General features: G+C 51.2%; 1 protein-coding gene across 2 annotated transcripts; it reads left to right on the forward strand.

Annotated features, from left to right (window-relative positions):
• Positions 1–4949: 4949 nt before the first annotated feature.
• PSTPIP1 (proline-serine-threonine phosphatase interacting protein 1) lies at positions 4950–51396 on the forward strand. Of its 2 annotated transcripts, XM_081049464.1 has the most exons (16): positions 4950–5018; positions 5123–5194; positions 22975–23075; positions 23439–23513; positions 37707–37741; positions 37967–38073; positions 40191–40253; positions 40881–40979; positions 41923–41968; positions 43012–43091; positions 43685–43783; positions 44860–44956; positions 45357–45447; positions 49707–49762; positions 49930–50063; positions 51092–51396. In XM_081049464.1, the coding sequence occupies exons 2-16, from the start codon at positions 5159–5161 to the stop codon at positions 51221–51223; spliced, it is 1251 nt and encodes a 416-aa protein (XP_080905590.1). In that variant the 5' UTR covers positions 4950–5018; positions 5123–5158; the 3' UTR covers positions 51224–51396. The 2 variants fall into 2 exon arrangements, with proteins under 2 accessions (XP_080905590.1, XP_080905591.1); XM_081049465.1 differs by lacking the exons at positions 4950–5018; positions 5123–5194; positions 22975–23075; positions 23439–23513 and having other exon boundaries at positions 37728–37866; positions 51092–51393.
• Positions 51397–58661: the final 7265 nt, after the last annotated feature.

Below are 58661 nucleotides of genomic sequence, written 5' to 3' on the forward strand. Positions count from 1 at the left end.
ATTAAGACATCATGCTAGCAATGAAAGGGACAAAACAAATGTCCCTTGGACCAGTGGAATGCTTTTTCCCAATTGAATTCATGATAAGGGCCTCTGGCTTCCCAATGTCACTAAGGAGCTTTGAGACACTCCTTCTCTGTAGCCTCTTCCTATCTCTAGAAAGCCCCAAGCTACTGCTTCAGAGTCTTGCTGTGTGAGATGAGGTTAAGGTGTGCACATGGGGGGAGGCAGATCGTGTAGGGTCTATATAGGCTATGTAAGGACAATGACCATTGTCCTGAGAACAGTGGGAACTCATAACAAGGTGACCATGGGAAGGTACATCTGGGTCTGAAGGTCTCCACCGTGGGGAGAACAGACAGTAGTGAGCAGAGTTGACTTCAGGATGTGCAAGTGCAAGACCTGCTGCTGAGGAGGCCCTGCATTTGGGGCTTGAGGGTCTGCAGTTGTCATCTTGAAATTCTTCATAATGTTAGCTTCCAATTTGTGTTTTGTAAGTGAAGACTAATGGGAGACCAATGGAGCACACATCAAGGACTTGGAGCCTTGGATCAGCTGCCTCCTGCCACCTCCCCTGGATGGGTTCTCAGCTTTCTCCTCCCAGCTCCTATGTAACAACCCTGCCACCCTCTGCCCCCATCAGGGACATGGGTGCATATGTGGGGAGGCTCAGGGCTGTCTGGTGGCATCTCAGAATGGGGCACAGCAGTGGCTGACAGCACTATGCCACATTCGGCAGGTGACTTCCACTCCTGACCCAAGTACCTAGTGCACCCTTGCATGAGTTTGCAAATACCCTTGGGGATTGCAGTCCACCTTGGGAAAAGGAGATGACTGGCTTGACTTCCCTGTCCCAGCTGGGGAATGGAGTCGGTGGCTGACAGGGAAACCCAGTAGCTGGTGGGTTTTGCACAAAAGTGAGTAAATGAGGGGAGGGCCCTTGTCCTACAAGTATTCCCATGCCGAACGGAGTGTAACATTAAACAGCAAATAAAGTACTATGCCAGGCTAAGATAACATGGGAAAGGAAAACATTTATATTTTAGTACATTTAATAGTAACTTTCCCCTGCTTTTTTAGTAAGAGGCCCACATTCTTATTTTGCATTGACCATGGAAATTACATAGCTGGTCGTGGTAGAGAACAATCAGTAAGATGAAGTGTATAAAATCCGTGCAGATCCCGCAGCTATTAATACTACCTTAATGGTAGCCAGTATTATTTGTGTTGCTAATTTGGCTCAAAAGGATGGATGAAGTGACTTCAGAAGCTGAGCCCTGCTATGTGGCTGGCTATGACAACTGATATTGTGACAACTGATTTGGCATTTTATACTCAGTCCTTCAACCTACTACTGCTTGAATTCTTCAGGAAGATGTGTTCAAATACCGTGCAAAACAAGATGGGGCTATGCCTGCACAGGGGGACTCCCCTTTAAAAAAAAGCCACAGCCTGGCTTGTGGCACAGCTGCCCAGTCCTCAAGGCAAACTGTTTTGCAGCAGCTAGAACAGTCATTAAAACGCTGTGATTTTCAGGACTGGAGTCTCCTCCCTAGGGGCTGGTGACAGAGGGAGGCCCAAGAACAGTTCCCTTTTCTGAGGGGCATTTGTATGTCTCTGTTCTGATGTTTCATCTCCCTGATATCCCACCAACCCACCCCTCTCCCCAGCTGTCCCATCCAGGCTCCATCCATCTCTCAGGGATATTACAACCTCTGCTGGTCTCATCCTCTCTGAGCCATTTCCCATCTGGAGAGATCTTTCTAGAACCTGTCTGTAGGATCCTCAAGGCAGAGACCAGGTCTGTCTTCTCTCTGGGCCCCTGTTGCAACAGGGTCTGGCAGGAGTTGGTGCCCACAGTACTTATGGACCTGGCTGGGAGGAGGCGGTGGTGGTCGCGGTGATTGGCTCCCAACATGCACAACAACCCAGTCAGGGAATCCTGAGGCCAGTGATGGTGACATGTGAGCATGTGACTCATTTGTGGCCAATAAGACACCAAGGGAGTTCTCCTGGGAGGTTAGGAAGGAGGAGGAGGAGAAGAGAAGGGGACACAGAAGCGTCCTTTCTCCTTCTGTAGATGTGTCTGTGTCAGGAGCATTAGAGCTCTGCAGCCCCAGAAGGAGATAGTGAAGGAGGAGAATCGCAGAGAAACAGAATCGGGGCCTGAAGGACCCCACGGAGGTCGCCTTCCCTCCAGACCCCTCTTTGGGACATAACACCCTTCCTCTGTGTCAGACCCTATGGTTTTATGTTCCTGCAGTCAAGGCACCTTCAGAGGGTGCACGACACACAGCGAGCCAGAAGACTCTGTGCCAGGCTTGGACTCTCACCCAGTAACACCGCAGGCCCCACCATGCTCCCTTGGCTTAGTTCTAACAGCTATCAAAAAGGTGAGAGGTTCTGGAGGCGTCACTTGAGGAAGGAAGGAAGACACCTGCTGTGGAGAGAGGGCTGTCGGTTAGAGACCTATGGAGGTCAGGAGCATGAGCTTTGACATCACACAGACCTGGCCCAAAGCTCAGCGCTCCACTTACTGGCCACGAGGTCTCGGGTGAGTCGCATAAACTCTTTTTTTGTTGTTGTTTTCAGTACTGAATTACACTTTACTTTTTGAACTTTAAACGAAAAACAACCACACTGACAAGTAGTGATGTGAGAGCAACACTGCTTTGTGTACTTTTTTTGTTTAATAATTGTTGTGTGTGTTTTCAGTTACAGTTGACATACAATATTATATTAGTTTCAGATGTACAACACATACATTCTTTAATCACCTGTTTGCTCATCTGTGAAGCAGGGATGGTGACAGTTTGTACCCTGTGGGGTGAGAACTATGTGAGGGGTCTGTAAGAGGCTTAATGTGTCGCTGGAACTCAGCAAGTGCTGCAAAGCTGCATGAGCTGTTCTGGCCCAGCCCTGGAAGGTACAAAAGGTGGGGCACTGAGGAGAGGAGGAGGAAGACCTCTCTGTAGCCGAGAACTTTATGGTCTCTTTAGATGCCTCCCATTACTTCCTTCCTCAATTATTTTAGCCCACAACCAGCACGGCCATCCATCCGGGGGCTGCCCCAGCTGAAACAGAGCAGTTAGGAAAGGAAGGCCTCCTGTGTGAGAGCCTTGAGATGAGCCTTAAGGGCTGGGAGGGCCTGCCCAGGTCAGGAACATCAAGAAAGGCATGCCAGCAGGGAAGCTGGGTGACAAAAGGGTGAGATGTGGAGAAGGAGTGTGAAGAGTACCTTTGGAGAGAGGGGAAAAGGCCTGTTGGGAGCAGAAATTTGTGGGGGGCTGACGGGAGGAACTCCTGGAGGGGCAGGGGAGAGAGACTGGCTATGAAGTGTTCTGCCAATAAGAAGGTCTGAGTCTTCTATTAACAGAGAATTTCTAGTCTGCCTGTAGAACTATAGGCATTATACCGTTTGACAGGTGGAAAAACGAAGGCCAGGGAGGCTGAGTCAGGATGCCACTGGGATGAGGTGCAGTTTCTCAGCATTTGGCCTTTGGGGTTCAAGGTGATATTCATACCATTAGATGTCTTCCGCGGCAAGCAACAGAAAACCTAACTAGGGCACCTTCAATGCTGAAGATGTTTATTAGCTCAAACCCAGGGGTTTGGGAGATAGGGGCCTACCAGGGGCAACCACTCTCCTCTGCAGCTCTCCCTGATGTTCCCTCTTGGAGCTATTTCAGAAGTATGGGTGTGCCCCATCTCTAATCCTGGGCACACATCTCTGGCACTTGGGAGCTTAGCTCTTGTACAGCAGCTTTCATTTGTCTCATCAGTGGGGCTGCTCGCGGGGTTGCTGATTTGTGCGCAAGCTGATTCATTCTGTCTTGCCAACTGGCTTTGGGCTCAGGAGCCCCTGATGGCATCTTCTGTTGTGTGGGCAGGCCCTGGCCCCTCACGGCTGTGTCTGGGGCTCCAGCCCAGGGCTCCTCTCAAGGTGGTACCTGACAATGCCCCCAGCACCTGCCCAGCCAAACCAGAAATTCCGGTAATGGTCTCAAGACTTTCTCCTTTCCAAAGACTGAGGGTGGCAGATGGGGAAACTGAGGCTCATAGAGTTGGAGAGTCAATTAATATCCCTCAACCAGTGAAGGGTAGGGCCCAAATAAAACAAAAACTGGGCCTCAACCTGGATTTTCAAACTCCTCCATCTGCACCTTTATACTGCTGCCTCTCTTGGTCCAACCACATTCTTCCAACCTGAAGACTCCACCTTCAGAGTGTCTCATCTGGAGACTTGAGGCGGGGGTGGGGAGAGTGCCCATGATGTCTCAGACAGTTCTGTCTTGGCCAGTTACCCACTCACCACACCTCTGTGCTCCCACAGTGCACAGAGCCCAGCTGTGTCTGCACCTAGATCGTGAGCTCCTTGAGGGCAGATGTGGATTGGGGCACCGAGAAATCAGGGTTTGATGAATGATGAAGTCCTAGGGCTGAGGAAGCCTCTCCTGAACAGTTTGCTGGGGAGGGCTGTAGAGTCCAGCATCTCTGTGCCTGATCGGGAGTGGGGCTGGGGCCCTGTCCTTTCCCACACCTTCAGTGGGCTTCAGGCTCCCTAAATGAATAACCGCCACCGAGAATGGCCCAGTAGAGGGCAAGTGGAGGCAAGCAGCAGGGTGACAGGTGGCAGGCGGAGCTGCACAGGGGAGCACACTGGCTCTACTTCCTGTGGGTGAGAGCCCTGCTACCCGCCCCCAGGGAGAGGTTGCACAGATCTTCCTGTGCAGCCTTGGGCTGCCTGCCTGCCTTGCCTGTGTACAAAACTGTCTCTCCCTCTGGCTACTGCCTCCTACCTGGGGCTGGCATCCCTACTTAGTCCTGCAGCCTGGATTGGGTTCTCCGCCACCATCACTGTGCAGCTGGTGAGGGGCTGGGCAGGACACCAGGACCCGCCCTCCCATCACTGGGCACTGCTCCTTCCTCATTCTGCTGCTGATTCTAACCCCAAGCAAAACAAGTTGTGTGCTTTTCCTCCTTCTGGCAGCTCAGCTCTGGCTTGTGTGCCTCTTGAGGTATTGCAAACATCACCGGCTGAGTTGAGGGAGCCTGGACCAGCCCACCAGGCAGGACTGGAACAGTGCTCCTGGCTCCTGGCCTCATTCAGCTCTGTCTGTAGCAGGAAAACAAGCTTTGCCGCGGCATTTTCCTGAAGATGATGCCCCAGCTTCAGTTCAGAGATTCCTTTTGGGTGAGTGAAGACAGCCTGGGAATTTAACAGCCGAGTGCAGCTTGGCTGAAATTTCCCCAGGGCAGATGATGGGGGTGTGGTTCCAAGAGAAGATGGGGGTATGCTCATAAAAATACTAGTTGGTTTTTGGTCTTAATTGTGGAAGTGACCTGGGTCACTGTTCCTTCTAAGTTGGAAGATGAAGTGAGTCCTCAGCCTGGGGTATTGATTTCTCTGCAAACTTCAACACAGTGGGCGAGGAGTATCCCCTATGCTCCCAGGACTCTTTCTCCTCCAGGCCACCCTCTCCCCATGGCAGGATCTTCTTAGGAGAGTCTAATATGTGGGTGGGAGTTTGAGGAGATCATGCAAGGCAAAGGAGGGAATGGGTCACAGGTTTGGGGATCAAACAAACTCGAATTTGAATTTTGGCTCTGCTATTTAAAGGCTGGACAAGTCATTTTATTTCTCTGAGTCTCATTTTCCCCATCTGTATAGTGGAGATTAATATTACTATACATACCAACTGAATGCGAGGGTTAAACATGGTGATCAAATGTAGTCAGTTCCCCTGCTCCTTGCTGGAAGCCAAATGGTAACTCTCCTCCCTCACCCAGCCCCTCTTCATGCAGCCCTTAGGGGCCCTTTGAGGAGGCAGCAGGGCTGAGCGATTCCTTGCTTGCTTTCTTAAATTCAGTGCAGCTGTAAATAAAATCCTTTCCATGAAATAATGGCACCCACCTGACTCATTGAGGTGAAATGGCTTGGCTCAGGCCACACAGCCTGCAAGCCCAGTTTGGACCCCGGATCCCCTCAGCTTTTTTCTAGCTTTCCCTCAACCTTCCCATCTGCTCTTCAAGCTCTGGCTGCCCCCAGTAGCTCCTGGAGAAAAGCTCAGACCTCTCTGGTTAGAGCTGATGAATGAGGCTGTTCTGAGGGCCCCCCTTCTGCCCCATGGAAGACTCCCTGGCCCTTTGGCTTAGCCAACAACCTCCCTTCCCTGGGCCTTTTTCTGGGGTCTGTGGCCAGTATGTGAGTGACCTGCTTCACACCTACATTGACCACACAGTGGGCAGAGGGCCACCTGGGGAGAGCACCCTGTGCCTCTCTGGATCTTTGTTTCCCCATCTCTACAAAGAACCGGTACCAGCCCAGAGAAGCTGGCGAAGGCTGAGGTGGCTCAACCCATCCCAAGCACCAGGAAGGCAGCTAAGGCTCACTTGGGGTGGGGTGGCTGCAGTGGGGGAGGCAGGGAATGGTGAGTCACGTCCCTGCTCTGACTCAGAGTGCAAGGCTAGGGAAAGAGGCAGGGCCTGGAAGGGCAGGTTGCTGTGTAGCCTGGGGCAGGCCAGGAGACCCTGACCGTTTTACCTCCAGGACATCCCAGGCCTGGGTGCCTGGGTGCGCCTTCTCTGGGGCAGAGCTGAGGCAAGGAACAGCCCCATGGCAGAATCTGGGCAGTGGCGGATGGTGTATGAGGGCACAGGTTATGGCAGCAGCAGTAGCAGCAGCAAGAAAGCAGCTCACTTGTGTCAGCGTCCTGAGCTGGCCGCCAATCACACTCTCCATGTGCCCCACCTCTGAGCTGCTCAAGGCTCCATGGCCTCCGGGTGCCCCCTCTCCTGCACTGCTGGCTCCCCGGGCCTGGGGCAAGGGTATAGCTTCCCTGGGGAAGGCCAGAGCTGGGAGAGAAAGAAGTGGCCAGTGGGAGCCTTTCACACTGATCCTCAGCAGGTGACTCCAAAGATCACTGCCAGCACTGAGGATCCCCTGATCCCTAGCCCAGCCCAGCCCATGGAGACAACTAACTCTCACGGAGCGCTAAACATGTGCCAGGCACTGTGCCAGGACCAGGTGTCGACTTACCCATTTGAACCAATGAAGTAGATGCTATTGTTATCCACGTTATTCAGAGGGGAAATGAAGGCACAGAGAGTTTAAGTTACTTGCCCAAGCTCACACAGCTGGGATCAAACCCTGGCTCCAGTGCCTGGGTTCTCATCTAGAGGGGTGCTTCATTCTCCTCTATCAACATGGCACGTCACTAAATCTTTGGGCCATGTTGGCAAAATGGACGAAAAACTTCTGTCCTTCCTACATCCCAGAGAAGTAAGATCAAACAAGTTTGATAGAATTACTCTGAAGCTCAGTTTACAGACAAATCTGTCAAACACAGAAGCCACACTGATGTACGGCTGTGGGGGTGTTAGGGACAGAGCCCAGCCTGCCCCTTCCCTGATCTTCACCCCTACCGCAGCCCAAGGCAAGGCCATTAAACGCTGCAGCTTGGCAGCACACTATATAAAAATGACTAGTCTTTAATAGTGGAAGGAAACCGCGGAACTAAAAGAATCCTGTCTAACTCCACCGCACTTCAGTTATCCCGCAGCCTCAACCATCCAGAACACGAGTTGCCAGCCCTGTTTCCTCCAGTAGCTCACAGTGAGGAGAGAAATAGAAGTGGTTTCTGAGGAGCTCAGAGCTTGTATTAAAGCTCATATAGTTTACCCATAGGACATGGCTCTTAGCTTTTAGTTAGGGCCTATGAACTCTGATTATACCCATTATTATTATTATTAAGATTCCAAGAGTTTTAGGAGCTATGTGCCATAAAACAGGGGCAGAAAACAAATATATATTTCTTCTCATGTCACAGGCAGATACTATCTGTATTAGTTATGTCTTCTTGTATAACAATATTACCACAAACCTAGAAGCCTAAAATGACACACGTATTTTCTCCCAGTTTTGTGAGTCAGGAGCCTGGGTGTGGCTTAGTTGGTCCTCTGCAGTCAAGGTGTGGACCAGGACTGTGTTCTCATCTGAGGCTCAGCAGGCGAAGGATCAGCTTCTGAGGTCACGTGGTTGCTGGCAACAACAGTTCTTTGCAGGACGCTGGACTGAGGGCCTCAATTTCTTGTTGGCTGACAACCACTTTTGAGTTCTTTGCCACAGGGCCCTCTCCATATGGCAACTCACAACATGGCAGCTTGTTTCTTCAAAGCCAGCAATGAAGAGAGTTTCCCTGGGCTCCAGCGGAGGGCCAGTGACTCCGAAGGTGTCAGAGACACATGGGGCAGACTGAGTTGTGTGGCTTCAAGGTGAGGGCTGAAGGGACAGTCACCCTTTTCCCTGGGTGGGTCCCTTCTTCTGTGCAGCCAGCAGGCAGGCACCATCTTTCCGGTGTAGTTACCGACAATCTTAACGAGATTGATCATGTGATCTTTTAACCTGTAGATACAGCAATTAGTAGGGGTCTCTGTGGAACCTGATATACAGTTGGTGATTGATAAATATTGGTGAACCTGAACTGTTAGAGACAGTTTCAGAGATAGCTCATGGCCTGCTAACAAGGGAGGAAACAGGAAATTTATAAGAAGCAAACATAATGGCTCGGAAATGGTAGAAACACTCTGCGTGGGAGCAGACCAGTCATATCTGTCGGTAGGCCTGCATTTGCAATGCTGTCAGTGTGGGCAAACAGTATTTGTTTATAGGATGCTTTTCTCTGTGGCAGAGCATTCAGAGGCAGACTGCTGTGGGGATGAGTCAGGGGAGGGCTAGCCATAGAGGGAAGGAAAGGAGAATTTGATTTCTGTTACACACACACAGTGATAAAGAGCTCCATGGCTTCTCAGGAAGTTTGTAGTTGAGCCTCAAAGCAGGGCCTGTCAATGAGACAAGCTTGAGGTTGAGAACACAGATGCCCAAGCTGAGAGGTCCTCAGACCTCCTATTACCTGCCTCAGCACCAAGTCAGGGGGGCAAAAAGCCCGAGAAGGCAGGGTCCTGCCTCCTACTCCTCCCATACACACTGCTCTCCTCACCAGTGGCTCTGCTCCCAGCAGACAACCAAACTGTATCGCAAGAAACACCTGTCTGCACACTCAGTACAGGGTGGGCAAGTGGGGTGTGTACTCAGTCAATGTTCATAACACAAATGAGTAAACAGTGGCTGTCTCCATCATCCCCCCTGCCTTTCTAAACCCATTTTCTCCTTCATTTCACTTTAGTGTAGTTTGTTAAGCAGGGTTCTCACCTAGGTGGTTTAAGCTGGGCCCCTGAGCCTCATGCCTACATCCAATCAGATGAATAAGACCATCTTGTCCTCAAGGAAGTCAGTGTCCAGTGCTGGGAACAGAGGCTCCCTGACAACTGGGCCAGGCAGTGTGTCTCAAGAGGAGCAGGGCTCTGAAATGCACCTTCCACTCCCACTGCCTCCCTCCCTCCCAGCCTACATACCCAATGGCCTTTACAAAGAAGTCACCGGATGTTGTTTTAAGAGGGAAAATCTAGCCCTGGACCAGGTTTCATTGAGATCCAAATCCTATCCCTTTTGGGGTCATTAAAAGAAAAAGTAAGGGCCTGTGGAGGCTGGACCACATAAACTACAACAACCTCTCACCCCACTCCCCACCTTAGGGCAGGAACCAAGAGAAGCAGAGAGAACCAGCCAGAAGTTTTCTGTCTGACTTATGGTCACATCTCTCTTCTTTGAAGATGGGCTCCAGCTTTATCTGGAAAGCTCTGTGCCAAGCTGGGAGGAGCTGAGGTCTGCAACAGACAGAGGGCAGAGGAAGGTCCTGTTCCCCGGGTTGGGGGATGAATCACAGGGAGGCAGGGGCTGAGGCTGGGCCTCTCCTCCCCATGTGTCCACTCAGCTGCTGTCGCCTCTTCCCCTTCCCAGTTCTAGATTCTGAGGTCCCCACTGAGGAGGCTACAAAGAGGCGTTCCACTTTTGGTCTGTGCTAAAGCTGCCTGTCTGTACCCCACCTCAGGACCTGTTGACAGTGGTCCCAGGGCCTCACAGAAAATCAGGGGAGACTGGTGTTCACTGGGCACCTGTTCTGTTCTGGGCACTTACAGCTGTGTATACACCTTGTGAAGAAACAAAAGTAATGCATATAAGGTCCTAAGAGGAAAGTGGGAAAATAGAGAAAAGTAAGACTAGAACACCCTCAGTTGACTCGTCACACAGAGACAACTGATAATATTTTGCTGTGTTTTTCTAAGATTATTTTACATAGGTGCAAGCAGGTTGTTGGCACAATTTTGTATTCTTCCCCACATTTTATTTCTTACATTTTAAAATTTATTTTTAATTGTGGTAAAATATGCCTAACAAAATTTCCCATCTTAACCATTTTAAGTATACAGTCCAGATGTGTTAAATATATTCACATTGTTGTGTGACACCACCACCCATTTCAATGTAATTCCATTATGAACATGTATGGGTGTGGGTGTGATTTCCTCATCTTCAAAATACCACTGTTAATAAGTCCTCCAGCTTGTGGATTTGGGAGACATGCTATCATTTATTTATCCAATCCCCTGTTGTTGCACATTTGGGATATTGTCAATTATTTACCATTCTGAACAGTAATGCAATGGGTAGATCTTTGTGTATCAAGGTTTTTCAGTTGAGAGTTATTTCTTTGGGTAGATTTTCAGAAGAGGAGACATTCCTGGGTGAGAAAGTGGGGGATTTGGCACTAGCAGATACTTTGGGACCCCTCAGAGTCCCCTGGCTGGATAGGGACCTTTTCATGTAGGGAGGAAGGACAAGAATGACCTGAAAGGGGATGGGAGGGATGAGCCCAGAGGGGCTTTGCTGGGGACCAGTCTGCTCAGACCCCGTGGGAGGACTTACAGTAGGGCAGGCCCTGTGGCCTTGAAGGCCAAGGAGGCCAGTGACGAAAGGCAGGTCCCCCTGAGCAGCAGGGACTGTGGAAGGAGCAGGTAGCCAGAGAGGAAGGGCCTAGCTGTGTAGCCTTTGCCTCCAACAGCTGCTTTCCCAGTGTCTCCCTGGCCATGGATGTCAGAGGAATGGGGAAGGTCACACTCTTCATACTGGTTGGGAAAGCTCTGCAAGGCATGGGGTTATGTGTAAAAAGCACAGAGCCAAATTGTGTGTGTCTGGTATTCAACCTGTTGTGAAAAGTGGGGGAAATAAGCATTTATATTGGCATAGGCTTCTTTTGGCAACGAGAATCTCTGGAATGACACAGAGAGCACTAATTAAAGTGATGACCTTTTGGAGGAGTGAGACTAGAGATTAATGAGTGACAGGGCTGGGTGGGAGTGAATGCTTTCACTATGCACTTTTTATACTGTTTGATTTTTGGATCATGTAAATGTATTACTTACTTTAAAAATTCAATTAAATTAAAAATTAAAAAGGGAGCATTTATTTCAAGTTCCATGAAGACTTTTTTTCTCTGAGTCCCAGCTCCTTAAATCCCCCCAGAGGAGTGCGAACGACGCCTGGTTGCTGAGTGACTAATACGTGCCAGGCCCTTTGGCAGTCACTCTGCATGATCCCTTAGCCCACCCTGCATGGAGGGCTGTCAATGTCCTCCCATCTCTGGCATGGAGGCGTGGGCAGGCTTAGACCATGGTCACACGTGCAGGGCAGAGCAGGGACTGCCCCTCAGGTATGTCCGATGCCATCATGCTCTGCCCCTGAATTCAAGGCAATTGGCTAATTTGTTCTTAGTTCAATTATAACTCCTGTAGGATAAAAAGATGGCATTGGTTTCTATGGTCTTGGAAGTAGGGTGATTTTTCTCTCCATTCTCCCCGTAATCTTCTGCAAGCAATCATAAATTACATATGTCATTAAAAGGAAAACATTTAAAAACAAAACCAAGCAATTCCTGTTTTCCAGGCTGACCAATCATTTTAGGCAAAATCTGTGGTTCGATAGCATTCCTCTTGCACATACTCTGCACACACTGTGTGCTACGTGGGCCCCCGGGACCTGAGAACCTGGTTCATCTCTGCTCATCCCACAGGACGTGGTCAGCTGTCTGATGGTCACACAGATTGCAGAGGTTTGTGGTCATGCTTGCTCTGCATTTGCAATGTCTGCCTATGGTCACCTGAAGGATTTACTGGCTGCAGTGTCCTGGGCCAAAAATGTAACCCAGACCTTTGATTTTACCCTTGGTGGAAAACAAGATCTACCTCTCAATGGCCCTCATTGCACTCCAGTTCCCAGGGACTCGCAGACTTTTCCTGGCTGCTCCTGACACCTACACACAGCTGGGGTAGCCCCTGAAATGGAAAAACAGGTTCTAGCTTGGGCTTTGAAAGGGTGGATGAAGATTTGGGTGGTGGCAGGAGAACAAGTGGTACTCCAGGTAGAAGGAAGGACTGGCATTGGCAAAGGTGTGGAGGGATAGTGGACTCAGTGGTTTGGAAGACTGTTTTCTGGCCCAGAGGATTGTTCAGTGTGACTGGTAGGAAGGAAAGATGCCAGTTGAGTTGTGAAATGTCTTGACCAGCCATAGGTGGTGACAGAGATATGTCTCTGCCTCTTCGTTCATTTCCAGGGTGGATGTTTCATTTCCTGCAGAGGGGCCGGGAGGCTGCAGGCTGTGGGCAGGAGGCCCTTCCTTCCACCCAGAGCCTGGCTAACACTGCAAATCACATGATGGAGGAAACCTGGTGTGGAAACTGACACTGCCTTGGCTTCCAGCAAGAGAGGTGGTGCTCTATGCCCTGTGGACCACCCTCTGGGTCAGCTCCAGAAGGTCTTTCCCTCACAGGCTCAGTCATTCCCCATCCTCCAGGCTCAGAAAGGACCAGGTGTTTTTGAAGCCTCCCCTGACCCCACCCTCACTTGCTGGAGGCCCTTGGAGAATCATTTCCCTTCTCTGAACTTCAGTGTCCTATCTGTAGGATGTCAGAGTAATGCTCACCTAAGATAAAGGCTTTGAAGATGGGGAGGCTGAGGGCAGAGCTAAAGGGACCACCTTCCCCTGCTTAGCATAGGATAGGTCCCGAGGGACCCAGACTTATAATTAGACGTGCACCTACAGGGAGGAGCCTTGTGTATGGATCCTCCTGTTCCCAGAATGCCTCCCAAACTCTGTTCACCATTGCATACTAAATTCCACCATTAGAGAGTGTTCCATGGCTTCAAGGGACAAGATGCATTTAATTGCAACAATAGCCCTGTGAAGCTAACATTCTTAAAACCAAGGCTCCTAAAGGCGATGTGTACCAGGGGCTGCCGCCCCGATGGACTTTGGGGCCACTGGGTCAGGCCTGGGTCAGAGAACCCTGTGGGATTAGGTGGGGGTGTGTGGTGGTTTGCTAGGACAAGAAACCCTGAGCAATGGATGAGTGTACAGGCATGCGAGTGACTGCCCCTTCCGCTGGTGTTGACAGGCCACCCAGTATTGGGTAACAGGAAGTGCTAGCTAGAGCTTCAGGAGCAGCCAGGGTGGGGATGGGATGACCAGATGGGACTCAGGGCCTCTCAGCTGTGGAAATGGGAAAAGAGAAGCTAAGCAACACTGGGAGGGGAGGAGGGGAGAGAGGAGGTGATAGGCTGGCGCAGGAGAGCGCTTGACATGTTCAAGAGACGAACGGGAGGCTTGTGTGACTGGGGCAGTGTGACGAGGTGGAAAGTAGTTGGAGATAAGATCAGAAATGTCACAGGGAGCCAGATCTTGTAGGACAGTAGTTCTTTAAAAATCCCAATGCCCAGACCACACCCTGGGCCATGCACTTTTGAATTTGGGGTTAGTGTTTGGGCATTAGTATTTTTCAAAGTCCTCCAGTGTTTCCCAAGTGCAGCCAGAGTTGAGAAGCATTGGTTTAGATACCGGAGCTGATTATGGGTGCATCGCCATTGCTGGTCATGAGCATGCGCCTGGCTTTCGCCAGTTACGTGACCTCATTTGACTCAGTTGTGAGTAAATAGAGAGTAGAGGTTAGTTTTGCTTTTTTTTTAACCTTATATGATTACTTTTTTATTATAGCAAATATACATAACATAAAGTTTACCATTTTAACCATTTTTAAGTGTGCAATTTAGTGGCATGAAGTACTTCAACAATATTGTGCAAGAATCACCACTATCTATTTCCAGAACTTTTCATCGTCCCAAACAGAAGCTCTGCACCCATTAAACAATAATTCCCCATTTCCCATCCTTCATCTCCTGCTTCTACTTTCTGAGTCTATAAATTTGCCTAAGTAGGAACCTCATTTAAATAGAATCATACAATACTTGTTCTTTTGTGTCTGGTTTGTTTCACTTAGCATAATGTCTTTAAGGTTCATTCACGTTTTGATGTGTATCATAATTTCATTCCTTTTTGTGGCTGAACAATATTCCATTCTACATATATACCTCATTTTGTTTATCCATTCGTCTCTTGGTGGGCACTTGGGTTGTTTCCTCCTTTTAAATATTGTGAATAATGCTGCTGTGAACCTGTGTGTACAAATATCTGTTTGAGTCCTGCTTTCAGTTCTTTTGGGTAAAGATCCAGGAATGGAATTGCTGGATCATATGGTATGTTTAATGGATTGAGTAACTGCTGAACTGTTCTCCCCAGCAGCTGCTCCATTTTACATTCCCATCAACAGTGCACAAGGGATCCACTTTCTGCACATCTCCACCAATATTTGCTATTTTCTGTGTTGTTGTTGCTCTAATCATAGCCATCCTCGTAGGCGTGACGTACTGTTTTACTGTGGTTTTGACTTGCGTTTCCCTAATAACTCATGATGTTGAGCCCCTTTTCATGTGCTCTTTGGCTGTTTGATACCTTCTTTAGAGAAATGTCTGTTCAAGTCCTTGGCCTACTTTTGAATTGGGATGTTTGTCGTTTTGTTGTTCAGTTGTAATTGTTCTTTATATATTCTGGGTATTGATTCTTATCATATATGTGATGTGAAAATATTTTTTCCCAGTCTGTGGATTCTCTTCACTCTCTTAATGTTATCTTTTGATGCACGAAAGATTTTCATTTTGTCCAATTTATTTATGTTTTCTCTTGTTGACTGTGCTTTTGGTGTTATATTCAAGAAATCATCACCATAGTCAATGTCTTGAAGATTTTACCATGTTTTCTTTTCAGAGTTTTGCAGTCTTAGTGCTTACATTTAGGTCATTGATTCATTTTGAGTTAATTTTTGTATATGGTGTTAGATAAGTGTCCAGCTTCATTCTTTAGCATGTGGATTCCCAGTTTCCCAGCACCATTTGTTGAAAAGACTATCTTTTTCCCATTGAATGGCCACGACAATCCTTGCTGAAAATCATTGATCGTGTATGTGAGTGTTTATTTCTGGGCTCTCTATTCTATTCCAAGATCTATATGCCAGTTCTTATGACAGTACAACACTATTTTACTGTGGCTTTGTAGTAAGTTTTGAAATCAGAAAGTGTGACTCTTCCAAATTTGTTCTTCCTTTTTAAGATTTGTTGGCTAGTTGGGGTCTCAGTGGAGGTGTTTTTATTGTTCCCATTTTATAGATGAGGAAATTAAGGTTTGAGCCTTCCTAATTCATCCTGGATCGGCCACCAGTCAATGACAAATCTCCCCTTACTCTCCCAGTCTGGGCACACTTGGAGAGACACCCTCCTTAGAGAGGTCCCCTTGGGGATGGGCTCTTCCCTGTAGTTGCCCTATCTTCTGCCATCTGGGAAGGCCCATGAATTCTGAACTTCCTTGAGGCCCCACCAGCTCTCTTCAAGGAGGTTTGGCCCACAGGCCGGGGTCACGGACTTCTTCCTCAGTGGATCATGGGAAGGCCTTGCAGGAAACTGATGTCTGCCCTGGCCTTGGCCTGCCTAAACCTGAGGGGCCCTTGAAAAGTCAGGACTTCGCGCTCCCAATTTATCAGCTGGTGGCCACTGAAGTAGGAGTCCCCTTCTTAGTTGCCTCCTGAATGTTTTTGCTTCCTCCTAGACCAGCTCTGAGTCCATTCTCCCAGGCAGAGGGATGCCAGACTGCAAGTGGTAAGGTCTAGAAGGTTAGCTGGGGACAGTCCGTGCAAGCAGGGCTGGGGCAGTGGGGAGGGTATCAGCACAGAGATATGGATCAGTGTCCCTGGAGCTGTCATGAATAGTAAACAAAGCACGGGGCATGGGGGTCTGCACAGCAGAGGGCAGCATAGTAGTAGGTGCCATGTTGGTGGTGTCTGCCGTGAGCCTAATTGCCAGAGCCAGGCGAAGACCAGCAGCTGAGACTAGCTTTCAGGTCAGGGCAGGGGCTGCCATGTGACTACTGGCTGTCATCCCAATCCTCGGGTCACCCCCAACTTTAGAGGGACTGCAGATTCAATGAGGGAAGGAATTCTTACTCCGGGGTCCAACAGTCTTGGTTTGAGTCATACCAATGTGTGGGTGCAAGTGACAGGCTGAGAGGGAAAGTTTAACACTGAATGGTCCCAGAGAGCACAATGTTCCCTCAGGCAGCCCCAGCACCCACAACCCCGGGGGCAGCACCTTGCTCTGGTTAGAGATGCGTTTTCCCACTGCATGGCTGTATGACAGATGCACACTAGCTGTGTTAGGCAAGATGAAACAAATTCCTGTTTCCAACACAGAAGCTTTATCTGGAGGGTGCCATCTTTGCCTCTCACACCACCTTTAAAATCCAGCGCCCCACTTCCATTCCACTACATTCACCGTTTGGCCCTGCTGAGTCCCTCCACTTGCTGAGCCTGTGGCTCCCCACCTGTATTAAATCAATTTCTGTGGTTAGAAGATGGTTACGTGGCAATGTGCATATTAATGACCTAGTAAGAGGAAGGAGCCCCCACAGGTATGGGAACCCAGGTAGCCCCTGGGCATGTAGGGCATTGCAGCCAGAGCTCAGGGTCAGCTTGAGCTCCCTAATCAGCCAAGACCAGCAGAGGAGGCCAAGGGGCCTTCTCCAGAGGCTGCAAGTGTCTGTCCTTGCCTTCAGGGAAAGGTGTGGGGATGGGAGTGGGGTTCTCCTGCAGCTCCAGGGGCCCGGCTCTGTCTGTTGAGCAAGTCTCACTATACAGATGAAAAAACTGAGGCTGAGAGATTGGGAACAACAAGGCCCGCTTAGTATCACAGCTAGGATCCAAACCCAGCTTTCCTTTTTTATTTCCTTTCTTGGTTTACTTTTACTTACTAAGTACTAATCACCATGGCCACCATTTCCCACACATTAAGCATCAGGATGCCCTTTGTGGACACCTACGCGTATTATTTCATATAGTCTTCAGAGTCCCTGGGAGGTGGGCGCCATTTCCACACTCATTTTACAGAGAGGAGAGGAAGGAGTCCGTGCTCAGGAAGTTAAGGTCAAGTTGTGCATGGAACTGCGGGGACCAGAAACCAGTGCTGAGCTCTTCCCACACCCAGGTGTCTGGACCCTTTCCGTGGGCAGTGTTTCCCCGGGAGCGTCCCCTGGCAGGTGCAGGCGGTGTGAGGGTTGGGGAGCGGGCTGTGCAGGAACAGCGCCTGCTCCACTGCTCCGCTGCCCCCCCAAACTGGAGCCTATGCAGCAAGGAGCCCGGTGTGGCCAGCCATGGGCAGGGGATGGACAGTGTCTGTCCTCACTGAAGGGGTCAGAATCTCTTCCAGACTCAGGGTCTGGGGAAGCTCAGTTCCTTCCTTCCCTCCACCAATGAACCCCTGGGTCCCACTGCTTCCCTTCCCCACCTGCTCTCACTCTTGGCCACTGGCATCTGCCTCCTGCCCTACCTACTACTAGATCATAGTCAGCCCCCACTGCTGAATCAGCTTGGCAGGGGCAGCACAGAAGAGCTGTGAGACCTGCGCAAGCCACTCACCTTGCTGAGCCTTAGTTGCTCATCTGTAAAATGGGGCGATGACAGCACAGTCCTGACATTACTGGGTTCTCTTAGGCTTAGAGGTGATAAGGCATCAAGAACCCAGCCTCCACAGAGAATACAGTGGTGTGACTCCCCTATCTATGGCTCCGTGGGTATTCCTTTTTGGCCTCACCATGTCCTGTGTTCTTATGCGGGAAGTAATACTAGACCCCATATGACACCCTGCATGATACCCCAGGTCAGCTTTTCCTCTCCTGGCCACCTCGGCAGGTTCTTAGCTGACCCTCCCCACCCTCACTCCCACCCCCAGAATCCCTCCTTTCCTGCTGCTGTCTGCCTCTGAGCCCTCCCAGTTGCAGCCAGCAGTCCACCCCACACAGCTTCCTCTGGTGCCTCCTCGCTCCCTGTCAGTTCTCTAGGTGGAGAGTTCCCCTTCCGCAGCTCCCACTTCGTCCCCAGGTAAAATATCAGTGCCTTCCCTCAGCCCCCAGACAGCGCTAGCCCATCTCCCAACTTCAGACTTCTCTAGGTAAGACACGCCATTAGTTGCCATGGCTTCCAGAAGCCAGCAGACACATGTCGTCTTCCCTGCTGGAAGGCCAACTGAAGGTCACTTGCCCTCCTTACACCCACTGTGCAGCCAGAAAGGCCCAGAGAGTATTAACCCTCTCTTTTTACCAAGGTTATCCAGCTTCTTCCTAGCAGATGGAAACTGGGACCAAAACCCAGGTATCTCCCTTCAAGGTTAAAGGTTTAGCTGTCCTGTGATGCACTTTGTATTCTGGAATTCCATGTAATGGAGCATTTGAAAAAGGTTTTACAGCATTTTAAATGGCCCCTCTGGTGGGGGAGGTTGTGTGAGGGCTATGGTGGGGAGATAAAGCTTTTTTTCCAGCCTGGCCACAGCTAGGGGAAGGCTCTATCTGGTGTGGGTGGTGGCAGTAGGCAGGGATGGGACAGGGCATGAGGACCCACCACTTGCTGAATAGCCACTGAACTTGGGGCTTTGCAGAGAGTTGAGAGAATGGGAGGTTAAGAGCCAAAACTTTGGCCTGCAAGAGCTTGTTTCAAATTCCAGTTGTGCTCTGCAGGTCTCTGGGCAAATTAGGTAACTTCACTGGGTTCCATTATCCTCTGCTGTCAAGTGACGGTCATCAGCCGTCGCCCAGTACCTGCCTCAGGGCAAACTCTGGTCACTATTTTTACCTACACACATGATTTCTCAGATCACCCCTAGGTGTAGAAAGTATTAGGTCCATTTTTACAGAGAGGGAAGTAGAGGCTGGGACAATCAGGGTCATAAAATGGGGTGTCAACTCATATCTAGTCCGATAAACTCTGTCCAGGCTTGGGTTCCCTCCCTGACTTGGCAGTCAGCCTAAGAGGGGTGGCCGTCAGGGCCAGGAGAGAGGTAGGTTGGCCTCTGCCTCCACTTCCTCAATGAGGAAACCAGGTTTCAAGAAGGGAAGTGGTTTGCTCAGGGCTCTGGTCCCTGCAGCCACCAAGAGTGACAACGGCAGGAAAAGGAGGAAGTGACGGTGGGTACAGAAGCTGCTTCTCTACCCATCCAGTGGGGCATGGCAGGGCCAGCTCACAGACCAGCTCGCAGGTCTGGACAATAGCTTATATGCACATCCACCCAGAGCGGGAAGCAATCCCTGAGCAGAACAGGGCTCCCAGGCTTTCCCCACACTGTCTCACCATTGAGGCAGAAATGGGCTCCACTTGCCCAGAGCTTTCCTGAGCACCTCCTCCTGGAGCCTCAGGAGGTCACCTGCTGCCCCGACCTGGCCCCTCCATGGGGAAAGTGGAGCCCAGCCTGGTCACACAGCATGTGAGTAAGGCCTGCGGTCGCATATCTGGCTTAAGCAAGCCTCCCAAAGGAGGAGACTAGCATCTTCCGCCACGGTGGATTGCCCTCGATGCCATACTGTGGGGCTTCTGGATGCTTGCTGCCTGTCAGGACTTAGTCCTCCAAGCAGCACAGCCCTTCTCCAAGGCGGCGCTGCTCTGGCCCAACCTGGACACAGAGCTGGCCTCTGTGACTCCATGGTCACTGAATGATCGTCCAAAATACAGCTGTGGTTTGAGGTGGAGAAAATTTGAGGAATCATTTTCAAGTTATTTTTTAAATAATTTCTCTGATGTCTAAAAATGAAAAGTTACTGAGATGTCTACTGAACGACTGATGTAGGTCCACAGCTTTGGGGCCAGGCCAACCTGAGTCCATATCCCAGCTTCTGACCTGCACCGGTTAAATGACCACGGGTAGTCATCTCCCCTCTTGGAGCCTCTTTGTCACTATCCTTTCCTCCCTGGGGGGTTGCTCCCAGTGAGATAACTGCTGTGGTGTCCTTGGTGCAGTGTGAGGCAGGTAGACTCCACACATGGCGACTTCACAAAGCCACGTGCACATTTCATGTGACAGAGGCCATGGATAGACAGAAGGAAGTGAAGGCCCTGCCTTCTGGGAGCTTTGGCGCTGTGGAAATGTCTGCGTGAGCCCATACAATGGGGGACCAGCAGGGAGCTGGGTGGGTGCAGGAGAGGCAAGGCATGGCGAGCCCTGGAGGATGTGAGCTGGTGCAGGGCCTGGGACTGTGGGCCTGCACGACCAACTGACTGATTGAATCAACTCATTTCCTCAACAGCATATTGAGCCTGACTCTACCCGGCTGTGAGTAGTGAGTCACAGCTCATCCCGTTGAGGAGTTGGTTGGAGTGGGGGTGAAGGATGAGGGTGCAGGCTGGGGGAGGCTGCAGTCCTGTGGAGGCAGGCACTTCCTCGGAACAGGCTAGTCATTTGTGACGGTAGCTCACTCAGCCATTGGCCTGCCAGCACCACCATGGCTGTGAGCAAGGTCTGGACAAGATTCTCAAGCTGTAGCACTTTGGGGAGATGAGCTCCTGGGGACCCAGCCTGCAGGGCCCTTCACCACCTTCTGCCTCCTCCAGAATGGCCAGCAAGGTTGGTTTTGCTTCTCTTTATACTCTGAGGGTCTGAATAAGGACAGAGGGGTTCACCTGGAGAGTTGGGCTGGGCATGGGGCTGGCAAGGAAGAGGAGGGTGTCCTGCCCCATGGCTGGACCCGTCAGTGTCCTCTGCTCACTCCCTGCCATCTCTCCCACAGACATCGTGCAATAAAACAGGTCCCCTTGTCCTGTCTCTGTCTGTGTGACGTCAGCCAGGCCCTTCCCTTCTCTGGGTTTTAGTTTCCCTGAGGATTGAGCGGCACTGGACAAGATGTGTCCCTTCTAGTGATCTGTGGAATTCAAACTTGAGTGCTTGTGTCCAGCTTAGAGTGACCCCCTCATGGAGAGAGTGCAGGAGGCTGGGGTTCCAGATTCATTTTCCTTCCTGTCTGTCACAGGCTTCTGGACTGTGGGTCCAGAGGGAGGGCAGAGGCTGAGGGCAGGAAGCCATGGGCAGAGGCTGAGGGCAGGAAGCCATGGTCTGCTGGCTCGTTAGTGGGCAAGTGGCTGCCCACAAAAGCCAAACAAACACTGACCCAGCAACACTGGCTTGGACATTGGAGCTGGCCCGGGCTCCAGAAAAGGACTGCAGAGGATCTGGGGGGACAATTTCACCCTGACGGGGCTTTGGGTGGCCAACCAGGGCCCACACACCATGCTTGTCACCCTGCGGGCAGCTGAGCCTGAGCCTTAGGAATTTCTAGGGATGCTTACAGAGGAAAGAATGAGCTTGGGGTCCTAAGAATACTACAGGCCTGGAAAACTATCCTGAGTTTGATGAGGATGAGCCAGGCCTGACATGGGCTATCTGTCATTAGTGGCATCTCTGCCCTTCCTACCACATCCGACTCTCTGTAGGCCTTGGAGAACCCCTTCCCTTCCTAAACCTCGCTTACAGTGCCTCTTCCTGATTTTGACTTCTCCCCTGCCTCTCCCCGTAACAGTATTTGAGGGGAGGCATAGGGCAGGGAAAGAAGCACCCCCAGCTTTTGACTGTGACATGGTTAGACTTGCCACCCCTGCGTGTGGCCTTGTAAAAAGCTTCCCTTAGTCTCTGAACTCTGAGAGACAAGGCTGTGGTGTTTGATATCTGGGAATGGGGGCTCATTTCCCCAGTCTCTGAGGATTTGGGGGTTTGTGGGGAAGGAAAAGAAGACACTAGGTGCCAAATCTCAGGGCCTGCCCTGATTTGCAGTTGCCTGGCTGAGTGCCCTTGAGGGTTTGGGGATCTTTCCTCAAGAATGAATGTGGGAGCCAGTGATGTGAAAGCCCCTTCTGTCAGTATGTGTCACCACTTCCTTGTGGGATGCAGCTCCCCGCACTGGCAGTCAGGTGCCTAGAGAGCTGGAAGGGGGCTGCCTGACCCTAGGACCCACTCCCTAGGCCTGGAAATGTCTTAGGAGACCCTGTGTCCCCTCATAATCCTTGAGTAGGACCTCCCCTCCCACACCAGCATCTCAAAGACCACTCCAAAGGGTGAGAAAGGAAACCCCGATGGGCCAGGAACCCCAGGAGAAGCTGAGTAAGAGCCAGGCAGATGGCAGAGAGGCATCTTGTCCTGGACCCCCCAGGAGGCCCCTACCTCACTGCCCTGCTTAAGAGGTGGATTGCCAGCTGAGTTTCAGAGGAGTTTGCCAGATGTCCTCAGTGTCTTAGGTGTGTGAGGTGTCCTACACGTGCTCTACGGATGTGCTTGGCTGTGCCCTGTCCTGACTGAAGTCAGCCTCAGTACCAGCCTTACTAGGTGGCTGCAAGAGGCTTACCTGAGCCCACAGAGAGACCATATAGTGTGTAGGTGAAGAGCGTGGACTTGAGCCAGACGGCTTTTGAGCCGTGTCACTTGGGGTACGTGTCACCGGTCTGGGCCTCCGTTTTCTTACGGAGATGGCTGAGATACTAGAGCTACTGAGATGGTGACAGGAGCAAGCGCTGCTGGGCACCCGCCGGGCTGTCTGTCCTCGAGGGGTCTTGGTGGTGGCCCTCCCAGAGGCCGTCTTGTGTTGGAGTTCGTGTGTCCTTGAATGTGAGCTCTGATTCCAAGTGGGTCTTCACTTATATACCTGGTACCTCCACAGATGTGCTGCGAGGACCTACTGTGTGCCTGTTTGAAGCCAGGTCCTGAATCTTAAGAGCTTGCATTTGAATGAGGGAGATGGAGGCAGATGGGGAGGTGGTCAGAGGGGTCCCCACCAGGCTGTGACCCCCACTGGCTGGTGTGAGCCTCACGTGTCCCTCTGTCCTGTGCTACAGTGCAGGGACTTCACTGCCCACACAGGCTACGAAGTGCTGCAGCAGCGGCTGCTGGATGGCAGGAAGACGTGCAAGGATGTGGAGGAGCTGCTGAGGCAGAGGTGAGCAGCAGACAGGTGGGTGAGATCAGGGCAGACAGGAAGGCCTGGGAAACAGCCGGGGCCCCCATCCCAGCCACGCTGTCGTCAGCGCATCCCTATAAGTGCGACTCTCCTGTGTTTCCCCAGACGTGGGCCTCCCCCCAGTGGGCAAATAATCCGATGTCCCTTCAAGTGTACCTGTATTTGACCAACATTTATTTAGAGGAAGAGCTGGGGGGCTTAACTTTCTCAAGGAGGAGGCTGGACGGACAACCTGCCACAGAGGCTGAGAGGGTGGCTTCCCCAGGTCCTGCCAGACGTCTGAGGGACCCGTGGCCAGCAGACGTCGAGGTCACAGGCAGTGACCATGACTTGTTCTTGCAGGGCCCAAGCAGAGGAGCGGTATGGGAAGGAGCTGGTGCAGATCGCCCGGAAAGCAGGCGGCCAGACAGAGATCAAGTAAGAGGTCTCGGGCTCCCCACTCCTTTGCCAGGACTTTCTGGGCATTTAGATGGGGTTTAGGATGGACTAGGGAGGGCCAGGGAGGGTACGGATGGCTCCCGGAGCTGGGGTGACTGGAGGACAACCCTCCTGGGTACTGGGAGGTGAGGTTCTGTGTATGGGAGAAAGTCCAGTGGTCTGAGCGGTGGTAAGGCCCTGAACAGGAGAGCAGGGGCCATCTGTCCTTGGTGCTTGCAGCACAGCTCATACAACCTGAGCAGCTTCCCCCAAAGCCCATTGGCAGGCCCTCTACTGGCTTCCCGAACTCCCTGTAGCATTGGCATGGTCTGGGCTGCAAGTGGGGACACGCATGGATACCTGTGCCAGCTCCTTACCACCAGCAGTGTGACCTTTGGCTGGTCGCTGACACTCTGTGTCTCCATTTTCTCATCAGTGAGGCACAACAATAATACAACATTCCTTGAAGGATAAAGAGACTCCCGGGACTCAGTTGAGGTCCTGGCTAGTAGGAGAGGTAATAGAGGCAGGTCTGCTGTGAAGCAGCCAGGCTTCTCCGGCCCCAAGCCTGGGTCTCTGCATGCAGACTGCCAGGCAGCGGGTGGACAGGGAGATAGTGACGCTTTGAGGATGGCTGAAGGACAGTGGGGTGGAGGGGCTGCCTTGGGAAGGAGTGGACTCTCCCATAGGTAAGGACCAAGCCAGCCTGGGGGCACACAGGGCATTGGGCTCCAAGACCTGAACGGCTTTGTTGAGTCCTCCTCCTACCTGGGAGCCCCAGGACCTGACCTCAGCCTGTGACTGCCGTAGCAACCCCTGACTCCTGCCCCGGGTCTGCTGGAGGTCAAACCTGTGACTGTCTGGCTCTGCCCAAGGAAAGTGGCCCTGAATCCTGTCAGCATCAATGTCTGGAACCAGATCCCCTCATTTGAGTGCCCTGAACACTTTCTAGGTCTTCTAAAGACACAGGGGACCCTGGTTCTGGCTTCCAACCTCGAGCCAGAGGAAACATGGAAGAGTTAGAGGAAAGTTTAACAGTGCTATGAGCCAGGGGAAATGAATGCTCAGTGCCCAAGGGTCTATGCATTAGATCAGAAAGCATGAATGCGGCCCTAAGAGTAAGAAGGCATGAGCTCTAGTCCCCGCTTGACCTTTGTGTGCTGTGTGACTGTGGTCAAGTCGCTTAACCTCTCTGAGTTTGGTTCTCACCTGCCCACTCCAGTGGGCAGGGGACGTGGTGAGGAATTAATGGAAGTCTGCTGGGGCCCCTCCTTGTCTTCCCCTGGGGGAGGGGGCAGTTGAGGGAGCGTGATCAGGAAGGAGTCCCTGCCTGCCACCTGCATCAACATGGCGCAGTCAGAGGAACAGGGCAGAGAGGTGAACTGGGGACGGCATCTCCTGGGAGAGGCAGAGAGGGAAGGGAGGCACCTTCCTGCCAGAGGACCGGCATGGACAAATGATGGAGGTGGGAAAGTGCAGGGCACATTCAGAGAGAGTGAATGACAAGCAGTAGTGGGACCATCTCAACTCACCTGCTGCCCCCCTTAGGGCCATGCCCCATGCAGCTCCCAGCTCAGCTGACTGCTCACAGTAGGTGCTTAAAAAGTGCTGAGGTTGACCCAAGTGGCATGTTCTGGGGTTAGTGAAACCATTCGGTCATTCCTTTCTTTAACTGTGGGCTAAGCAACCATCATCCATCCGTTTATTCAGCACACCATGTATGGAAACCTATTATGTGCCATGCTCTATGTTGAGTAAGGGGGATTCAAAATTTTAAAAATAAATAGGGCTGATGTCATAAAAACAGCGGCATGAGCTGAGCTTCTTGAAATCTCCCCTGGATTTACAACAATTTGAACAGTTATAATTCCACAAAGGACTCCTTGTGCAACAGACAGGCAAGACTAAGAGACGCACAACTGAAATCAACTAAAGGTGGGCAAATTGGGTAGTGGGGGGGTGTGGTGGAAGGAAGCGGGAAGTGCAGAAACATGGCCTGCGAGGGTGCAGGACACACATGAGCTCGAAGCTTCAAGCTCGCTGCATTCCAGAACTGCCATAGCTGTAGGAGAGGGAAGAACTCGTACTGCTAGGTCTCTGCTTATAGCCTACAGTCCCTCCTGAGGGATCAGCATAAAACAAGGCTGAACCCAGTGCTCACGGCAGAGACCTCGGAGCAAAGACTGAGGGAAGAAAGGTGAAAACAGCTGTGTAAGCCCTCACTGCCAAGCAGAGAATAGAAGCCTTAGGCACTGAGACTAGCCACCCCCTCCTACCGTCCCAAGAGCTGGCCCCACCCCCACCTGCCCGGAGCTAGAAGCGGAACAGTAGCAGTGTCAGATCAAAAGAACAGAATATTTGCAGTTCTGAGAACTGTGGCCTGTAGCCACAGACTCACAGCCCATCTAGTTCCGGGGAAGGGCAGGGAGCCCTGGGGGCAGGACAAACTGGTTGCAGCCATTGCTCACAGCCACCTCTTACAACTCACCCTGTCCCTGCTCCCAGCTGTCTTGGCGGATCCCTTCAGGGGTAAACAGAGGCTCTGAAACACACTGGCTCTGAAATGATGCAGGAAGAGCTTTGGAACTTCAGAAACTCTCTGCATACCCACATGGACACTGCGCCCTGTGACCCAGGTGAGCTGCTCACAAAAGAGAAGCCCATCTTCCAGGGAATCCCCTCATTGTGTGAGAAGCTGGAATAGTGCAGAGAAAATACAACACTACAGTGTGAGAGAGAATAAAAGGCTGCAGTTGGAGAGAAAATAAAACATTCTACCAACAAGTACTGGGAAAACAAAAGAAAGACTTCTTTCTATCAACCTGTTGCAAAACCCATTCCTATGCCTGGGAAGATTACATAAATCAGTAATTTACATGATAGCCAAAGTAACAAGGCAGCTCAGAAAGAAAATGAAAAGTCTCCAGAAAAATGAACTTATAGACATGGAAATATGTGATTGAAATGACAGAAAATTCAAGATTGCAGTCCTTAGAAAGCTCAACGACATGCAAGAAAACACAGACAGGCAGTTAAATGAACTCAGAAACACATTCAAAGAACAAAATGAACATTTTACCAAAGAGATTGGAATTTTAAAAAAGAACCAAATAGAACTTCTGGAGATTAAGAACTCAATAAAAGAAATGAAGAATGAAATAGCCAGCTTAGGATATAGAGCTGACCAGACGGAGGAAAGAATGAGTGACATCAAAGACAGAAATCTGGAAATGACACAGACGGAAGAAGAGAGAGACTTGAGACTTAAAAGAAATGAAAGAACTATACAAGAACTTTCTGACTCCATCAGAAAGAGCAATATAAGAATAATGGGCATACCAGAAGGAGAAGAAAGGGAGAAGGGAACAGAGAATATATTCAAATAAATAGTGGACAAGAACTTCCCAAACTTGTGGAAAGAATTGGATCCTCAAATCCAAGAAGCAAATAGAACACCTAATTACCTCAACCCCAACAGGCCTTCTCCAAGGCCTTCAATACATTGTATTGAAGATGTCTAAACTTAACAACAAAGAAAGAATCCTCAAGGCAGCCAGGGAAAAGAAGATGGTAACCTATAAAGGAAAGCCCATCAGATTATCATCAGATTTTTCAACAGAAACTCTATACGCCAAGAGGGAGTGGAACCAAATATTCAAACTATTGAAAGAGAGAAATTATAAGCCAAGAATAATATATCCAGCAAAGATATATTTTAGATATGAAGGAGGAATAAAGACCTTTCCAGACATACAGAAGCTGAGGAAATTTTCTAACACATGGCCTGCACTACAAGAAACACAAAAGGAGGCTATTCAACCAGCATAAATGGAGATAATTTGTGACAACAAAACCATAAAAGGGGAGAGAGTAAATGTCTGAACCAGAGTATGGGAATGGAGAAAGTAAGCATGCTGAAGAAAATGGAATACTCTAAATGTAAAACTTTTTTTTTACATAAACTTAATGGTAACAATTCAAAAAAAAATCTAGACCGAAATATATAACATAATAAAATAAGAAACAGAAGGTAAAATCATAGAATATCACCACACTGAAATAATAGACAAAAAAAAAAAAGGCAAAGAAACAATAGAGACACAATCTAACCAGAAAACAAAAGACAGAATGATAGGAAATCCTCATATATCAATAATCACCCTAAATGTAAATGGACAGAACTCACCAATAAAAAGGCACAGAGCAGCAGATTAGATCAAAAAACTAAACCCAACCATATGCTTTCTCCAAGAGACACATCTCAGCTACAAGGACAAATACAGACTCAAAGTGAAAGGGTGGGAATTGACACTCCAAGCAAATGTTATCCAGAGAAAATCAGGTGTAGCAATATCAGATAAAACAGACTTCAGGATAAAAAAGGTAACAAGAGACAAAGATGGACATTTCATAATGATAAAGGGCACTATACAACAAGAAGACATAACAGTCGTCAATATTTATGCCCCCAATCAGGGAGCACCAAAATATACCAAGCAACTACTAACTGAATTAAAGGGAGAAATTGACCAAAACACAATTATACTAGGGGACTTAAATATATCATTGACAAGCTATGAATAGATCATCCAAACAGAAAATAAATAACTAAATAGCAGCCCTAAATGACACATTAGATGAAATGGACATAATTGACATTTATAGAGCACTTCATCCTAAAACATCAGACTATACATTTTTTTCTAGTGTACATGGAGCATTCTCAAGGATAGACCATATATTGGGACATAAAACTAGCCTCAGCAAATTTAAGAAAATTAAAATCATACCAAGCATGTTCTCTGATAACAAGGCTTTTAAATTGGATATCAACTGCAAAAGAAAGCAGGAAAAACCACTTTTAAAGAACAACTGGGTCAAAGAAGAAATAAGAGGAGAGATAAAAAGATACATAGAAATAAATGAGATGAAAATGCATCCTACCAAAATTTTTGGGATGCAGCAAAAGCAGCTTTAAGAGGGAAATTTATAGCATTACAGGCCTATCTCAAGAAACAAGAAAAAGAAGATCAAATGAAATCCAAAGTCAGCAGAAGGAAGGAAATAATAAAAATCAGAGCAGAACTAAATGAAATGGAGAACAACAACAACAAAAAAAAATAGAAAAAATTAATGTGACAAAGAGCTGGATCTTTGAAAAGATTAATAAAATTGACAAACTCTTGGCTAGATTCATTAAGATAAAAAGAGAAAAGACACAAATAAACAAAATCAGAAATGAAAAAGGGGAAGTTATAACGATGCCACAGAAACACAAAGGGTCATCCAAGAATACTATGAAGGACTATATGTGACTAAATTCAATAACCTAGAAGAAATGGACAATTTCTTAGATATATATATAGCCTTCGTAGGTTGAATCACAAAGAATTGGAAAAACTAAATATACTGATCACCAGTAAGGAAATTGAATCAATCATCTAAAAACTTCCCAAAAGCAAATGTCCGGGACCAGATGGCTTCACTAGTGAATTCTACTAAACATTGAAGAAGGATCTAATACCTGTCCTACTTAAACTCTTGCAAAAAATGGAAGAAGAGACAATACTCCCTAACTCGTTTTATGAGGGCAACATTACCCTGATACCAAAACCTGGTAAGGACAACACAAAAAAAGAAAACTACAGACCAATATCTCTGATGAATACAGATGCAAAAATCCTAAACAAAATTCTAGCAAATCGCATACAACAGTGCATTAAATAGATTATTCATCACGACCAAGTGGGGTTCATCCCCGGGGCACAAGGATAGTTCAACATCTGCAAATTCATCAATGTGATACATCACATAAACAAAATAAAGGACAAAAATCATATGATTATTTCAATAAATGCAGAAAAAGTGTTTGACAAGATACAACACCCGTTTATAATTAAAACACTTAATAAAGTGGTTATAGAAGGAAAATACCTTAACATAATAAAGGCCATATATGACAAACCTTTAGCTAATATAATTAATGGGGGAAAACTGAAGTCCTTTGCCCTATGTTCAGGAACACGACAGGGCTGTCCCCTATCACCTCTGCTTTTCAACATAGTGTTGGAAGTCCTAGCCAGAGCAATCAGGGAAGAGAAAGAAATAAAAGGCATCCAAATTGGGAATGAAGAAGTTGAAATATCACTCTTTGCAGATGACATGATGCTATATATAGAAAACCCTAAAGACTCCACCAAAAAGCTATTAGAAACAATCAACAAATACAGTCAAGCTGCTGGCTACAAGCTGGGTGGTGAACACACAATGGGATTTATAGATGATGTAATACAGAATTGTACACCTGAAATCTATGTAATTTTACTAAGAATTGTCACCCCAATAAATTTTTAAAAAATCAATGTGCAAAAGTCCAAGTTATTGTTAGTTCATATACTAACAATGAAATCTCAGAAAAAAGAAATTTAAAAAAACCCAATTCCTTTTGCTACTGCAACAACAAAAAAATAAAATACCTAGGAATAAACTTAACCAAGGATGTGAAAGATCTATATGCTGAAAACTATAAGACATTTTTGAAAGAAATTGAAGAAGACACAAAGAAATGGAAAGACATTCTGTGCTCATGGATTGGAAGAATCAACATAGTTAAAATGGCCATATTACCCAAAGCAAAATACAGATTTAATGCAATCCCCATCAAAATCCCAATGGCATTCTTTAAAGAAATAGAACAAAAACTCATCAGATTTGTTTGGAACCACAGAAGACCCTGAATAGCCAAAGCAATCCTAAGATAAAAGAACAATGCCGGAGGCATCACACTCCCTAACTTCAGTTTGTACTACAGGGCAATATTAATCAAAACAGCATGGTATTGGCAGAAAAACAGACACACAGACCAATGAAAGAAAATGGAGAACTCAGAAATAAACCCATGTAAATATGGACAGATAATTTTTGACAAAGAAGCCAGCCTCTTCAATAAATGGTTCTGGGAGAATTGGAAAGCCAAGTGCAAAAGAATGAAACTGGACTGCTATCTGTCACCATGTACCAAAATTAATTGAAAATGAATCAAAGACCTAAACATAAGACCTGAAAAAATAAACTGCATAGAAGAAAACATAGTTACTAAATTTATGGACCTTGGTTTGAAAGAGCATTTTATGAATTTGACTCCAAAGGCAAGGGAAGTAAAATCTAAAATAAATGAATGGGACTATATCAAACTTAGCTTCTGCACATCAAAAGATACTGCCGACAAAATAAAGAGGCAACCAACCGAATGGGAGAAGATTTTTGCAAACAATGTCTCCAATAAGGGGCTAATATCCAAAATATATAAGAAACTCATACAACTCAACAACAACAAAATAAACAATCCAATTTAAAAATGGGAAGAGGACCTGAGGAGACATTTCTCCAAAGAGGACATACAAATGGCAAATAGACATATGAAAAAATGCTCAACATCACTAATCATCAGAGAAATGCAAATGAAAACCACAATGAGATATCACCTCACCCCAGTCAGAATGGCTATCATCAACAAGACAAATAGTAACAAGTGTTGGAGAGGCTGTGGAGAAAAAGGAACCCTCATACACTGTTGGTGGGAATGCAGACTGGTGCAGCCGCTATGGAAGGTAGTGTGGAGGTTCCTCAAAATTTAAGAATAGAATTACCATATGACCCAGCAATCCCTCTCCTGGGTATCCACCCCCAAAATCTGAAAACATTTATCCCTGAAGACACGTGTGATCCAATGTTCATTGCAACTTTGTTTACAGTGGCCAAGACATGGAAACAACTAAAATGCCCTTCAATAGATGAATGGATAAAGAAGTTGTGGTATATACACACAATGGAATACTATTCGGCGGTAAGAAAAGATGAAATAGGACCATTTGCGACAACATGGAAGGATCTTTAGATTATAATGCTAAGTGAAACAAGTCAGACGGAAAAAGTAGAAAACCATATGATTTCACTGGTATGTGGTATATAAAACTGAAAACAACAAAAGAACAAGACAATCAAATGAGAAACAAAAACTCATAGACACAGACAATAGTTTAGTGGTTACCAGAGGGTAAGGGGGTGGGGGGGTGGGTGATGAGGGTAAGGGGGATCAAATATATGGTGATGGAAGAACTGACTCTGGGTGGTGAACACACAATGGGATTTATAGATGATGTAATACAGAATTGTACACCTGAAATCTATGTAATTTCACTAACAATTGTCACCCCAATAAATTGTAACCAGAAAAAAGGAAAAATAAATAAAGTACAGGGCCCCACCGTCCTGAAGCCAGTCCAGCACACTGAGGGTGACTTCATTATCTCTCCCAGGCCTTTGCATCCGAACCTCCCTTTTTAGCCCTCTCATGCCCACCTCTGGCAGGAAGCTCTCCCAGACACTCCAGGCTTGCCTGACTGTCAGGGTCTTGGCTTAGACCAGGTCACCCGATTCCCACATCCACTTGGAGGGTTGTTTGTGGGAAGAGTGAATAGTGTCCCGGGTCGCATCCGTGTTGTGGACACGTTTGGGGGTGTGTTTGGGGTTGGCACCTCTGGGAAAGGCAGCCTGGCTGCTCAGTGTGGGGGCTGGCACTTCTTCCTGCAGGAAGGCCAGTGGCCGAAGGCCAGTGGTCCCATGGGGTGCTGCTTCTCAGTCCCTTGGAGGGCAGGCAGAGGACTGGGGTGCACAAGCTGGGGGGGTGGTAAACAGGAAAATACGAACCAAGGGGTTAATTGACCCCCAAGATAGCCCAGTGAGAGCCAAAAGAGCAGAACAGCCTAACCTCCCGTGCCTCTGCTGCCTGAGGATATAGCAGTTCTGCGTCACACCTGACCTCAGACTGGCCAGAAACCTCACTCAGACTTGGAGTCTTCAGCCACATACATTAAAAGGAGGTTATCCCATCTTCAAACAATTGTTCTCATTCAGCTTCTTCACAGATTGACTCAGCGAACATCTGCTGGGCAGTGGCAACGGAAGATGCACAAATAAGCCCCAGTCCCGCACTTGAGAGACCCCCACAAGTCCTTTCAGTGCATTAGGTAGTGGAGGGGCAGAGTGATATGCTTAGGACACATCCTGCCCCGCAGAGAGCACACCTTGACTCTCCCTTCTAGCCCCTGCCTTTGCTCTGGCTGCTGACCCGTTTCTTCCCTGCTCAGTGCTGCCATCCTTTAAGGTCTGGCTGAAGTACCACCTTCCCCAGAATGCTGTCCCCTCCTCCCTCTCTTGCTCATCTGCCCCAAGTAGGCTGCTGGGGAGCTACAGAGCCCAGAAGCTACACAGGGCGTAGGTTCAGGAAGCGAAGGGAATTGAGGTGGGCAGGGGTTGGGGCCAGCTTCCTGTGAGCCCCTCTGTGATTCCCGTAAGCAAGAACAGACTCCCCAAGGGCATGGGTTTGAATCCTTACACCCTCATGTCCCCCCCTCCACTTGTTACAGACTAAAATGCTGTGGTTTTTCTATCAGGAGAGTTTTTTGTTTTGTTTTTTTAAGATTTTATTGGGGAAGGGGAACAGGACTTTATTGGGGAACTTTATAAGGGGAACTTTATTGGGGAAGTGTGTACTTCCAGGACTTTTTTTTCCAAGTCAAGTTGTTGTCCTTTCAATCTTAGTTGTGGAGGGTGCTGTTCAGCTTCAAGTTGTCCTTTCAGTCTTAGTTGTGGAGGGCACAGCTCAGCTCCAGGTCCAATTGCTGTTGCCAGTTGCAGGGCTCACATTCCTTGTGGGAGTCGAACCGGCAACCTTGTGGTTGAGAGCGTGCGCTCCAACCAACTGAGCCATCCGGGACGCAGGTCAGCTCAAGGTGCCGTGCTCAATCTTAGTTGCAGGGGGCACAGCCCACCATCCCTTGCGGGACTCGAGGAATCGAACTGGCAACTTTGTGGTTGAGCCCACTGGCCCATGTGGGAATCGAACTGGCAGCCCTTGGAGTCAAGAGCACGGAGCTCTCACCGCCTGAGCCACCGGGCTGGCCTGAGAGTTTTTTGTTCTTTATGTTTTCCAATAATTTCCTTTTCTCTGAGCTCAGAGAATGAAGACATCACTGAGGATGTCAGCGGGAGAGGTGGGACCTGTTCCCATCAGGGGTCTTCTGACACCAGCTCACTTCAGGCCCAGCCTCTAGTACAGGGAGGTGAGAGAGCCACTCCTGTCATCTAGGAGGCAGCACCTCCTGGCCAGCAGGAGGGCAGGGGCAGGGAGGCCACAGCAGGGGCCTAAGGTGGTACATGGCACATGGTGAGGACAGTACAGAAGGCAACATTTACACAGGAAATGCATTAAATACACTGTGTTTGAGCACAGAGGTTCAGGCTGAGCATCCTGAGAGCCAAGTCCTAAAGGGCAACCGGATGAGTGACACATGAAGACACCTGTGACTGATGGCAGAAGGTAGAGCCTGCAGGGGTCCCTGTCCTTGACGGCCAATGGAGGCACAACAGAGGAGCGCTCAGAGAGATCTTGGTGATAGTTTCTCCTAATGGCAAGGGGGAAATACCCAGGAATGGTAGAATAGCTAAGATAAACCATATTTGCTGGGTCTCATGGAGCAGAGAAAGACTTCAAATGGCCCCCAGATCTTCCACAAGATCAGAGTTTAAAGCCATTGCCCTGGGGAGAGTCTTTGCCAACCCACAATGGGCTGCCTCTGGTTGCAGGAAAAGCTGAGCTCTTCCTCTCACCCACAGAACTGAGGCTACCTCCTTGAAAGTTTAGGGCCAAGAAAAAGAGAGGTGGACCTGGGCCTGTTGTGTGAGCCCGAAGGCGCCAGCACTGGGCACAGGCAGGGCTGGGCGGGAAGGTGTGCAGCCCAGAGGGGGGTAGGGGGGGGCCTGCGATGGTCAGAGCCTGCAGTCCCGCCTGGCCGGCCCAGGCAGAGCAGGCACCCGTATCTATGCAGCCCTCACGGCCCGGCACGCCCATGGGGCAAATGGGAGCCTGCGGTGAGCATGGACTGTCACCATCTGGACTGTCCCAGGGTGGGTACAGACACTGAATGTGTGCCTGGCAGTTCTGAGAGCACAGGCATCTAGGGGGTGGAGACAAGAGCCAGCTGCTCCTGGAGGCTGTGATGCCTTCCAGCCACCCAGTCTGGGAGGGAGGGCCTAAGTCCATGGACCAAGGAGAGGGGGCACAGGTGGGTTTGGAGTTAAGAAAAGCCTTGGTATTCATGTGTTAAGTTTCAGTGGAGTATCAGCCTGGGGACAACTGGGGGAGAACCAGGCATTGCCCCTGTTCACTGGGCTCACAGCGCAGTGAGGTGACAGACTCAGTGCACCAGCCCACAGTGACAACAGAGGCAAGTGCTCAGAAGGGGCAGAAGGAGAAGCTAGGCAAAGGTGCTGCACACAGGGAGTTAGCATGTACAAAGGCCCTGAGGCAAAAAGGAACAGGGCCTGGAGAAGGAATTGGGGCTGGGGCAGAAAAATGTCTGATGTGCGGGAAGCTGCCGAGAGGGAGGTGATGGGCAGGGCTGTGAGAGGCAGGCAGAAAGGATCTCTGGAAGGTATAAAAGAAGGTAGTGCAGGAGGGGGGACAGAGTGGAACAGGCTCAGCTCTGCATTCTGGTGTGTATAACCAGGGGCCTTTGCTGAGAGGGGAGCCCTGCAAGAGGGGCAGGTTTGTGGGGTGCTGAGTCCAGTTTGTACATTTAATCTGAGGTGTCTGCGAGGTGTTAGATCCAAAAGGAGGTGGGGAACAAGCCGTCGAAGCACCAGGCCCCGAGCTCCGGGAAGGGTACGGCAGTGTGCATGGGGCTGGGCATGGGGAAGAGAGGCCACACTCTGCCTAGGGAAGCTGTAACCATGAATGGGGAGACTGAGGCAGTGTGTGCATGTGGGAGGAGATGAGCTGTTGTCAGAGAAGAGACCGCCATCCCAACCAGGGCAGGTGTGGCCAGCACAGCGGTCACCCCATCTTTCCTCTGGCAAGAAGCAGAGCTCAGCAACTGACCACTGACGGGTCTAGCCGGGGCCACCTCTCACCTCTCCCAGCGCTGTGGCTACAGGGGACTTTCCTCACCTCTCTGACCCTGGTCTTTCTCAGCTGTAAAATGGGGAGAATTATGGTGCCCTCCCTGGCAGAGTTGTGAGGATTGAATAAGTCACACTTGATGGACACCAGCAACCCCCGAGGCTGGTTAACAGTGTTCTGGGCCCCACCTTGAGTTTCTACTTCAGGACTGGGGTGGAACCTGAGGATCTGAGTTTCCTACAAACTCCCAGGTAATGCTGTAGCTGCTGGTTTGTGGACCACACTTTGAGATTCACTTAGTTTTGAGCAAGGGCGCTGGCACTGACTAGATCCCTGGAGTTCTCCTCTAGGCCTGGGTCCCTGGCACTTTGCTGTTCTTCCTTGGCCTCAGCTTCCCTAACTGTCTAATGGGAGCAGGGAGCCCCTGGGGGCCTGCCTTACAAAGACTGAGGGCAGGAGCCCAGGGCTGTCCCAGCCAGGCACCATGCAGCCATGTGGCCACCACGGGGTGGGCATGCTGCTTGGCAGAGAGGCTGCTAAGGGTACAGACAACCAGACAACTACAGAGAAGCAGCTGGGCCAAGGGCAGCAGCGGGAAGCATCCAGAGATGGGACGTGTTGCTGCCGCCCTCTGTGTGACCCCAGCAAGCCTAGCCATGCTCTGGCTTCATTTTCCCTATCTGCCTCGATTAACTGCGGCTCCTCTGGCATCCTGCTGAGGGGGAGTCACAGCGAATTTTGCCTCCTTTGTTAAGGGGCTAAAAACACAGGCAGAGAGAATTTTACCCCAAGGGTAGGCAAGCTCTTAGGTGGGACACTTTGGAGGCATAGCTCAGGTCTGGTTCAGGAAACTGGGGAGCCCCCAGGACTGGTGAGATGTGCAGATGAGGGTTCAGGGGAGGGTTGCACAACAACCTGGTCTCAATAGAGGTGATTTACATGTATAAATTCATTTAATCCTCACAACCTTCCTGTTTGTGCTATTATTATCATCCCATTTACAGAAGGGGAAACTGAGACACAGAGAAAGTAAGTAACTTACCCAAGGTCACACGGAGACTGAGTGGCACTGACTGTATTGAGCCCAGCCCGTCTGGCTCCAGGGTCTGCTTCTAATGCCTGTGGGAGTCCCGAGCAGGAAGCTCCTGCCCAGGTCCTGGTTTCTGAGGCTGGTGCCAAGTCACCTCCCTCCTCCACAGGATAGGGAACTCACCCCTCTGAGCGGCCCTCTTCCCGAGAGCTGATGGGCCGGGGAGAGGCATTCTGCCCCGTCGGTCCTGTTTCTGACCCAAGGAGCACTCTGTCTCGTGGGCCCCATGACCATATCGGCAGGTAGGACTGAGTCTTGGCTGGGCTCTGATGCCTGTGCTCAGGCCACCTGTGTCCATGGCTCTGGGGAAAAGCCCCCTCAGCAGGGCTGCCAGGTAAAATACAGAATGCTCAGTTAAATCTGAATTTCCGATGAATGACAAATAGTTTTTAAATGTAAGCATGTTTCAAATGTTACATGGGGCACACTTACATCTAAAATTCCAATCTAACTGTGTGTCCTGTGTTTTTATTGCCTCCACTGGCACCCCTGCACCCTACCATGGGGCGTCACACCCCACCACCCATGCCAAGTGCCAGCCTCTTCCCTCCCTGCTGCCCCGGTGCCCATCCTGGAGTGGCCTCCCAACTCCTCCGCCAAATTCTCTCAGCACACCCTAAAGTGGACGCCTCATCTTCCCTCCAGGGCCCCTCTCAGAGGTGTGTCCACTGTCCACCCAGCCACCCCAGCCAGGGACCAGGGACAGCCTCTCACTGTCCTCACCTGCACTCCTCTCCTGTTCTTCCTGTCCTATGCTCCCACATTTCTCCCCTCCTACACCCCTGCCCTGTTTGCCTCCTCCCATCCAGCATCCTCCAAAATATCCTCCAGGCCACCCGCCTAAATCCAGGTCTGAACTCTGCCCTCTCCTGCCTCAGCCAGGGGAGGGGCTCAGAAGAGGACGGGAGGGGAGACATGCTGAAGCCAGGAGCATTCTGCCACCATGGGGAGGTTTGACTGCTTTACAATTTTCAAAGAGAGAGTTTTGCCTTCTAGGGATGCCGGCTCCCTTGGGTCTAGGCCAGTCTATGTGAGGGAGTGACCTAGGGCCCTCCGGCCAAAATAAAAGCCCCTGGGGCCGGCTGGGACTAGAGGACTGCTGTGCCCTCCTTCTGCTGACTCTGGCCTCTCTGTTTTGCAGCTCCCTGAGGGCCTCCTTTGACTCCCTGAAGCAGCGTAAGTCATGACTGTCCTCCTCCCCAGGCTGCAGGGTGATAGGAACTTCTGGGAACATACACAGAGGTGAATGAAATCTCGCCAAGAGGGGAGCTGAGGCTTTACACAGGCCTGCGAGACTGGCGGTGGGTTGGGGGTGACAGAGGCCAGCCTAGGTGGGGTGAGTGGGTGGCTGAGGCCCATCAGGTCTGATGTGGGGTGCCGATACCCATACTGTGCCCCCAGAAATGGAGGATGTGGGCAGCTCGCACATCCAGCTGGCCCTGGCCCTGCGTGACGAGCTGCGCAGCCTGGAGGACTTCCGAGAGAGGCAGAAGGAGCAGAGGAAGAAGGTGAGGTGGCGCCGGGTGCTCCTGCATCGCCAGGACCCCAAGTGGGAGGTGGCCATCGGTGCTGTGGATATGGTAGGAGCTGCACCTCCTGAGGGAGCTGACGGACAGTGGGGTCAGCACCCCAGGCGTGGGGGCGGGGCTGATGTGAAGGAGGAGGGAAAGAGCCCAGCTTGCAGGCCTGGCAGCCCCCCGGCGGCCCTTCCCCCAAGCTGTTTCATAGCAGGGATAGGCGAAGACATGTGTCTTGTTGACTATCCTGCCACAGGAGGGGCAGTGACAGCCTGGGGTATCCAAAGGAAGCAGCCTCAGTTGGGGAGTCAGTGGAAGCCGGTCCTGAGCCCATGGATCTGGGCTATTTGGGAGAAAGGCAGACCTGGAGCCATTCACTGCGGCAATTCTGTTGGGCTGCCCAAGGCTGAGGGGCAGACAGAGCTTGCAGGGAGTGCCTCCCATCCTAAGGTACTTGTCACCTGTGTGTAGGGCATGCCTGTCCCTGCATGGAGGGACTCCGTGGGGAGGAAGTGAGATTAGCAGTGTGGGACAGATGCAAGCAGGGGTGGAGGCTGCGTGTCAGAGGAGCTGCTGTGGCGGGTGGGACGTGGGCTTGGGAACCTCTGTAACCCAGGGCCCCTCCCAGCCTGAGACTCCTAATTGGCTGAGCATGTGTCCTGCTGGGAGAGCAGATGGGTACTGCTCAGGCTCTCAGTCTTAGTGATGAGGGGTGCCCCAGACAGGGAGGGGGAGGCCAGTACACACAAGCACGTCTTGCTTGGAGAGGAAGGATTATTGTAAAAGATACAAAGAATTGAAAATAGAGCTGTGAAGGGGAAGAAGGTGTCAGCTCATGGTTGGGGCCAGGCTGGGCCTGGGTGTTCTGGCCAAGCCGCTTCTCCTCTCTGCGCCTTAGTTTCCCTCTTGCACGGTGGGACACATGTCCACTTCCCAAGCTTTGGGGACCCAGGCCAGAACCAGGCTCCGTCAGTCTTCACAAACAGGGCACCGGCTCCGATCAATGGCTCTGAGCACAGAAATTCAGCAGCGCTGCACTCCCTGTCTGCCCATGTGGCCAGCCGGGGACTCTAAATTTAGGTTCCTGAGCAGACAGCTGGTTCCCAAAGCCAGCCCCAGAGGCCTCCCAGCCTGAAGATGCTGGAGCAAGGACCTTTCTGAGCGGGGCCTTGATTGCAGAGCACCTGCTGTGCCAGGGCGGCCCGGGGCTGTGATGTCTGCAAAAGCTGTGTGGGCAGAGCAATACCAGGTTGGCCAGGTCCCCGCCAGCAGAGCTGTGGTGCAGTGTGCAGGGAAGCCTGCCTCGGCGCGCGTGTGCACATGTGCACATGTGTAGAACGTGGGTGCACCTATGTGCGTGCCTGTGAGCATGTGCATGTGTCTCCGAGATCTTGTGTGTGGCCGGGTGGCTGGCCTGAGGCCTCCCCACTGGCACAGACCCCACTGTGACCCCAGGCACAAACTGGCTGCTCCCCCGACACGAAGGGCATTTCATTTCCGTTTCTTCTCACAGCTGATACCCACTCCCTGTCCAAGCTGAGTTTCATCCTCTCTGTCTGAACAACGAGCCTGGGAGGGGAGGTGGGAGTCCAGTGGCATGTGTGCCTGCATGTGGCCATGACTAAATTTAGTGAATGTGTGTTCACCTGTGTGAATAGGCCTGTGGCTGTGCACAGAGGACAGGGGAGTGTGTTTGTGCACACTTGTGCTAGTCTGTGGGCATTCTGAAAGCCTGAGTGTTGCAAGGGGGAGCAGTGGGAGTGTGGGGACTGTGTGTGTGCACTTCTGAGGTGTCATATGGAACTTTGTGTGCCAGAGTGTGCCAGCTGTGAGCAGGCACAGTGGTGGTGAGGGAAGGGCTGTGCAGCTGGAGGCCGAGTCCTGGCCAGGATGACACGATGGGCAGACCTGTGCCCTGGACCCTCCAGCTTTCTGTTCCGAGTGGTAACTGTGAAAGAGCAGGTGTGGGAGAAGGAGGGCGTCTTGTCACTGCCCCCTTCAGAGCCGGAAGAGGACGCTGTGCTCATCCCAGGGAAACCCCATCCTCTTGGCCTAGGGGCGCACCCAGAGGCCACAGCCTCTGACAAAGAGCCTCGTGTCCCCTGCAGTATGAAGCTGTCATGGACCGTGTCCAGAAGAGCAAGCTGTCACTCTACAAGAAGGCTATGGAGGTTGGTGCAAGGCTGCTGGGCATTCTGGGGTGGCAGGGCCCCGGGTGTGTCCCCCAGGAGACCTGGGGTGGGCACTGGGCACAGGGCTTGCCTCAGACCCTCACCCAGAGACATGCACAGTGACCTGCCAGCTGCTCAGGGGCGCACTAGGTGTCAAGGCCCCACAAGACCAGGCCAGGCCCTGCCCCGGGGGCTCCTGACTGATAGGCAGGTGGTCAGTCCCAGGCAGTGGCCCACAGGGTCATCCATGCTGTCAGCTGGGGACTCCAAGGGTGGAGGAAGAAGGGCTCCCTGAGCTGTGTCTCCTGGGACACTGGGTGAGAAGGAGAAAAGGTCCCACAAAAAGTAACAGCAAGTGCAGGAGCTAGTATCATGAAGATACACAGCATTTTCAGAGACTTGCTGGTGGTTTGATGTGACCACACCTCTGAAGAGGCAGGGCTACATGTCCCCAGGGGGAAGGGGCCTGGGAACAGGACTGCCTCCTCCCTCTCCATTCCCGACCTCCAGATCCCTGTCCCTGGTGAGGAGGTGCCCCCTCCTCCCACATCCCCAACAGGGCTCAGGGAGACTGGGCTCAGGGAGCCTCACTCTGGGCCCCCAAATCACGCCTTTCCACACCCCCAGTCCAAGAAGGCATATGAGCAGAAGTGTCGGGACGCAGACGACGCTGAGCAGGCCTTCGAGCGCATCAGTGCCAATGGCCAACAGAAGCAGGTGGAGAAGGTACGTGGGGCCGCTGAGGCCATATGCTGTCATTCAGGGCTGGGGCAGGGTGGGGGAGGCAGGCAAGGGGTGTTGCAGACACCCCCAGGCAAAGTCTGCATCTGGGACACGCCAGCTGCTCACCCATCTCTGAACCTCCATCTCCCCATCGTGAAATGGGTTTCCTAGAATCTCTGGGCCTGGACAGACAGGGTCAGCTTCATCCCCTTTGCCGTCTCCAGGCTGCACCCAAGGACCCATTCCCCAGAGCAGGCCCACTGCAGCCCAGGCCCAGAGCTTACAGGGCAATGAGAGCAAATGCTAACCTTCACACAACCTTTGGAGAGGAGCCCAGTAAGCCCATGTCACAGAGAGGAAACTGAGGCCCAATGATGGTGAGTGACTTGTCCAAGGTCTCAGAGCCAGGAAGCAACAGAGAAAGGATCCAAACCCAGGTCGTCCAGAGCTCAAAGTCTTGACTGCTCTGTACTCTGGGCCAGATAGGGCTCCAAGAACTACAGGCTCCAAGAACATAGTTTGCCCATTGCACACACAGAAAATCTGAGGCCCAGAGAGGGCAGCGGCCTGAGGGTGAATTGGAGGCAGCAAGTTTGGGGTCAGAGACCAAGTCCCAGCCAGTGGGTTCAGCACTGGCCACATGGAGCCTCAGAGCCTGTGGGCTCCATCTTTCCCTCTCAGTCCTGACATCTAGTTTTCATGTGTGTCTACAGGTTTCTGCTTTTATTCCTTTTTTGTTGGGACCTTTTTCATTGTAGTCCTTTGTGGAGTGAGGCTGCAGTAAATGATGGAACTTGCTCACAGTTGGCTCCAAGCGTCGACCTGGGTGGCTGGGGATGGGTATGACAGAGGCACTTCAGAATCACCCTGGGAGACTGGGAGCCCCACATTGGGCCGGGTGGTCTCTGGGGCAGGGGCTCAGCACTGCTTTCCCTCCACATCGCAGAGCCAGAACAAAGCCAAGCAGTGCAAGGACTCGGCCATAGAGGCAGGTAAGTGGCCCTCCTGCCTCCTCAGACCTGGGTCGTGGCGGGGACAGGCCTTCCCCCCACCACACACTTTATTATCTGGGGACATACACACTCACACTTGACGACACAGAATCACAAGCTCATCACTCTCACTTCCATCCTCACGTAAGTAAAATAAAAACACTCATGTTCTTTCATTTGCCAAGACCATTCTTGGTGCTTTGCATGTTTTAACTACTCTGCACAAAAATCCTACGAGGTGGCTACTATTATTATCCCCCTTTTTACCAGATGAGGAAACGGAGGCACAGAGAAGTTAAGTAACTTGCCCAAGGTCACACAGCCAGTAAGAGGTTGTAACTGCATTCCAACTTAGGTCATCTGGCTCTACAGCCCAGTACTTTCACAGCCACCATCATGGCAGAGATCCACTCATCTCTCTCTCTCTCTGTCTCTCTCCTCACACACACACACACACACACACACACACACACACACACACACACACAGCCTTCTCTGGGTCTGTCTCCTCTGTCCTTCACCTGATGCTGGAACACCCAACATCTCTTGTCTCTGCCGGCATACCTCCTAGGACAGAAAGCTTACCCTGCTTCCTTCTCCTGGGAAGGCACTCCCTTCTGCTCTGTCTCTCCCAGGACCCAGCTGCTCCCATGGCTGGAGGACAGGTGAACCCCTAGAGTTCTGGGGACAGAGGTCATGGCCACACCGTCTGGATTCCCAGACCAACAGCTACCATACTCCCCTCCACCTCTCCAAGCCTCAGTTTCCCCTCTGGAAAATGAGAGGGTGGGAACTGGGGATGGCAAGGGGCCTGGACTCTTGGGTTATGTGGACTCTGCTCCAGCCTTGGGCAGCTCAGAGCACAGCAGGGAGCTAAGGGTCACCCCAAAATTAGCAGTACCTGAGTGCGTGGTCCTGACAAGTATCCAGAAGTGGTACCAGCAGCCAGGGCAGGTCCCTCTGTGCAGGGGCACTGTAGGAGCGAAGGGGTGGGTGATGGGGTAGGCGCTGCTGGCCTCCCTGAGGGCCAGCTGTGCTTCCAGAGCGGGTATACAGGCAGCATATCGAGCAGCTGGAGAAGGTGCGGGCTGAGTGGGAGCAGGAGCACCGGACCACCTGTGAGGTGAGTGACCCTGGGCCTCAGTTTCCCCAGCAGCAAAATGTGAAAGAAGCCCATCCTAGCTCCAGTTGCTTCATGGGGGAACATGAAGCAGTGGGGTGGGGCTAAGACCCCATTCCTTTATTCATTACTCATGCACTCGTCCCCCAGGCCCTGTGCTGGGTCCCTGCCCCCAGGAAGCTCACAGGCGGGCTGTGTGACCTGGATCCCTTTGTTTCAGGCAGACACCTTCGCCCCTTTTAGCTGAAGCCAAAACTGAGGCTCAGACAAGACCACTGGCTTCCCTGGGCCTTGATGATGAGCAGGACTCTAGGTCCCACGCTCCTCTCACGACACCCTTCCGGGGCCTTTGCAGCTTGTGGTGGGGCCTGGAGGGAGGGTGGGGGCAGGAACCCACAGGCAGCTCAGCCTCCCTCCCAGAAGCCTCAGGTGCTGGCGCAGAGGTGGGGATGGGGGATCCCCAGGAAGGGTCATTTTAGACTTGGCTTTCGACAGAAGGGGTCTGACTTGTCAGCTGCAGCTGAGCTGTGAGTGGAGCCAGCCTGGCCTGGCCCTGCAACTGCTTCCTCACTTCTCAACCTCCCCCACACACCCAGGCCTTCCAGCTGCAAGAATTCGACCGGCTGACCATCCTCCGCAACGCCCTGTGGGTGCACTGCAACCAGCTCTCCATGCAGTGTGTCAAGGATGACGAGGTTGGGGCCCAGAGTGGGGATGGGTAGGAAGTGAGCTGGGGGGTGGGGCCATGAAGAGAGGGCAGTTTCAGGCCAATAGCATGTCCAAGTCCATCTGAGTCTGTCAACAAACACGGCAGGCCTCAGCCTCTACCTCCAGGGCCCCAGGACATGCAGGCTCAGTGCCACGCAGGGCCATGGCCTCTCTGCCTGGAAGCCTGCCTTTGTGGCTACCCTGACATCTGCCTGCTTTGCTCACCCCTATTCCAGGGTCTGGGTTCTGTTCTCAGAGTATGTATGTGTTCCCTCTACCGGGGTCAGGAAGGTAGAGGACACAGCCGCTCTGAGGTCAGCAGAGGGGCTGGAGGACCCAGGGCTGCTCTGTTCCAAGCTGGATATTTGCCAAGAGCTGAGGTCCAGTCCCTCCTCTGGCCTCCAGACATCTCTGGGGTGTCCTGGTTTCCTCACTGAGCTCTGCGTGCTGGGTGGTTGGGGTGGGTCCTACCCAGCAGAGAGGAGCCACCACCTTCCCACCAGGGTCTCTGACCTCTGTTAATGCAATCCCAGAGCCATTAGTGCTCTCTCAAGGCAGCCCTTGCTCCCTGATGTTCGCTGTGTTTCCTCTCCTTCCCCAAACAACCTGAGTCCACCTGGTGGCCTCCTTGTGGCAGAAGAAGGAAGGTGGGCTGTGGATCCTTTCATACTGGAACCAGAGCCTGGCTGCACTGAATTCTTGCTCTGTGACATCGGGCAAGTCACTTTCCTTCTCTGAGTTTCCTTGTCTATAAAATGGGGGAAACAGTGTCTACCACAGAGGACAGGAATAAGTTAAGTCCCTTGCATAGGACCTTGTGCACAGGTATTTGGAACCAGGAGATACTGTCAGCCAGAGCTCTGAGGCCTCAGCAAGGCCTGGGGAAGTCACACCTCAAGATCCCCAAATCCAGGCACCGAGCTGTGCACACAAGGCCTGTGAGGAAGCTAATGGGGTGGGAGACCCTGGCCAGAGTGCAGACCCATAGAGGGCCAGGGCTTTGACAAAGGGGGGTGTTGAGATGAGGCCTGGCTCCTCAGCCTCTGCTCTTTCCTGCCCCCAGTTCTATGAGGAGGTGCGGGTGACACTGGAAGGCTGCAGCGTTGAGGCTGACATCGAGAGCTTCATCCAGGCCAAGAGCACAGGCACCGAGCCCCCAGGTGAGGCCTGGCCCACAGGTAGTGTGGCCTCTGGGTCCAGGCCTGTCCGTCCCTGGTTCTTTGGTCCTCAACTGCCAGCAGAGGGCTGGGGTAGCTCACAGATCCTTTCTGAGTGGAGATGTGGCCAGACCTTAGGAAAGAGTCGAGGACAGTGTGGTCCCGTGGCTGGGTTCCTGGTCTGCTGCCTCCTGTGAGGCAGAAGATCAGCAGAGTTTAATAACACTGTAACACTCAGAAGGGGGAATAAAGGTGGGACCCTCACCCCAGCCTGTTTGGTCCCAGGGCCAGAATGAGAAAGTGGGGCCCCTGTCTGGGTCTCTGGATGGGGACAGGTTGGGGCAGGTCCTGCCTGCCCTGCCCTTGGCCCCCGAGGGCCTGCCTCACAGGCTGCTGCCCACAGCTCCGGTGCTCTACCAGAACTACTATGACCGAGAGGTCGCCCCATCACCCAGCAGCCCTGGTGTACACCCGTCCTGTGGCATGATCAAAAGGTAAGACACCTGCTGGGGTGCAGAGGCGGGGGGGGGCAGCAAGCAGGTCCAGCCTCTCCTGTAACTGGCTATTCCCCATGGTATTTGTGAAGCACCTGTAGTGTGCTTGATGCTGTGTTCAGGAGCTGAGCACTCTTTGGGAACAAGACAGGCTCAACCTGGCCTCCAGACACCCTCAGCCCAAGGGGACCCCGGCATTAAACAAATAATCATACCCCACTTACTCACTAGTGAATGTTCAGAGTTTCTGGGAGGCCCCAGGCTGGCTTACTTGTCTCTTGGGCCCTGTTACTAGCCCAGGTTTGTGCCCTGGACTGTCAGGCAGCAGAGGCAACACTCCCCACTAATGCAGGATCAGGGTATAGGAGCAGGCCCTACAGCCAATATTCTTGGAGAATTATCCAGGCTTTTTAGGAGCCCTCCCCTGGCCTAGCTGTGGTTGGGTCCTAGTGCCATGCCTCAGTATGTCACCTGCACAAGTCACTCACCTTCTTTAGGTCCAGGGCACATGAGTGCTGGGGTCAGACTCAGACTCAAAGGACCCTCCTGTTTGGATGCCTCCTCAGCCCTAGCAGCCAGGTTCTGGAAGGGACCATATGCCCTGTCTGTGGGCATCTAGGAAGATCTGTGGGTGGTATCTGGTGTCTGTGCCATACCCACACCCTGAGGCCCCCATGACCTCCTCTTGTCATCCAACCTTGTACAGAGAAGGCCCTGCCTTTGGGAGGTGGTCAATGTAGGGCGGGGCTGGGGGGAGTGGTCAATGGTGCCCCCAGACCTCTGAGGACAGATAATTTCCAAGACCTCAGGAGCCCCTAGAACCTCCCTGTAGGACACCTCCAGGAAACAGAGGTTTATGAGAACCACAGACACTCAGAACAAGGAGCACAGCACAACCGTCTGAGAACCTGGAGAAAGTGATGACCCCAGGAGGAGGACCTTCACACTCTCACAATGCTACCAAAAGCTTGGGGGACTCAGGCCTCCCTGCTCCTCCAGTGAGGACCTGGATCCCAGCACAGGTGGTCATTTAAACAACTGGATAAAAGAGCTGACCTGGGGCAGTGTCAAGAAAGGACAGACAGGGAACAAGGCAAGGACGCCCACTCTCACAGCTATTACTGAACATAGTGCTGGAAGTCCTGGCCACAGCACTCAGACAAGAAAGAGAAATAAAAGGCCTCCAAATTGGAAAGGAGGAAGTGAAACTGTCATTATTTGCAGATGACATGATACTATATAGAGAGAACCCTAAAGGTTCCACACACAAAGAAAACTATTAGAACTAATAAATTCAATAAAGTAGCAAAATACAAAATTAATATTCAGAAATTCGTTGAATTTTTGTACACCAATAATGAACTATCGAAAGAGAAATTAAGAAAATAATCCCATACACAGCTGTATGAACGAGGAGGTAAAAGACCTGTATTCAGAAAACAATAAGACAATGAAGAAACAAATTAAAGAAGACACAAATAAGTGAAAAAGTATACCATCCTCATGGATAAGAAGAATTACTACTATTAAAATGTCCATACTACCCAAAGCAATCTACAGATTCAGTGCCATCCTTATCAAAATACCAATGGCATATTTCACAGAACTAGAACAAATAATCTTAAAATTTATATGGAACCACAAAAAGATCCCAAATAGCGAAAGCAATTTTGAGAAAGAACAAAGCTTGAAGCATCATGCTCCTTGATTTCAAACTATATTACAAGGCGATAGTAATCAAAACAGCATGGAACTGGCATAAAAACAGACACATAGATCAATGGAACAGAATAGAGAGCCCAGAAATAAATTCATACTTATATGGTCAATTAACCTATGACAAAGGAGATAAGAATATACAATAAGGTAAAGACAATCTCTTCAATAGATGGTGGTGGGAATAATGGACAGATAAATGCAAAAAAAAAAAAAAAGAAAAAAAAAACTAGACCACTTTCTTACACCATTTACAAGAATAGACTCAAAATGGATTAAATACTTCAATATAAGACCTGAAACCAGGATTAAGTCATAGAAATGGTGGCGTGAGGTGAGCCTCTAAAAATCTCCCCTGGAATTTACAACAAATTGAACAGCTATAATTCCACAAAGAACTCCCTGCACTGTAGATAGGCAAGACTAAGAGACATGCAACTGAAATCATCGAAAGGTGGGTAAATTGTGTGAGTGCAGGAGGAAGGAAGTGGAAAGTGAGAAGATGCGGGCTGTGTGGGCAGCAGGATGAGCTCCGAGCTCGCTGCATTCCAGAACTACCACAGCTGAGAGAGAGGGAAGAACTTGAATTGCTAGGGCTCCGCTTATGGCCCATAGTCCCGCCTAATGGGTCAGCATGTAACTCGGCTGAACCCAACACTCATGGCAGAGACCTCGGAGCAGAGACTGAGGGAAGAAGGGAGAAAATGCTAATTTCAGCCCTCACTGCTGAGCAGAGAATGGAAGGCTTAGGCAAGGAGCCTAGCTTCCCCTTTGCACCCTCCCAGAGCTCGCCCCGCCTCCACCTTCCCAGTGCTACAAGTGGAACGGTAGCAGTGTATATTTGCAGTTCTGAGAACTGCATATTTGCAGTTCTGAGAACTGTGGCTTGCAACGGACTCGTGGCTCAACTAGTTCCATTGAAGGAGAGAGCCTTGGGTGCAGGACTGGCTGTGGTGGTGGTCACCGCCATTGCTCAGGGCCACCTCTCAGAACCCACCCTGCCCCTGCCCCCACCTATCTGGGCGGATCCCTGCAGGGGTAAACAGAGCCCCTGAAACACACAGGCCCTGAATCTGGTGCAGGAAAAGCTTTGTAACTTCAGAAGCTCTCCACAACCCCCCACGGAGGTGGTGCCCTGAGACCCAGGCGACCTGCTCACAGAGAAGCCCACCTTACAGGGAATCCCCCCATTGTGTGAGAAGCTGGAACAGTGTAGAGAAAACATAGCACTACAGTGTGAGAGAGAAATAAAGGCTGCAGTCTGAGAGAAAATAAAGCATTCTACCAACACCTACTGGGAAACAAAAGAAAACCTCTTTGTATCAATCTGTTGCAGAACCCACTCCTGTAAAAGTCTAGGAAGAGAAATAATAATTCGTTAATAATTCGTTAATTGCCATGAATAACCAAGGTAACAAGGCATCTCAGACAGAATGAAAAGTCTCCAGAAAATGAACTTAAAGACATGGAAATATGTGACTGAAATAACAGAGAATTCAAGATTGCTGTTCTTAAAAAACGCAACGAGATGCAAGAAAACAGACAGGCCGTTTAATGAACTCAGAAACACAATCAAAGAACAAAATGGCACACAGGAGGCCTTTTGCTAACACAGGCAGAGCAGGTACCACCTACGGCTGCTCCCACACCTTGGGTAGGGGGGCCAGGGTTCCAGGCAGCAGGGCAGTGCCTGAGAGGTGTGTGCCCTACCTCACGACCCTGTTTCCCACAGGCCCTGCCCCTCACGGGGCACTCAGGGCCCTTCGGGGACTCAATCCTACTCCACTTCTGTCTCCCACACACCTCAACCTGGTCCACTCCACTCCCCAAACTGCTCCACCCATCTTGTCCTCCTCGGTACCTTGCTCCCCCTCTTCTGTTCAGTGGCAGTGCCTTGCACCGCAGTCTGTCTGTTAAAGCTGTACCCCCCGGGGCAGCCTTTCCTCAGGCAGGTAAGTAGCATCAGCCCCACTCACGGAGCCCTTAGCATTGTCGGCTTCACGTGCTGCCCATGTCTGCCTCTCGTTTGTTCCGTTCTTTTCTTTGATTCAACGAACCTTCGAACCTTCATGACTCCCGCTCAATCCAGGCCTAAGCCAGGGAAGGACTGAATTAGGCCAGCACTGACCCCTGGAAGTCACATGTACAGTGGGTACCCTGCTTTGAGTACCCTGGGAGTGGCTGATTGGGGTCGCAGGGAGGAAGGCTGGCTGGGCCCATGCAGGTGACCATCCCAGTGGGTGTGAGTGGCTGGCCTCTGAGGGGCAGTTCAGTGCCCACCAAGGAAGGTTTTAGGAGCTGGAGCAGGGACCTCGGAGGCAGGGGGCAGGGCTCTGGAGGGGAAGGTGCTGAGAGGAGGGCTACAGTGTGGGAAACTAGGAGGGTGGTGCTGGGACGACCGTTTGGGGAGCTCTCTGGCTTGAGGGGCACCCCATGAGTCACACCTATAACTGGAGCATAGGGGCGGCTATAGCCCTGGAGCTCTGAGGGCCCCGTGCCTCATCCCCTTCCTGAAGGACCTACCTGCTTTCCTCCATCCCCAGGTTCTCTGGGCTGCTGCATGGAAGTCCCAAGACTTCACTGCTGGCAGCTTTTGCAGGTAAGTGGGGGGCCTCCAAACTGTGACCCTAGGATGAAGGAGAGGAATTCTGCACGCACAGACAGGCCCTCCCACAGCTGGGGAGAGGCTAGGTCAAGACTGGGGACACTTGGCAAAGGGGAAGGCCTCCAGGGGCCAAAGTCTTATGGGCCTCACTGTGCTCCCAGCCCCCACAGATGCCCCGCCGCCCAACCCCAGTGGGAATGAGGGTGTCTATGCTGCAGTTGCAGTGCAGGAGGCGCCAGGACCTCCGACGCTGCCAGCCCAGGGCTACAGGGCGCTCTACGACTACAGGGCCCAGGTGAGGTGTCCTCGGACGGCACGCGTGCAGAGTGCGCTTGGGGCGTGTGCCCTTAGAACAGCACCCAGCACTCAGGGGGGGTCTGTGCGTGTCTGCTGGTGAGTGGGGGCCAGGACCTGTGTCTCCCTGAATCTGTTCACACACACACGTGGTGTCCAGACAGACGTGGGCATTGTATACACCCGTGTGGTGTGTGTGTGCACATGGGCAGGCAAGCTGACAGAGCTTGCTCCAGGGGTCAGGCTCTGCACCCTCGGGTTAGAGCCCTGTTCTCCACGCCCATGGGTGCCGAGAACAACCTACGGCCAGAATGGGTCCCTCAGCTGTGCTGGGTTTGGTTTTCTGAGATCCATGGGGAATGGGTGGGTCAAGGAGCCATAGGGCAGCCGTGCCAAGACCCTTGGGAGTCCAGTCCGCTCCCTGCTTTGAGGTGAGGGGTGCAGAGCCAGACCCCATTCCCAGCTGACTGAAGCCCCGCACCCACTCCGGGCGGGGTGAGGCTGTGGCAGACTGCACTGACCCCCAGAGCCCAGTGCCTGGCAGGGGAGGCAGGCCAGGAGAAGGATGGTGTGCCTGTGACAGGGCCTAGCAGGACAGAGGGAGCTCAGGGGACTCCCTGGCAGAGGGCTGTGTGTGGTGGGCCTGGAATGAGAACACCCCCTGGGCTTGGGCATGGCGAGCACCTGGCCTGACTTGCGAGTTACTGTTGTGTCTGGAGCAGGGAATGGGGGAAGGGACAGCAGGGGTGTGAAGCAGAGCAGCCACCCAGGTTTGTGGGAGGCCTGTGATGACCAACGGTGCAGGGAGAACAGGAGGCTGAGTCCCATGGGGCACCCACACCCTGTATGTCTCTGAGGGCTGCCCTATCCCAGAGGCCTGTCCTATAGCGCCAGGAGGCCGGGCATATCTCGGCCGACTCAGCCCTCCTGGGAGACATGCTTGAATTTACGGCTTTGGGTGGGGGGATGTCCGGCCAGACCCTCCCAGCTGGCCCCTCCAGCCTAATGAACTTTCATTCTGTTGCCAAGAATTCTGATGAGCTGGACATCTCAGCGGGGGACATCCTGGAGGTCATCCTAGAAGGGGAGGATGGCTGGTGGACAGTGGAACAGAATGGGCAGCGTGGCTTTGTCCCTGGTTCCTACCTGGAGAAGCTCTGAGGAAGGGGCAGCGGCCCCGACCTGGACCTGCCCTGTCCGTGGGGCCAGCTGTGCCCCCATCACTGCAAGGCTGGGTCCCCAAGACCACAACAGACCAAACCCCATGGGTGTTGCCTGCTCCCTGAGCAGTCTCTCCTACAGGGAATAAAGGAGTGCATTCTTTCTCCTTCGTCTGTGGGGGTTCCTTTCTCTCTTTCTCCTGCATGTCCAGATGCTAAATTCAGAGGCAAAGGAGTGGGGAAAAGTCTAGGAGCACAGTTGCCCACTCAGTGTCTGTCCCAAGGTTGGCTGGGGATGCAGAGCCTAGCCCGGTCCCTGGGAACTCCCATTCACATGTGGGCAAATGGGAGAAGGACCACAGGGTCAGAGAGGCGCTGGGGTGGGGACCAGGCTTCCTGGGGGCAGTGGCCCTGGGCGGGACCTCAGATGGGCAGTAGCAGAAAGGACACGAAGAAGAGCAGAGCACCAGGAGCAGGCAGCTGTGTGAGCACGAGGTGGGACCACCTGGAACATCCTGGGGTCAAGCCAAACTCAGTCTGGGGCAGGAAACAGGAGATGGGCCCACTGGAGGTGGGCAGGCTTAGAGCATATGGAGGAAGTGATTCTGTCTCCCAGACCCATGGGTGCCTGTGCTGCTCCCTCAAACGTGGTGACTCCTGCCCAGGCAGAGCTCAGAGCTTGTACAGGCTGACCCTGGCCAACAGCTGGCCAACTCCTCTTCTGTCCTTGATGCTCTCAGGCCTTTCTCTTTGGATCCAGGCCCCCAAAACATAACTTCTACTACGGGCCAAGGCCGGCCAAAGCCCTGCTCATCACCGTAGGCTCCACCCACGCCAGCTTTGGGAGTGCGTATGGGGGTCACAGCGTGTGGGAGGTGGGAGCTTTTCAGCCCTGGCCTCCCCCACGCTTGCCTGTGGGAGCCCCAACACTGCCAGCACAACAGGCCAGGCGCCCCCCACCAGTCAGGGCCGGCAGCCTGTAGGAGGTGGGGTGGGAGACACGGGTGCAGCTGGAGATATCGCTGAGGGTGTTACTGTGTGCTGTAGACTCTCTGACTGTTACTTTGCTTCCTCATTCCTAAACCTTTGTGGCCCGCCCCCTACAACAGCAGATAAGTAAACTCTCACTCAGTCCCTTGCTTTATTTAAGGAGGTCCTGATGGGGTGGAGGGGACCACACAGCCCAGGAAGTTAATGAAGGTACAGGAATGCCTGGTGTACAGAGCAGTTGTGAGGCTTCTGGAACAGATGACCTGAGGTAAGACAAGAGACAGGGAAGTTGTTCCAAGAAAGGAAAGGTGGGTTTCTTTCCACTCCTGCCTGCCTCTGGTAGCCCCACAAAGGGCAAGGAGAGGGTTCATGTGTGTGACAGAGGGGCACTACTGCAAGTCCCCAGGACTTAGAATTAGAAGAGACGCTAGGAGAACTAATCTGACCTCCTGCCGGATGCCCTCTGTCACTCCTGGGGACTGGGCACTGGTCACCCCGTCAGCTTCAACACCTCTGGGAACGGGGGACTCATGACACTGAGGGATGCCTATGGAGGACCTGGGGCTTCCCACTGTTCCTGGCTCTGCCTGGCTGGCCATGCACCTGACAGTGCATGGAAGACCATCGCACGTGCCCAGGCAAATGTCAGATGGCACAGGGGCAGAAATGAGACCTTTGCCCAAGCTCTGCCCTGGGCAGAGGGCCGGAGGGGGCTGCTGCTGTGTTCCAGCAGATGTCCATCCTTGTGCCCTCATCTTCATCACCTGAGTGATTAAGCAACCATGACACCTGGTGTGAGGGGGGGTTGGGCTTTCTTCTTTCAGGAGGGAAGGTGCCTTCGAATCGTGGCCTCTCACCTCAGTCTCAGGCGTGTGGGCACTTCCCAAGTCTACAGAGCATTCAGGGAGGGCTGGCAGAGGTCCGAAGCGACCTCACGGCAGGACCCTGGAAACCAAGCTCGGGAGCTGTGCAGCAGCCAGTGTTCTGCTGCTGTCACCCACTACCGCTTCCACCAGAAGGCATGTGGGAGGCGGGCTAGCAAAAGGTTTTGGGCCTCTGGAAAAAAATCAGACAGGCTTAAACCTACTGGAAATGTCATTTCCCCTTGTAAAACACATCATACAAGAGAACTGACCAAACTCCCACATCTGTCCCTGACACATCTGAGGGTCATATATAGGGATGTTTGGAGGGAAAAACGGAATCTGATGCCTGGTCTTACACTTCTCTGAAGGAGACGGAAGGCAGTGACTAAAGGCTTGCCATGAAAATGCCTGCCCGGGACAGCTAGGTACAAGGCTCATCAGGCGGCCCAGAAGTAATTCAATCAAGGTACTATGACTTCTGTGTGACAGGCACTGCACTGATAATGGAGGGACGCTAAGAAACAGGGGTGGCCTCAAAGAGCTCTGTGACCCGAGGAGGGGTACCAAGACGCTATAACCCCCGACACAAGACAGGCAGTGAACAGGGCAAGAGTGGGACAGGAGACCAAGCGCAGGCTGTCTATCATGATGGAGGCTTGTCAGGGAAGTGGCAACTGGGCTGGAGGGCAATTCTGGAAGAACGAGGGAAATGGATGAATGGGACTTGCTACTTTATGGGATGTGAAACAGAAGCAGGGGGAATGGAAATAGAGGTGAGGAGTGCTTTCTGAGCCGAGCCTTGAGGATTGGCCAGTACCCCCAAGTGGAGTAGGAGGTGGATATGGGGGGCAGCCGACACAAAGCCTGCCAACGGCCCAGAAGGGGCTGGGGAGCCGAGGAGACTGACCACTGGGGTCAGCTCATGTATGTGCAGCCAAGAGGAAAAGTTAGGTATCAGTGCTTTCTTTGTTTTAAAGATTTTATTTTAATTTTTTATACCTTTTTACTTTTCTTTAAATGTTTTATTTCTCAATAATGTCATACAAACCTTTCACCTTTATTTCTTGAAAATACATTGTTATCTTGATTGAGCATTCTATTTGACTGCAAAGATATTTTTAGAAACCTTTGGCCTAGATATTTATCATTATCTCTGACAGAGGCTGCAGTGTCGATGGGCCCCCGAGTATGATGGGTAATAGTGTTAGATAACACAGCCTACGCTCCCTTCAGGCAGCCAAAGAACAGAACTGAAAGGAACTCTTGGATAACAATTTACACCAGGAAGGGAAAAAAAAAATCAATCAATAAAAACCCACGAATGAATCTAAGTCAGAGTCACTGCCTCTGTGGCTTCTCCATTCTATGTGTACCTCAGCTGCTGGGAACCCATCACATGGACAGCCTTCCCTGCAGAGGACAGGGTAGCACATAAAGGGGGAATTGGCCTGTGTAACAGGGTGTCTATAAATAACTGCAGGCCTCTTCCTGACGGAGATCTGCTCAAAGACAGGGTGGAGCAGGGGGAAAGCACAGCCTCTGAAGCCAGAGTGTCAGGGTCTGAATCCACACTCACTGTGTGGTCTTAGTAAAGTCGGTTTCTCTGGACCTCAGTTTCGCCATCAGTAAAACGACGGCCGAAGGCCTTGTGCAAACTGAAACGAGACAGAGGAGGCAGTCACACCTTGTGAATGTACTAAATGCCACTGAACTATTCCCTTTAAACGGTGAGTTTTATGCTATGTGAATTTCACCTCAATAAAAATTATTAAAATCAAAAACAATTTTAAATGCCTGATAATAGGGAGCGGGGCTCTAGAAGAGAGTAAACGGGATCTAATATATGGTGATGGAAAGAGAACTGACTGGGTGGTGAACACACAATGTTGAGATTTAGATAATGTATTACAGAATTGTACACCTGAAATCTATGTAACTTTACTAACAATTGTCGCCCCAATAAACTTTAATTAAAAAAAAAAAAAAGCCTGATAATATGTGTATGGAAGTGTTCACTGCAGTGAGGCTGGAATCAAACTGAATGTCCATGCACTGTACATTGGTTAGTCATGGTATTAATATATCATGCAGCTAACAAACAGGAAGCACAAATCCTACAGATGGACACAGAGACAGTACCATACTATGTTGTAAAAAGAAAAAATGAGGGCCGGACTGGTGGCTCAGGAGGTTCGAGCTCCGTGCTCCTAACTCCGAAGGCTGCCGGTTTGATTCCCACATAGGCCAGTGGGCTCTCAACCACAAAGTTGCCGGTTTGACTTCCGCAAGGGATGGTGGGCTCTGCCCCCCGCAACTCAGATTGAACACGGCACCTTGAGCTGAGCTGCCAATGAGCTCCTGGATGGCTCAGCTGGTTGGAGTATGTCCTCTCAACCACAAGGTTGCCCGTTCCACTCCCACAAGGGATGGTGGGTTGTGCCCTCTACAATTAGCAACGGCAACTGGACCTGGAGCTGAGCTGCGCCCTCCACAGCTAAGACTGAAAGGACAACAACTTGAAGCTGAACAGCACCCTACACAACTAAGATTGAAGGGACCAACAACTTGACTTGGAAAAAAGGCCTGAAAGCACACACTGTTCCCCAATAAAGTCCTGGTCCCCTTCCCCAATAAAATCTTTAAAAAAGAGAAAAAAGAAAAAATGAACCTTGTAGGACAGAATTCAAATACTAAAAAGCAAAACTAGACACCACCACAAGTCTGTTTTTATATACGTAGAGAAAATACAGTTGACCCTCAAACAATGCATGTTACAGGCGTCTTGACCCACACCCACCCAACCACCGGTCGAAAATCCACAAATCACTTCTGTCTCCCCCAAAACTTAACTACAGTCCCTCAGCATCTCTGGGGATGGGTTCCAGGACCCCCTCGGACCAATCTGCAGATGCTCAAGCCCTTCTGGAAGATGGTGTAGAACAATGCATACAGTTGGTCCCCCACATCCAGATGACAATCGCAGATCAAAAACACAGTCAGCAGTTGGTGGAATCTGTGGATGCAAAATCCACACAGAAGGCCGACTGTATATATACTGAAAAACATCTGCATAGAAGTGGACCCACACAGTTCCAACCAGTGCTGTTCAAGCGTCAACGGCAGTCTGGAGGGATGTGTACTACTTCGAAACTTGCTTACCTGTGGATACTTTTTTTCTTAGAGATAGCTATAGTTCACATTTTTAAGAGCACTATTAACTTTTGTTTAAAAAAATTAGGAACAATTTTTAAAAGGCAGTAAGACGAGCTCCAATAGGATGAGAAGCAAAGATATCACGGTAACAATAAGCACAGCTAGTCCCGGGGACTTGACCCAGGGCTGGGGCACGGCAGGAACAGGATGATCATGGGACATTCTCCGTCAAAAATAACTGAAAGGTTAAACAGAACGGGTGGGTCACAGGAGGCAATGCAAGGGGGATCCCATTGACCAAATCTGAAACTATCTGAGAACCAAAACAAAATCAAAACAGGGCAATAATGAATTGTACCTACTAAAAATGGGAACCTGAGTCCATAATGAATATAATACGTAAACCACTGGGGGAGAAGGGAGGACACACTGGTACATGAGGAAAACCAGTGTTTTACAATCATCATCACAAAGACTGAATCAGGCCAGACTGAGCAGTGTTTGCTAAACGTGCAAACAGTTTGGTGAGGAACGGGGTATTTATAGGTCTTACAGTATGTGTGTAGAGATTGCGTATGAGCTGGGGGCGGGGGGTGGGAGGGATAGTAACTGCCCCATGGAGGCGGTGGAAGAAACCGTGATCGGGTATGCCAGGTGTTACTGTGGCCTCGTAGCTCCAAACCCACCCTTCCTTGCCACACCGAAGCCGGGACTCTGCAAACTCCATCCCTCCTTTGCCTGCTGGCCAGCGAGGGTCTCTGGAGGGGACCATCTGCCTTCGCCTGGCATGCGCCCCCCGCAGCTTTCCCCACCGTAGAGGCTGGTGGGTGGCACCTCTGGCGAGGATCTAACAAGCTCTGCAGCCCTTTTCTGAGTTTCTAGCTCCTTCCTAGCCCTCTCCCCTTGACCCTCCGGGTGGCAGCTGTTTTCTACTAAGCGGCTTTAGAGGCTTGTTTAGTTTTTCACCCCCATTTAGTAGTAGCTAACCAATCTTCTACACAATTAACAACTGTTTAAACTTTTCCTCTTTTCACTTTCCCCTCACTGGGCCCTGAATGATACAGCAGTTGATCCAAATCAACATGAGCATGAGGGCAGGTGACACTGTATGTCCTGATGTGACGCCCCCGAGGACACAAGACACAGGCAGCATCCCAGCCCCTGGAATGCAAACCGTGATCTAATCCAGTCAGAGGAACCGCAGACAAACCCCAACTGAGCATCATTTAAAAGGGGACTGTTCTCCCCAAATGTCTACGTCCTAAGTGACAAAACTATGGAAATACTCCAGCTTGCAGAACAGAAACATGACAACTGTAACACCTGACTAGACCCAGAACCAGAGGAGGAAAAAAACTATAGAGGACATTAGGAGACCAACATGAACACGAATGGCAGGTTAGTCTTAAGTGCACTCAACTTGGTAACTGTGCTGTGGCTGCCAGAGGCTCATTGGAGGAAACACCCAAGAAACGTTCGGGCCATGAGGCACGTGCAGAGACAGAGAGCATGTAGGAGATCACGTGACAGTCGAATGGAGCAACACATTATAGGTGAGTCTCAGGAAAAGGTACTTGGGCCTTCTATGTAAAATTCTTATTCTTGCAACTTTTCTGCGAATGAAATCATTTCTCAAGAAAATTAACTTTTTAAAAAGAACAGGAGACAGCGGTGCTGCTCAGCCTTCACTGTGCTCTGCAGGCTCTGGAACCCACCCCTTTGCGGTTCTCAGACGTCCGCCAGGTGGCTCCAACGTGCAGACAAGGACAGGAAACCTCAGCACAGTGCTCAGAGCTCCAGCATTAGATTCAGACACAGGCGGCTGTGTGCACCGGGGACAAGTGGCCTATCTGCTTCCAGCTCCGGGGGTATGGCAGAGACTCTGGAGACATTAAGCAGGTTGATCTGTATGGCCAACATGGACAGACGTCCCTTCCAGAGGTTCCCAGGCAAAGGAAAAAGGTATTTCTAGGACCATGCCAGGAATTGCACACAATTTAAGCCGGCAGGAACTAGAAGGTTTAACAGGCCCCAGGGCAACCATCCCCCAGCTTTCTGGCTTCACTGCGAACACAGTCGAGTTGTGTCCAGCTTTCAGAGCACAGGGAAGCAGGCTGCCTTTTCACCAGGCACACAGAGAGGAATGAGTGAAGGAGGGCTATGTGCAGCTTGTCTCTTGGACAAGTTCAAAGAGTGGCCTAGCAGTTGGCCCACTCTTCATTTTCCCAGAACACTTTCGTACTCGAGGCTCGGTTCTGTCATACAGAACTCACTGAGGGCAACCAGCGTCACAGTCCAGACATTGCTCAGCCAGCTCGTCGGTGGCCGGGTGGCCACACAATGGTACATACCAAAAACTGGAGGGGGAGGGGAGACAGGGCTGCGGTGGAAAGGTCATTGTGAAAGGTCGAGGACAAGCAAAACATTCTC

Source organism: Rhinolophus hipposideros (genome assembly GCF_964194185.1).
Source record: "Rhinolophus hipposideros genome assembly, chromosome: 5".
Lineage (NCBI taxonomy): Eukaryota > Metazoa > Chordata > Mammalia > Chiroptera > Rhinolophidae > Rhinolophus > Rhinolophus hipposideros.

Coding starts and splice junctions, on each gene's coding strand:
- PSTPIP1 (XM_081049464.1), top strand. CDS start 5,159: ATGATGCCCCAGCTTCAGTTCAGAGATTCCTTTTGG. Junction 40,254..40,880: donor TCTACAAGAAGGCTATGGAG/GTTGGTGCAAGG, acceptor CCACACCCCCAG/TCCAAGAAGGCATATGAGCA. Junction 50,064..51,091: donor TCTACGACTACAGGGCCCAG/GTGAGGTGTCCT, acceptor TCTGTTGCCAAG/AATTCTGATGAGCTGGACAT.